The 70,033-nt window shown below is 43.6% G+C and overlaps 3 protein-coding genes and 3 long non-coding RNA genes across 15 annotated transcripts; 3 read left to right on the top strand and 3 right to left on the bottom strand.

Annotated features, from left to right (window-relative positions):
* Positions 1 to 13,094: 13,094 nt before the first annotated feature.
* Positions 13,095 to 17,736, top strand: LOC127328792 (uncharacterized). The gene is made up of 5 exons (XM_071825456.1): positions 13,095 to 13,275; positions 13,622 to 13,710; positions 14,530 to 15,228; positions 15,638 to 15,746; positions 16,767 to 17,736. Exons 1-5 carry the CDS (start codon positions 13,095 to 13,097, stop codon positions 16,874 to 16,876), a joined length of 1,188 nt encoding a protein of 395 aa, XP_071681557.1. The 3' UTR covers positions 16,877 to 17,736.
* Positions 17,737 to 19,684: 1,948 nt separating this feature from the next.
* LOC127328791 (protein ALP1-like) lies at positions 19,685 to 27,484 on the top strand. The gene is made up of 3 exons (XM_071825457.1): positions 19,685 to 19,974; positions 26,558 to 26,705; positions 26,813 to 27,484. The coding sequence occupies exons 1-3, from the start codon at positions 19,685 to 19,687 to the stop codon at positions 27,473 to 27,475; spliced, it is 1,101 nt and encodes a 366-aa protein (XP_071681558.1). The 3' UTR covers positions 27,476 to 27,484.
* Positions 27,485 to 28,121: 637 nt separating this feature from the next.
* On the top strand, positions 28,122 to 35,620 carry LOC127333504 (uncharacterized). Of its 3 annotated transcripts, none has more exons than XR_007871238.2 (5): positions 28,122 to 28,872; positions 28,983 to 29,189; positions 34,694 to 34,965; positions 35,044 to 35,174; positions 35,258 to 35,620. It is a non-coding gene; the product is annotated as an uncharacterized lncRNA (long non-coding RNA). The 3 variants fall into 3 exon arrangements; XR_007871239.2 differs by having other exon boundaries at positions 28,126 to 28,566; positions 35,258 to 35,619; XR_011751941.1 differs by having other exon boundaries at positions 28,126 to 28,566; positions 34,742 to 34,965; positions 35,258 to 35,619.
* A 424-nt stretch (positions 35,621 to 36,044) lies between these two features.
* On the bottom strand, positions 36,045 to 38,945 carry LOC127333503 (uncharacterized). 3 transcript variants are annotated; one of them, XR_011751942.1, is made up of 4 exons: positions 38,079 to 38,942; positions 37,300 to 37,443; positions 36,810 to 36,894; positions 36,045 to 36,598 (listed from the first exon to the last, which is right to left on the bottom strand). It is a non-coding gene; the product is annotated as an uncharacterized lncRNA (long non-coding RNA). The 3 variants fall into 3 exon arrangements; XR_007871235.2 differs by having other exon boundaries at positions 36,810 to 36,966; positions 37,300 to 38,945; XR_007871236.2 differs by having other exon boundaries at positions 37,300 to 38,932.
* A 1,262-nt stretch (positions 38,946 to 40,207) lies between these two features.
* On the bottom strand, positions 40,208 to 42,605 carry LOC127333500 (cyclin-T1-4). Its single transcript, XM_051359878.2, has 3 exons — positions 41,414 to 42,605; positions 40,884 to 40,975; positions 40,208 to 40,768 (listed from the first exon to the last, which is right to left on the bottom strand). The coding sequence occupies exons 1-3, from the start codon at positions 41,572 to 41,574 to the stop codon at positions 40,692 to 40,694; spliced, it is 330 nt and encodes a 109-aa protein (XP_051215838.1). The 5' UTR covers positions 41,575 to 42,605; the 3' UTR covers positions 40,208 to 40,691.
* Positions 42,606 to 43,241: 636 nt separating this feature from the next.
* LOC127333501 (uncharacterized) lies at positions 43,242 to 46,033 on the bottom strand. Of its 6 annotated transcripts, XR_007871231.2 has the most exons (6): positions 45,590 to 46,031; positions 45,318 to 45,502; positions 44,736 to 45,090; positions 43,994 to 44,105; positions 43,850 to 43,910; positions 43,242 to 43,681 (listed from the first exon to the last, which is right to left on the bottom strand). It is a non-coding gene; the product is annotated as an uncharacterized lncRNA (long non-coding RNA). The 6 variants fall into 6 exon arrangements; XR_007871232.2 differs by having other exon boundaries at positions 44,736 to 45,519; positions 45,590 to 46,033; XR_007871234.2 differs by having other exon boundaries at positions 44,736 to 45,449; positions 45,590 to 46,032.
* Positions 46,034 to 70,033: the final 24,000 nt, after the last annotated feature.

Below are 70,033 nucleotides of genomic sequence, written 5' to 3' on the forward strand. Positions count from 1 at the left end.
TTGATACGAGCAGTACAACCACTCAATATAGGAAGTACAAGAAAACCGACAAAATCCAATGTATGAAAAAATCTAGTCATCCACGGGAAGTACTAGCAGTGATTCCGAAAAGTACAAGCGGTGACCAGAGGAAGTACAAGTGGTAATAACATATTACATATTATTAATATTGGCATATCACACCACGAGTACAAAAGAAAATTGTCATCCTTGTGTCAAATATCCTCTTTGATTTGCAACTACAATCTAGGAAATTCAAAAACACTAATCTGCCCCCACTATTATACGGTGTCCATCAAATACTCCGTGTTCTAGCTATAAGAAGTACTTTTCTATCTTAATTTGGTATGATAAATACACAATAGTCATTTAGAGAAGTTCAACAATGCAGTCAAAAAAGTACAACAATTCATCGCAAAGAAGTACAATTACCTATCGAAAAATAAGTATAATTATTCATTGCGAGATGTACACATATTTGTTTCCAATGAGTAAACAAATATCCATGAAGTGTGGTAAAAAAATCCAAATACTTGATTGGGAAGTATTTATTCATCTCGGGAAGTACACATATTTGTTTCCAATGAGTAAACAATTATTCATCCGCAGGGAAGTTCAAATATTTGACGCTGAGAAGTACAACCATTCGACTTGATCAGTACGCCCACTTAACATAGGAAGTACAAGAAAACAAACAAAATCCAAATATTGAAAAAGATCCCATTATCCGTGTGGAAGTTCAAATAATTGACGCTGAGAAGTACAACAATTCGACGGGAGTAGTACACCCACTTAATATAGCTAGTACAAGAAAACTGACAAATCCAAATGTCCAAAAAAAAACAAAAAAAACTATCATCCGCGAGGAAGTTCAAATAGTAGATGCTGAGAAGTAGAACCATTCACAACGAACAGTACACCCACTTAATATAGGAACTACAAAAAAAACCCGATAAAAAACCAAATGTAGAAAAATAAAATAATCCTATCATTCGCGGGTAAGTGCAAATACTTGACGATGCGACAAAATAATCCGCAGGTAAGTTCAGAACCCCTCGTGAAAAAATTGAGGGCAGTGCACCTACTTAATATAGGAAGTGCAACAAAAAACGGCTAAATCCTAATGTAGAAAAAACAAAATAATCTCATCACGTGCGTGGAAGTTTATATAATTGACGACGAGAAGTACAACCAGCCGACACGAGCAGTACATCCACTTAATATAGGAAGTACAAGAAAACCGACAGAATTCAAATGTAGAAAAAACTAAATAATCCCGTCATCTGCGAGGAAGTACGAGCAATGATTCCGAGAAGTGCAGGCGGAGACAACAGGAAGTACAATCGGTAATTACACGAATTAAAAGTGTTCGAAGAAAATAACCTCACATAAGTTCACATAGCAAAAAAACAATAATAATCCCATCAGCCGTAAGGAAGTTCATATACTTGACAATGAGAAGTACAACCATTCGACACGAGCAATACACCCACTTAATATAGGAAGTACAAGAAACCCGACAAAGTCCAAATGTAGGAAAAAACAAAACAATCCCGTCATCTGCAAAGAAGTACGAGCAGTGCTTCCGAGAAGTACAGGCGGAGACAACAGGAAGTACAAGCGGTAATTACATCAAGAAAATACCCCCACATAAGTTCACATAGCAACATTGTGAAGTTCAAATATTAGGATCTAGGAAGTACAGAATCTCTTCAATAGAATATAGGGACAATCTAAAATTATCATTTCGAAGCACACATGCTAGTTTTTATAAAACACACTAGTATCAAAATATTTCTAGGAAGTACAACCATGAAGGCCAGGAAGTACAAGGACATGTCCCGGGAAGTTCAGATGTGCGTGGTTGTGCTGAGAATTTTGTGTGGCTGATACGTCTCAAACGTATCTATAATTTCTTATGTTCCATGCTTGTTTTATGACAATACCTACATGTTTTGTTCACACTTTATATCGTTTTGATGCGTTTTCCGGAACTAACCTATTGACGAGATGCCGAAGTGCCAGTTCCTGTTTTCTGCTGTTTTTGGTTTCAGAAATCCTAGTAAGGAAATATTCTCGGAATTGGACGAAATCAACGCCCAGCATCTTAGAATTCCACGAAGCTTCCAGAACACCCGAGAGCCACCAGAGGAGAGCCACAGGGGGCCCACACATGGGGCTGGCGCGGCCAGGCTAGGGCCCGCGCCCCTCTATTGTGTGGTAGCTCTGTACCCCCTCCGACTCCGCCTCTTCGCCTATTTAAAGGTCCCTGACCTAAATCTTCGAGACGAAAAAGCCACGGTACGAGAAACCTTCCAGAGCCGCCGCCATCGCGAAGCCAAGATCTAGGGGACAGAAGTCTCTGTTCCGGCACCCTGCCTGGACGGGGAAGTGCCCCCGGAAGGCATCTCCATCGACACCACCGCCATCTTCATCGCCGCTGCTGTCTCCTATGATGAGGAGGGAGTAGTTCTCCATCGGGGCTGAGGGCTCTACCGGTAGCTATGTGGTTAATCTCTCTCTCTGTACCCCAATACAATGATCTCATGAATTGCTTTGCATGATTGAGATCCATATGATGAGCTTTGTATCACTATTAGTCTATGTGCTACTCTTGTGATGTTATTAAAGTAGGCTATTCCTCCTTCATGGTGTAATGGTGACAGTGTGTGCATCGTGTAGTTCTTGGCGTAGGTTATGATCATAATCTCTTGTAGGTTATGGAGTTAATTATTACTATGATAGTATTGATGTGATCTATTCCCCTTCATAGTGTAAAGGTGATAGTGTGTATGCTATGTTAGTACTCGGTTTAAATTGCAAAGATCTATTATGCTCTAAAGGTTACTTAAACATGAATACCGAATGTTGTGGCGCTTGTTAACTCCGGCATTGAGGTGCTCTTGTAGCCCTACACAACGAATGGTGTTTATTATCAAACAAGAGTATATGTAGCACAAAGGAAGAGAACTTATTTATTATGTGATCAATGTTGAGAGTGTCCACTAGTGAAAGTACGATCCCTAGGCCTTGTTTCCAATACTGCAAACACCGCTTATTTACTGCTCTGTTGCATGTTTACTCGCTGCCATATTTTATTCAGATTGCTATTACCACTCATATACATCCATACTACTTGTATTTCACTATCTCTTCGCCGAACTAGTGCACCTATACATCTGACAAGTGTATTAGGTGTGTTGGGGACACAAGAGACTTCTTGTATCGTGATTGCAGGGTTGCTTGAGAGGGATATCTTTGACCTCTTCCTCCCTGAGTTCGATAAACCTTGGGTGATCCACTTAAGGGAAACTTGCTGGTGTTCTACAAACCTCTGCTCTTGGAGGCCCAACACTATCTACAGGAATAGAAGCGTGCGTAGACATCAAGCACTTTTCTGGCGCCGTTGCCGGGGAGGAAAGGTAAAAGGCACTCACACTCCGGTCCCAGGTAACTAAGTTATTTTCTAGTGCTGTTGTAAGTGCTCGAAGCTATTTCCTTTAGATCCTGCAATTGCATCTTTTTGTTTCTTGTTTACACTAGTTAGGCATAATGGAAAGCAACTGTGAGCTTTCTAATCTTTTCCCTGAGATAGAATTGTTTGCTGCGAAAATTAAAAAACCTATGGAATATTATTTGCATGCTAGTATCAATGTTATTAGTATGAACACCATTGTTGATAATGCTATGGAAGAATTTAAGCTTGGGGAGGTCGGTTTTGATGAAAATGATCTCTTTAGTCCTCCGGATATTGAGGAGAAAGTTTATGTTGATTATGATATGCCTCCTATTTATGATGATTATAATGATAGTGGTCTTTTGGTGCCGCCTACTATGGAGGATAAGTTTAATTATGATTACAATATGCCTCCTATATTTGATGATGAGAATAATAATGATAGCTACTTTGTTGAATTTGCTCCCACTACAACTAATAAAATTGATTATGCTTATGAGGAGAGTAATAATTTTATGCATGTGGCTCATGATAAGAATGTTTCATGTGATAGTTATATTGTTGAGTTTGTTCATGATGCTACTGAAAGTTATTATGAGAGAGGGAACATGGTTATATGCATCTTAATAATATTAAATTTCCCCTCTTTATGTTGAGAATCTTGAAGTTGCGCTTGTGTTGCCTTCCTATGCTTGTTGCATTATGCTTACATGACTTGTTTATTTACAAGATTCCTTTTCATAGGAAGTGGGTTAGGCTTAAATATGTTTTGAATTTGCTTCTTGATGCTCTCTTTTGCTTCAACTCTTATTTCTTGCGAGTGCATCATTAAAATTACTGAGCCCATCTTAATGGCTATAAAGAAAGCACTTCTTGGGAGATAACCCATATCTTTATTTTACTACAGCACTTTTGTTTTATATTTGAGTCTTGGAAGTTGTTACTACTGTAGCAACATCTCCTTATCTTTATTTTATTGCATTGTTGTGCCAAGTAAAGTCTTTGATAGTAGAGTTGATACTAGATTTGGATTACTGCGCAGAATCAGATTTCTGTCTGTCACGAATTTGGGCAGGGTTCTCTGTAGGTAACCCAGAAAAATCTGCCAATTTACGTGCGTGATCCTCAGATATGTACGCAACTTTCATTCAATTTGAGCTTTTTCATCTGAGCAAGTCCAGTGCCTCTAAAAAATTCGTCTTTACGGACTGTTCTGTTTTGACAGATTCTGCCTTTTATTTCGCATTGCCTCTTTTGCTGTGTTGGATGGATTTCTTTGTTCCATTAACTTCCAGTAGCTTTGGGCAATGTACAAAAGTGTTAAGAATGATTGTGTTACCTCTGAACATGTGAATTTTTGATTATGCACTAACCCTCTAATGAGTTGTTTCGAGTTTGGTGTGGAGGAAGTTTTCAAGGGTCAAGAGAGGAGGATGATATACTATGATCAAGAAGAGTGAAAAGTGTAAGCTTGGGGATGCCCTCATGGTTCATCCCTACATATTTCAAGAAGACCCAAGCGTCTAAGCTTGGGGATGCCCAAGGCATCCCCTTCTTCATCAACAATTTATCAGGTTTCTTCTCTTGAAACTATATTTTTATTCGGTCACATCTTATGTACTTTACTTGGAGCGTCTGTTTGTTTTTGTTTTGTTTGAATAAATTCATGCTTGTGTGGGAAAGAGACACGCTCCGCTGTTGCATATGAACACATGTGTTCTTAGCTTTACTTTTAATGTTCATGGCGAAGGTTGAAAACTGCTTCATTCATTGTTATATGGTTGGAAACAGGAAATGCTTCATGTGGTAAATGGTATAATGTCTTGAATAATTTGATACTTGGCAATTGTTGTGCTCATATAGATCATGTTTAAGCTCTTGCATCATGTACTTTGCACCTATTAATGAAGAACTACATAGAGCTTGTTAAAATTTGGTCTGCATGATTGGTCTCTCTAAGTCTAGATATTTTCTGGTTGAGGTGTTTGAACAACAAGGAGGCGATGTAAAGTCTTATAATGCTTACAATATGTTTATATGTGAGTCTTGCTGCACCGTTTTATACTTGAGTTTGCTTCAAACAACCTTGCTAGCCTAGCCTTGTATTGAGAGGAATTCTTCTCGTGCATCCAAATCCTTGAGCCAAAAACTATGCCATTTGTGTCCACCATACCTACCTACCACATGATATTTCCCTGCCATTCCAAAGTACATTACTTGAGTGCTACCTTTAAACTTCTATTCTTTGCCATTACAATACATAGCTCATGGGAAAATAGCCTTGAAAACTATTGTGGTGAAAATATGTACTTATGTATCTTATTTCTTAATAAGTTGCTTGTTGTGCGGTAACCATGTTTCTGGGGATGCCATCAACTTTTACCTTTGTTGAATATCATGTGAGTTGCTATGCATGTTCGTCTTGTCTGAAGTAAGGGCGATTTTCATGATCAAATGGTTTGAGTATGCATATTGTTATAGAAGAACATTGGGCCGCTAACTAAAACCATGAATCATGGTGGAAGTTTCAGTTTGGACACAAAACCTCAATCTCTTATGAGAATATTATCTGTTGTTGAATGCTTAAGCATTAAAAGAGAAGTCCATTATCTGTTGTCTATGTTGTCCCGGTATGGGTGTCTAAGTTGAGAATGATCAAAAGCGAGAAATCCAATGCGAACTTTCTCCTTAGACCCTTGTACAGGCGGCATAGAGGTACCCCTTTGTGACACTTGGTTGAAACATATGTTATGCAATGATAATCCGTGTTAATCCAAGCTAATTAGGACAAGGTGCGGGCACTATTAGTATTCTATGCATGAGGCTTGCAACTTATAAGATATCTTATACATAACACATATGATTTATTACTACCGTTGACAAAATTGTTTCTATGTTTTCAAAATGAAAAGCTCTAGCACAAAAAAAGTAATCCATGATTCCCTCTGCGAAGGGCCTATCTTCTACTTTATTGTTGAGTCAGTTTACCTATTCTTTCTATCTTAGAAGCAAACACTTGTGTAAACTGTGTGCATTGATTCTTACATGTTTACTTATTGCACTTGTTATATTGCTTTATGTTGACAATTATCCATGAGATAAACATGTTGAAGTTGAAAGCAACTGCTGAAACTTATATCTTCCTTTGTGTTGCTTCAATGCCTTCTACTTTGAATCTATTGCTTTATGAGTTAACTCTTATGCAAGACTTATTGATGCTTGTATTGAAAGTACTATTCATGAAAAGTCTTTGCTATATGATTCAGTTGTTTAATCATCATCTTTACCATTGCTTTGAATCACTTCATTCATCTCATATGCTTTACAATAATGTTGATCAAGATTATGTTGGTAGCATGTCACTTAAGAAATTATTCTTGTTATCGTTTACCTACTCGAGGGCGAGTAGGAACTAAGCTTGGGGATGCTTGATACGTCTCAAACGTATCTATAATTTCTTATGTTCCATGCTTGTTTCATGACAATACCTACATGTTTTGTTCACACTTTATATCGTTTTGATGCGTTTTCCGGAACTAACCTATTGACGAGATGCCGAAGTGCCAGTTCCTGTTTTCTGCTGTTTTTGGTTTCAGAAATCCTAGTAAGGAAATATTCTCGGAATTGGACGAAATCAACGCCCAGCATCTTAGAATTCCACGAAGCTTCCAGAACACCCGAGAGCCACCAGAGGAGAGCCACAGGGGGCCCACACATGGGGCTGGCGCGGCCAGGCTAGGGCCCGTGCCCCCCTATTGTGTGGCGGCTCCGTACCCCCTCCGACTCCGCCTCTTCGCCTATTTAAAGGTCCCTGACCTAAATCTTCGAGACGAAAAAGCCACGGTACGAGAAACCTTCCAGAGCCGCCGCCATCGCGAAGCCAAGATCTGGGGGACAGAAGTCTCTGTTCCGGCACCCTGCCTGGACGGGGAAGTGCCCCCGGAAGGCATCTCCATCGACACCACCGCCATCTTCATCGCCGCTGCTGTCTCCTATGATGAGGAGGGAGTAGTTCTCCATCGGGGCTGAGGGCTCTACCGGTAGCTATGTGGTTAATCTCTCTCTCTACCCCAATACAATGATCTCATGAATTGCTTTGCATGATTGAGATCCATATGATGAGCTTTGTATCACTATTAGTCTATGTGCTACTCTTGTGATGTTATTAAAGTAGTCTATTCCTCCTTCATGGTGTAATGGTGACAGTGTGTGCATCGTGTAGTTCTTGGCGTAGGTTATGATCATAATCTCTTGTAGGTTATGGAGTTAATTATTACTATGATAGTATTGATGTGATCTATTCCCCCTTCATAGTGTAAAGGTGACAGTGTGTATGCTATGTTAGTACTCGGTTTAAATTGCAAAGATCTATTATGCTCTAAAGGTTACTTAAACATGAATACCGAATGTTGTGGCGCTTGTTAACTCCGGCATTGAGGTGTTCTTGTAGCCCTACACAACGAATGGTGTTTATTATCAAACAAGAGTATATGTTGCACAAAGGAAGAGAACTTATTTATTATGTGATCAATGTTGAGAGTGTCCACTAGTGAAAGTACGATCCCTAGGCCTTGTTTCCAATACTGCAAACACCGCTTATTTACTGTTCTGTTGCATGTTTACTCACTGCCATATTTTATTCAGATTGCTATTACCACTCATATACATCCATACTACTTGTATTTCACTATCTCTTCGCCGAACTAGTGCACCTATACATCTGACAAGTGTATTAGGTGTGTTGGGGACACAAGAGACTTCTTGTATCGTGATTGCAGGGTTGCTTGAGAGGGATATCTTTGACGTCTTCCTCCCTGAGTTCGATAAACCTTGGGTGATCCACTTAAGGGAAACTTGCTGCTGTTCTACAAACCTCTGCTCTTGGAGGCCCAACACTGTCTACATGAATAGAAGCGTGCGTAGACATCAGTGGCCATGGACCTCAAACGGACACCGTATGAGAAACTTATAATAATTTTACTGAATACTTTTGTCAAACAGCGCCGAGAAGTACAACCGCATTTCCCTAGAAGTGCAAGTTCGTGTCGAGGGAAGTTCAATGCTCTGTTTTTACTGGGCGGAAATCTATTGTTCAAGTCTCATCGATTTGATCACCAACCACTTTAATCATTGTCACCAAAAGCTTTATATGGTAGAGTATATGTCTAATTTCATTACCTACAACATTTTACAACAAATAAATGGATCTAATCTATCAAATTCAAATCGTTATCCCACAAAATATACCGGAAACAAGATTTCAAAACTTCTAAAATTACTTTCAAATCGTTCGGAGTTGGCAAAAATGGTAGATACGAAAAAGATGCGCCATTTTGAGACCTTTCCAACCGTATATCATTTCATTGTTTAACTATACCGCATGTAAATCGCGGGGAAAATCATTCGGTGCTCGTCACATAAAACAGGCGGACAGTAATTCGAGTTATTCTATTAAACTGTAAGGAATTGGAGAAAACAATTAGAATAAGAAAGTTGCGCCTAGTTCATAGCTTTCCGACGCCATATCATTTGCATCATTCCGACAAACGGTGGAAACAAATCATCCAAATTACTGTCCACCCGTTTTTAAGTACGTCCGAATTTCGGTATTTTCCAAATGATTCAAAAACTATGAGGATTTTTGGAAAAACGTAAAACATGAAAATTTTGCGCAATTTCATTATCTATCCAACGGTTTATCATTTGAACAGTTTCGATAAGCGATTCGAAAATCAAACTAAAAGTTCGTCTTCTGGCCATATAGAAGCGTTTTCGTATTTTTAAAATTAAATTTAAACCGTGCATAATCTGTGAAAATTGTCAACATGAAAAAGTTGCGGTTTTTCATTATCTATCCAACGGTATATCATTTGCACAGTTCCGACAAATGGTTGGAAAACACGAAGTAGAATCAGTAGCTCTGAAGAAAATGGGAAGTTCTGCTATGTTCGACAGAAAGGTATACCGAACTGAAGAAAATGGGAAGTTCTTCTATGTTCGACATCGCAACTTTTTCATGTTGACAATTTTCACAGATTATGCACGGTTTAAATTTAATTTTAAAAATACGAAAACGCTTCTATATGGCTAGAAGACGAACTTTTAGTTTGATTTTTGAATCGCCTATCGAAACTGTTCAAATGATATACCGTTGGATAGATAATGAAATTGCGCAACCTTTTCATGTTTTACGTTTTTTCAAAATCCTCACAGTTTTTGAATAATTTTGAAAACACCGAAATTTGGACGTACTTAAAAACGGGCGGACATTAATTTGGACGATTTGTTTCAACCGTTTGTCGGAATGATGCAAATGATATGGCGTTGGAAAGCTATGGACTAGCGCAACTTTCTTATTCTATTGTTTTCTCTAATTCCTTACACTTTAATAGAATAACTCGAATTACTGTCCGCCCATATTATGTGACGGGCACCGAATGATTTTCCCCACGATTTCCATGCGGTATATTTAAACAATGAAATGATTACGGTTGGAAACATCTCAAAATGGTGCATCTTTTTTGTATCTACCATTTTTGCCAACTCCGAACGATATGAAAGTAATTTTAGAAGTTTTGAAATCATGTTTTCGGTATATTTATGGGATAACGATTTGAATTTGATGGATTAGATCCATTTATTTGTTGTAAAATATTGTAGGTAATGAAATTAGACATATACTCTATCATATAAAGCATTTGGTGACAATGATTGAAGTTGTTGGTGATCAAATTGATGAGATTTGGACAATAGATTTCCGCCCCGTAAAAACAGAGCACTGAACTTTCCTCGACATGAACTTGTACTTATCGGGTAATGCGGTTGTACTTCTTGGTGCGGTATCATGAAAGTGTTCAGTAAAACAACTATAATTTTCTCGTACACTGTCTATTTGAAGTCCACGACCACACAAAATGTGCAGCACAACCACACGCATCTGAACTTCTCGCGACATGTCCTTGTACTTCTTGGCCTTCGTAGTTGTACTTCTGGAAATGTTTCCATACAAGTGTGCTTTATAATAATTAAACCTGTGTTTCGGAATGATAATTTTAGATTTTCTCTAGCCACTGTTTAAGAGATTCTGCACTCCCTGGATCGTAATATTTGAACTTCCCAACATTGCTATGTGAACTTATGTGTGAGTATTTTCTTTGTACAATTTGCAGTTCATGTAATTACTGCTTGTACTTCCTGTAGTCTTCGCTTTTACTTCTCGGAATAACTCCTTGTACTTCCTCGTGGATGATTGGATTATTTTGTTTTTCCTATATTTGGATTTTGTCAGTTTCTTATACTTTTTATATTAAGTGTGTGTACTGCTGGTGTCAAATGGTTGTACTTCTCTCTGTCAACTATTTGAATTTTCTCTTGGGTGATGGGATTATTTCATTTTTTAATTTGGATTTGTCGGTTTTCTTGTACTTTTCTATAATAGGTTCTAGTACTGCTCGTGTCGAACGGTTGTACTTCTCGTCATCAACTATTTGAACTTCCTTGGAGGGGACGGGATTATTTCATTTTTACTACATTTGGATTTTCTCGGATTCCTTGTACTTTCTATAATAAGTGCTTGGACTGCTCGTGTTGAATAGTTGTACTTCTCCTCGTCAAGTAATTGAAATTTCTCACAGATGACGGGATTATTTTGTTTTTTCTTCATTTGGATTTTTGTCGGTTTTTTTGTACTTCCTATATTAAGTGTATGTACTGCCCGTGTCGAATGGTTGTACTTCTCATCATCGATAATTTGAACTTCCTCACGGAAGAAGGGATTATTTCGTTTTTACTACATTTGGATTTTGTCGGTTTTCTTGTACTTTCTATATTAAGTGGGTGTACTGCTCGTGTCGACTGGTTGTACTTCTCATCGTCAACTATATGAACTTCCATGCAAGTGACGGGATTATTTTGCTTTTTTCTACATTTGGATTTTTTCGTTTTCTTGTACTTCCTATAATAAGTGCATGTGATGCTTGTGTCAAATGGTTATTCTTCTCATCATCAAGTATTTAAACTTCCTCGCTAATGACGGGATTATTTTGTTTTTTCTACATTTGGATTTTTTTATGTTTTCTTGTACTTCCTATAATAAGTGGTTGTACTGCTCGCGTCGAATGGTTGTACTTCTCATCGTCGATTATTTGAAATTCCTCAAGGATGACAGGATTATTTTGTCTTGCACTTCCAAAAACGACGCTTTGTACTTCCCATAGTCACCGCCTGTACTTCCCGTGAGTTCAAAAAATTGGATGAGTTTTATTATTTTTATGTGCTACCTGGAGGATCGCGTATTTACCAAAATTAATTAAGCGTACTTCCCAATGTTTGACTTGTGTACTTCATGAAAATTATATTTTACTATTTTATATGTACTCTTAACTTCAAGGAAGAGAAGACTTGTACTTTCTAAACTGATGGGCAACGAATGATTTTCACCGCGGATGCCTGGATTATTTATGTTGTTCCTACATTTTTATCGGTTTTCTTGTACTTCCAATATTAAGTGGGTGGATTGCTCGGTCTCAATTTAAGTATATTAATTTCCCCTACGGATGTCGGGATTAAGTGTACTCTCCGGGTCTTAATTTTTTTAACTTCGTCCTGTGAATAACTTCTGATTTTTATTATTATTCCTCACATGATGAAGAACTTTGTTGTTCCAAAGCTAATCATTTGTATCGTAGTCACTGCTTGTACTTCTTGGTATCACACATCGCACTCCCCACGGGACAATTTTTGGATGAGTTTTATTTATTTTTATACACTGCAAGGTGGAATGCCCATTTTTGAAAACTGATCTAGTGTACTTCCTGATGTATTTCCAATTATAAACCAATGCACTTCTCGACGATTAATGTACTTACAGTGTGTGCTTCATCGTGATTTTTATTTTGCCCGCGCTTTAAAGAGAGCTTGTACTTTCCGCAAATATTGGTATGTACTTTCTAGAACAACCTGTATGTACTTTCTAAAGATTATTTTTTCAGAGAACAAATCCGACTAAATACACCCACGCACTGAATAAAAAAAATGATGTTTACACCCACAACCCAACGCACGTGTACTGCCCCAATAACATGCTCATACTGCCAACGCAGATGTAACTGTGTTTCCTTCTATTTTATTCAGACAAACAATGTTAAGTTTTTGACAAAAGAAACTTAATCATTAGTTGTAGCATTAGCACTGCCTGGCGTTCGAAGTTGCGAATTTCCAATGTGCAGACATTGTTGTCCACGGTGATGCCCTACTACTAAAAATACATCATAGTGCCCCGCGACAACGCGTACTCCTCCAATAATATGCTTTGCACTTCGTTTTAGGCTCATGCGTTGAGCATGCATGTTCTAAATAAACGTAATTACTCCGCGTACGATAGAACCTATCCAACTTATGTCTCGTGGCCATACTTCATATGGATTCAATCAACGGTGCCTGCACAACGTCGTACAAAGATCGGATACGATTTTGTTGTGCGTGTGGCAGCGCTCTTTCGTAGCTTTTTCCCTCAGCCGGCTTGTACTTCTGCAAGACAGCGACTTGAGATGTTGCTGAAAACAAAGAAACAGAAGAAGCACTGCCGCATCAGGACGTAGGGGTCGAAGGCGGGAGCAGCAAGGGGTGCAATTCGGCGATGAACACTGTTGGCGGGCAGTCATGGCTTTCGATGGACTGCATTGGCAGCTTGGGGAATCCGGTGGCGCTGGACGCTCGGGAAAACGCGGACGTGACGACAACTTTGCCGGAGGGAGCGCAACAACGACGTAGCGAAGTAGGAGGGTCTCTGGCCGCGGGAAAGAAGAGCCCACTGCCAGGTGGAAGAAGGGAGGCCGCCAGCCACGGGGAAGAAGGGCGGGTGGCGCGCTAGGCCATCGAGGCGGCGGCACGGCGACCCTCGTGGCGGCGGCGCGCCAACCGTGGAGGCCGCGGTGGCACGGCGACCCTCATGGTGGCAGCGCGATAGCCATCGAGGCTGCGACGCAGGGGCCATCGATACGACGGCGGAGCAGTGGCCCTCCAAGCGGTCGCACGGGAGCCGTCCAGGCGGAGGTGGGGTGGGAATGGTCGACGAGATTCAAGGGTCCGCCTAGGGCGGCTGTAGAGGTGGCCGACGAACTGAAATATTTACCATATAACCAAACTGAATTGTTGCCGTGGCAGGGAAGACGGTGGCTGCCGGGGCCGAGGAGCTTCGATTGTGGGCGTCGGTGGAATTGGTTGGGGATGGGGAAGAACACAGGTTTTTACGGGTGCGGTTCATTCACTGCTTTTGTTTCTCTTCGCGTCGCCTCTATATTGAATCGGGTGGTGCTCCGGTTTGTGTGGGCAGGAGGAGCCGCTGTCGCCGAAGATTGCTGGGGCGCGGGTGCTGTTGGGGAAATTCTTCTAGGATGCTCAAATTCAACTTCTTGGGGCAGTTCTTTTTATAGCAAATGTACTGCTCTATTAGTATATATTTTCTGCACTAACGTGCAAATGTACTGCGCATTCAAAAACTACTCCACAAACGGATGGATATAGCAGACTCTTCCTGAAGCAAATGAGTTTTTGTAAGCTGAAATGGGCAAATCTTCTCCAACGCACAAGTGCTGCCATCCTTATCTTCTCTCTCTTAATTGTTTACCTACATCAAAACTAACTAGATGACAACAACATAGCAGCAGCTTCGCTTTTGAGATGGGCAGCACCGCAGTGGTACAGCTCGTGCTACAACCACAGTGAAATGGGCAGCACCTCGCGGTGGCAAGGACTTCGCTGCCGCACAGGATCTCACTAGATCCCCACGGCGATATCAGAGCTACTCGACGGACAATCTTGAGGGGTGCAAAACTTTAGAAATGGTTATCTGAGCACGCACTGCTTGCGGTGAAATAACTGAACTTTTGATTAATAAAAAGTTGTACTGCCGTGAAACAGAAAAGTAGTGAGAGAGAATCAGAGAAATACACCATTCGACAGTTATACTTTCGATGAATAAACAGTTGTACTGCCATGAAACAAAAGAGTCGTACTGCAGGGAAACAGACAAATTACCATCCGTTCTCATTGGCATATCAACAAGCAGGTAGAGAGCACTAGCTTATTTGGGGACAGTTGACCACTATAGCGAATGCGGATTTTCTAGCGGAGCCGGTAACTACCGGTGCTCCAGCCGCCGTTCAATCTTGCGTGAAGATTGGGTCACGCTTTTAGCCTATATATGCAGTTTTTTAATCGTATTGATTGCGAGATGCACCAACCTTGGTAATCTACGCCGGTACTCACAGCACGACATACCTACGCAGCCACAGACTAATAAGGCCTCGTTTGGCACAGGAGTATTAACCGGGTTTGCGGAGTATTATCCCGGCCTAAATTTTATACACGTGAAACTGCGAGCGAGCCGTTTGGCAGGCCTGTCTTGGCCGGGTTCAGCCCGAGTAAACCCCGCAATACACGTCGACCCGACGAGTTTTCCAGACGCTCCACCCACCTCGCGTTTTTTTGGTCCACACGCGTCGCAGCAACACCGGATCTCCTCTCGCGACGACGCCGGATCTCCTCTTGCAGCGACGCCGGCGGCTCCGTTGCCCCGCAAACAGAAAGTAACAGCTCCGGCGACGCCTACTTCAGCACCTTGTGCCGCCGCCTCAGCATCTGCCGCCGCCGTTGATTCAGTACCCGCCCCCGCCGCCTCAGAACCTGATGCCGCCGCCGCTTCAGCACCTGGTGCCCTCGCCGCTGAGGTTCCTGCCGACGTAGGCTCCTTCGCCCGTCCGTCCTCTCGTGTAAGTTCTATTTCAACTCGCCCTTCCCCTCCCTATCTAGTTCTAGATACAACTGCTACATGAATGACCTAGGGTTCTTGATGCCTCCCGTGAGATCCTGTTAGTTGTCTCTAGTTCTTGATGCCTAGGGTGAGCTAGTGGCTACGGATTCAGATTTCTGTTGGATCTGTCATTCTGTCAATTACTGTAGTAATATATGATTACAGTGTTTGCCTCTAGTTCTTGATGCCACTGCATGTCCTTTTGGATCTGTTAATTGCCTCTAGTAATATATGATTTGTTTTCCATTGCACTTCCTTAAATCAGCATGTCATTTTTCTATCAAAAGGAACATAAGTAGTGTATAAAAACTGAAATGTCCATAGTCATTTCTCTATCAAAAGGAACTTATGGCTGCGCTGAATGGCAGACTTGGAGGCTGCAGACTAGCAGATCTCCAGATGGATGGAGTGGTCGCATGCGCTCCATTTGTTCATCCGCCAGTTATTCGCTTCACCTCCCCAGGACATATGACAGAGGTATTTTCTTTTCTTGCTTTATTCCTCACGTGAGCTACAATTTATGGATGAGGTACGATCTCTTGGCTAGTTGCATAGGAGCACGAAGTATACTTGTGAACATAGGCTAATTTGATAGATGTGCATATGCCGATTCAGTCCATGGGCAATACGTATAAATTGTAATAAAAAATTCTTGCTTATGTTTGCTTCAGTAGATGGAAGAAGTCTTGATTTTTTTTTTCTTACCATCATTGTAGTCTAGTAACGATGGAGGTTCCAATGATCTGAAGGTGTGAGGAATTCAGAGCCGAGTTGTGCTATTGTAAATAACAACTTGTGACCTGTAGGATGACCCTGTGCAAACATGAAATTTGGAATGCTTATACAATTAATGTGCAATGTCACTTATACGGTCTGATGCATTGTTAGATGCAGTTTCTTGCAAATCTTGTATCAATTAAATAAAATTCACTTTAGCACACAGATGTTTTACAACCAAATATATTTGCATTGCAAGATGGGGTCTAGACAATTGGTTCTAAAAGAAGGAATTTCACAAACAAAAATTGATGCTTATAGTTTTGCTCAATTAGCTCGTTCATCCTATCACACTGATGCATTTGTATGTTATGTTGATTTCAGTCCATTTCATCCTTTGTGAGAAGAGTGGAGCTAGGTATATTTTGCTAAACAATATTCTTCCTTATCATTTATTGTTGTGCTTCTAAACCATTTCATCTTTGCCCTGTTTCTGTAATCTGTAACCATTTGACCACTGCCATGTTAGTAACATAAAATTTATTCTTAACTTGTCTGCATCCCTGTTATAATATCCGTCTTTTATTTCTTATTCATGGCATGATTGTAATTTAGCTAGGATATAATGATTACTATTGCTGGATGTTTGGTTTGGTGCTTCCTGATTGAGTTAGGCTGCCTAGTGCTTCAAGTTAGCTATGCTTTCTTTTGAAGTCCCGGTTGCATCATGATTTGTTGTTTTACTAAGATGCTGATTAATACACATACTTGGTTTGGCAGAAACTCTGTTGGGTGGAAGTGCATCGGAGACAGCTTCTCAACATGATGCATGGCTCCGTTGGCGCGGCGGAGCGATGATACTGCCACTTGCCCGGCCTCTGCTGACTTAATATTCGCCGATGCTACCGCGTCCATCTTTACGTCGCCTCACCTTATGTCCCCAAGCTGACAGAAGTCAAGGCCACTGCGCCTCTGATCCAGCATCTATTTTATGTAATGTGCTTGTGACCAGAGTGTAAAAGTTTAATTTTTATTCGAATTACTATGATCGTCCTAGCCTTGTTGTGTAAATTGCATTTTTGGTTGTAGAATTATCCCTGCCTGCCAAACAGATGAATAAATGTAGAGTATTGGTGACGAAGGGTTTTTTGGTGTAACGAAGTGTTTTGGGTGACAGGAGTGTTTTCACCCAATCCCCTTGGAAAAAACACTTCCAGTTACTCGGTAATACACTTCAACCAAACAAGGCCTAAGGGAACTCCCACCATGACGGACTCCCTTTCCAATCTCTCTCTCAATCCCGATCCAAAAAAAAAGCGGCGGCTGCGGCGGAGCGTGACCTGCGGCGAGGCGGACTCCGAACTGCGGCGACAGGGCGAGATAGCGGCCAGGACGGTTGCGCCGTGCATGAGCAGATCTCGAGCTCTGGCTCCTCCGCCGCACCTTCTTCGTGCAGCGCCCCTGCCTGGCTGCCTCCTACACGAGAGTGACCGGAGGAAGACAAAGTGGAGCACGGCACCATGTTCATGTGGAGTTTAGGTTTTGAATTCATTTTCCTGATCTAGGGATTTTATTTTTGTTTCAATCTCGTGAGGATACAGATCTGAAGTGTGATTTTTATGGTGTCTACTTTTGTTCCACCTGAATTTTAGCTTTCTGTTCCGTGTCAAATCCAATGCAACCAATTCAATAATCAGTTTTATTTTCTGATCTCTTTTTGGAATGCACACATTGAGAAATCCTTGCCGAATTTGATTGGTCTATTTCTCTATAAGTTTATGAAATATTTGTGGTGCAATGAAATGATTGTGAAATCAGTTTGGATTGTTCCTGAGATTGTGATTTGAATTCTAAACATAATTATGTCTTATTTGGTAAGAACATGTTACTGAAGCTATATGTGAAGCATATAATGATCCTTTTATTGGAATTTTGTTTCAATCTTGGGAGGATGCTAATTTGGAGAGTGATTTTGGTGGTGAATATTTCTCATTCGGTCTGAATTTTAATCAAATATTTCGTGTCAAATTTGCATCCAGCTTTGTTGGTGGTTAATCCATCTGGATGGTAATTTTCAGCAATTTTTCATTTTCTCTAACATTTAAATTCAATTTGATTCGCCTATTTCTTTATAAAACCGTGAAACTTTTTTGTGCAATGAAATAAATGTGATGTGTGAACAATCTGTGGAAACTGTTTTCTGCATTAAAAAGGGATGGATTTCTAAAAAAATATTTGGATCATACACCAATTTGGTGATGTAACTAATATAGATTGTAAAAAGAATCTCTCAAATATCAGTATTATATGCTATAATTTGTTGATATAATAATGGTATCGGTAATAAAAAAAAGACTTCTGAAACGTATGTGGATCATATTTTGGGCATGTCACAAATTTGATACAAAAATGTTATTGCGTTGTGTTTGACCGCACCGGCGGCGCCATGTAAGAAGCTTTTTCAGCTCCTCAACGATGTTGTGGTACGCTCGACGTGTTAGATATGTGAAACTTAAAAAACACAAATGAAAAAAATGTATGAAATGCTATGATCTATTTATGGCATGTTTCATCTTTCATGTGTGACAAATCTCAAATAAATGTGAAAACTTGTTGATTTAGAACTGGTTTCTGCCTAAATAATGTGATTTATTTCTAAAACATTATTGGATAATATTTGGTCCTCAAAAATTTGATACGCCATGCACTTCACAATAACAAATTGGAAATGTGTATCATATGGGATTCGTACCAACTAGTTATTAAAATCATACTTGTAAAATATCTGGTTGGATTAGCTCACATAGGTGTCATATTTGGATAATAAATAGGATGTCTCATTATTCTATATGATGTATACAATAATATAATGATGTGATACTGGTATCCACAATCAAAAAAAATGAGGATGTTTTGATTTTTTTTCCTGAAATGGAGCTAAAACTATTTTGGTGATTTATCAAATTTAAATAAAAAATAACGCAAAATAAATGGTAAAATTGTACTCAGCAAAGGGACTTAGCTTTTTGTTAAGATAGGAATTTTTTTGGGCCGTTTGGTTCCCTTGGCTCGGCGCGTTTGGTAACCTAGGCGCCCCTTGGCTCGCATCGACCCAGCATTTTTTGGGCCGTTTGGTTCCCTGGGCGCAGTCGCGTTCTTGCATAGCACGAGTTTTAAAGCACCCCCGGGACAGGCCCCGGAGGAACGCCCGGTTTGACAGTTTCTCCAGGGCCAGACCCTGGCGAGAGGAAAATCGACAACGTCGTTCGCGTGGGAGCTCCACCTCGGCATGCAGCGGTGTTGCGTGGCAAAGGTAGGGGTAACCTCCCTCTTCAGTGACCCTCTCCATCAGCCCCCTCCCAAAATTTCCCTTCCCCAAATTTCGCACCGGCGGCGGCGACCCAGATCTGGCAGCGCGCATCTCCCTTCGGTCTCCGGCGTCGGACAAGGGTCCTCTTCTGCAGCCGCGGCGGAGCCTGCGCACATCTGCGGCAGCTTTCGGCCCTGTCATGCGTCCACCATGACAGAGGTAAGTGGAAACTCCTCTGCTCTACTGTAGTGTTAGATTCATGTTGGTAGAACTAGTTGGGTTCGATAAGACCGTTCGTAATGCATAGATCTTGTTTGCGTAGACCGACCAGCTCTAGCTTGTGCATCACGCCGCAACACTCATCATTTGCGTACAAGCCTGGATCTTGATGGTGCACAAGAGAGCAGTTAGGCATGCTGCTTTTCCTCGTGTGACTTACGAACCTATGATACAACGAGATCAGAAGAGGATTGCCAACCTAAACAACATCTACAACTGCAACAACGTAGAGGCCATCCAGATGCTACGGATGAGAAGAGTCCCTTTCTATGCACTTGTGAAAACGTTCAGGGAAAGAGGACCGCTGACTGATAGCATCCACACCTCTATCGAAGAACAAGTCGCAATATTTCTTCATGTTGTCGGTCATAACCAGAGGTTCAGAGTCATCCATAACACATTCAGGCGATTGATGGCGCGTGAAGCACACGTCCGTTGGGAACCCCAAGAGGAAGGTGTGATGCGTACAGCAGCAAGTTTCCCTCAGTAAGAAACCAAGGTTATCGAACCAGTAGGAGATGAAGGCCACGTGAAGATTGTTTGCGAAGGAGTGTAGTGCGGCGCAACACCAGGGATTCCGGCGCCAACGTGGAACCTGCACAACACAATCACAATACTTTGCCCCAACTTAACAGTGAGGTTGTCAATCTCACCGGCTTGCTGAAAACAAAGGATTAAACGTATGGTGTGGAGAATGATGTTTGTTTGCGATGAACATCAGAGAACAGAGTTTGCAGTAGATTGTATTTCAGATGTAAAAGAATGGACCGGGGTCCACAGTTCACTAGTGGTGTCTCTCCAATAAGATAAATAGCATGCTGGGTGAACAAATTACAGTTGGGCAATTGACAAATAGAGATGCACATACATATATCATGATGACTACTATGAGATTTAATTAGGGCATTACGACAAATAACATAGACCGCTATCCAGCATGCATCTATGCATAAAAAGTCCACCTTCGGGTTAGCATCCGCACCCCTTACAGTATTAAGTTGCAATCAACAAACAATTGCATTAAGAACTGCGCGTAATGTAATCAACACAAATATCCTTAGACAAAGCATCGATGTTTTATCCCTAGTGGCAACAGCACATCCACAACCTTAGAACTTTCTGTCACTGTCCCAGATTCAATGGAGGCATGAACCCACTATCGAGCATAAATACTCCCTCTTGGAGTTACAAATATCAACTTGGCCAGAGCCTCTACTAGCAATGGAGAGCATGCAAGAACATAAATAACACATATATGATAGATCAATAATCAACTTGACATAGTATTCAATATTCATCGGATCCCAACAAATGCAACACGTAGCATTACAAATAGACGATCTTGATCATGATAGGCAGCTCAGAAGAGCTAAACATGATAGCACAAGAGGAGAAGACAACCATCTAGCTACAGCTATGGATCCATAGTCCAAGGATGAACTACTCATGCATCAGTCCGGAGGCGGGCATGGTGATGTAGAGCCCTCCGGTGATGATTCCCCTCTCCGGCAGGGTGCCGGAGGCGATCTCCTGAATCCCCCGAGATGGGATTGGCGGCGGCGTCACAGTAACTTTTCTCGTATCGTGGCTCTCGGTACTAGGGTATTCGCGACGGAGAGAATATATAGGCGAAGGGGCAGAGTCGAGAGGCGCTCGAGGGTCCCACCCCATAGGGCGGCGCGCGAAGAGGTGGGGCCGCGCCCCCCTAGGGTGTGGCCGCCTCGTCGCCCCTCTTCGGACTTCTGGAAGGCTCTGTGCAAAATAAGACCGTGGGCTTTTGTTTCGTCCAATTCCGAGAATATTTCCTGTGTAGGATTTCTGAAACCAAAAGAAGAAAACATGAACTGGCGCTTCGGCATCTTGTTAATAGGTTAGTGCCGGAAAATGCATCAAAATGATGTAAAGTGTATATAAAACATGTGAGTATTGTCATATAACTAGCATGGAACATAAGAAATTATAGATACGTTTGAGACGTATCAAGCATCCCCAAGCTTAGTTCCTACTCGCCCTCGAGTAGGTAAACGATAACAAGGATAATTTCTGAAGTGACATTCTACTATCATAATCTTGATCAATACTATTGTAAAGCATATGAAGTTAATGAAGTGATTCGAAGCAATGGTAAAGATAATGACTAAACAGCTGAATCATATAGCAAAGACTTTTCATGAATAGTACTTTCAAGATAAGCATCAATAAGTCTTGCATAAGAGCTAACTCATAAAGCAATAGATTCTGAATAGAAGGTTTTGAAGCAACACAAAGGATGATTAAGTTTCAGCAATTGCTTTCAACTTGTAACATGTATATCTCATGGATAATTGTCAACATAAAGTAATATAACAAGTGCAATAAGTAAACATGTAAGAATCAATGCACACAGTTGACACAAGTGTTTGCTTCTAAGATGGAAACAAGTAGGTAAAGTTACTCAACAGAGGGAAGCATGGATTACTCATGTGCTAGAGCTTTTTATTTTGAAAACATGGAAACAATTTTGTCAACGGTAGTAATAATTCATATGTGTTATGCATAAAACCTCCTATAAGTTGCAAGTCTCATGCATCGAATACAATAGTGCTCGCACCTTGTCCTAATTAGCTCGGATTTCCATGGATTATCATTGCATTACATATGTTTCAACCAAGTGTCACAAAGGGGTACCTCTATGTCACCTGTACAAAGGTCCAAGGAGATAGATCGCATTTGATTTCTCAGTTTTGATAGATCTCAACTTGAGGACATCCATACCGGGACAACTTAGAAAACAGATAATGGACTCCTCTTTAATGCTTAAGCATTCAACAACAGATAATATTCTCATAAGAGATTGAGGATTAATGTCCAAGCTGAAACTTCCACCATGATACATGGCTTTGGTTGGCGGCCCAATGTTCTTCTCTAACAATATGCATACTTAAACCATTTAATCATGAGAAATCACCCTTACTTCAGACAAGACGAACATGCATAGCAACTCACATGATATTCAACAAAGGTGTAAAAAGTTGATGGCATCCCCGGAAACATGGTTACCGCTCAACAAGCAACTTATAAGAAATAAGATACATAAGCTACATATTCAATACCACAATAGTTTTTAAGCTATTTTCCCATGAGCTATGTATTGCAAAGACAAGGAATGAAATTTTAAAGGTACCACACAAGCAATTTACTTGGAATGGCAGAGAAATACCACATAGTAGGTAGTTATGGTGGACACAAATGGCATGGGTTTTGGCTCAAGGTTTTGGATGCACGAGAAGTATTCCCTCTCAGTACAAGGCTTTGGCTAGCAAGGTTGTTTGAAGCAACACAAGTATGAACCGGTACAGCAAAACTTACATAATAACATATTGCAAGCATTATAAGACTCTACATTGTCTCCTTGTTGCTCAAACACTTTTACCAGAAAATATCTAGACTTAGAGAGATCAATCATGCAATCCAAATTTCAACAAGCTCTACAGTAGTTCTCCACTAATAGGTTTAAACTACATGATGCAAAAGCTTAAACATGATCTATGAGAGCTCAAAACAATTGCCAACTATCAAATTATTCAAGACCATATACCATTTACCACATGAAGCATTTTCTGTTTCCAACCAAATTGCAATCAACGAAGCGGTTTTCAACCTTCGCCATGAACATTAAAATAAAGCTAAGAACACCAGTGTTCATATGAAAAAGCAGAGCGTGTATCTCTCCAACACAAGGAATGCTAGGATCCGATTTTATTCAAACTAAAACAAAAACAAAAACAAACAGACGCTCCAAGTAAAGCACATAAGATGTGACGGAATAAAAATATAGTTTCACTAGAGGTGACCTGATAAGTTGTCGATGAAGAAGGGGATGCCTTGGACATCCCCAAGCTTAGATGCTTGAGTCTTCTTGAAATATGAAGGGATGAACCACGGGGGCATCCCCAAGCTTAGACTTTTCACTCTTCTTGATCATATTATATCATCCTCCTCTCTTGACCCTTGAAAACTTCCTCCACACCAAACTCAAAACAAACTCATTAGAGGGTCAGTGCATAATCAAAAATTCACATTTTCAGAGGGGACACAATCATTTTTAACACTTCTGGACATTGCCCAAAGCTACTGAAAGTTAATGGAACAAAGAAATCCACTCAACACAGTAAAAGAGGCAATGCAAAATAAAAGACAGAATCTGTCAAAACAGAACAGTCCGTAAAGACGAATTTTTTAGAGGCACTTAACAGGCTCAGATGAAAAAGCTCAAAACTAATGAAAGTTGCGTACATATCTGGGGATCACGCATGAATTTTCGCAGATTTTTTTGATTCTTCTACAGAGAGATCTACTCAAATTCGTGACAGATAAGAAATCTGTTTCTGCGCAGAAATCCAAATCTAGTATCAACCTTACTATTAGAGACTTTACTTGGCACAACAATATGATAAGGAGAGGTTTCTACAGTAGTAACAACTTTCAAGACACAACAAAACAGTAGTAAAAATAAAAACAACATGGGTTATCTCCCAAGAAGTGCTTTTCTTTAACGCCTTTCAGCTAGGCGCAGAAAGTGCAAATCAAGTATTATCAAGAGAAGAAGCATCAACAGAGGTGTTTGGAGTTTTCTCAACTATGCATTGTATCTTATCTATGTAAGAAACTCCTTTTTCAATACCTTTAGGCTTACTATCCTCCTCAAATAAATTTTCAGGAACAATCCAATCAAAATTCTTTTCTAATGCCTCATGCATTCCTATGAGTTTATAAGGTATTGGTATTTTAATATCCCCCTTACAATTGGCTTTATTAGTGTATCTTAGCCTATCTTTTTCCCTTTTTTCAAGGATATTTGCAAAATTGGTACAAAAGCCTAGCATCTTATGTCGAATAAAGACTTTCCTAGCTTCTCTAGCTACATCACCAAATTCTCTAAGAAGGGTTCCTAAAACAAAATCTTTCTTCTCTCCTTCTTCCATATCATCGAGTGTAAGAAACATATGTTGCATTATTAGATTAAGATTAACAAATCTAGCTTCCAACATGTGCACTAAAGAGGCAGTAGCAATTTCATAATTAGGAGCAAGTTCTACCAAGGATCTATCTTCAAAATCTTTAACTCTACTAACATGAGTGAAAAAATCTTCTATATTATCTCTTCCAATGATAGACCCACTTCTTACCGATATATCTTTCAAAGTGAACTTAGGGTGAAGCATGATGAAATAAACAAAAGTAAACTAATAAAGTAAATGCAAGTAACTAATTTTTTTGTGTTTTTGATATAAGGAAAGCAAACAAAACAGAAAATAAAATAAAGTAAAGCAAGACAATAAACAAAGTAAAGAGATTGGATGTGAGAGACTCCCCTTGCAGCGTGTCTTGATCTCCCCGGCAACGGAGCCAGAAAAATGCTTGATGGCGCATGAAGCACACGTCCGTTGGGAACCCCAAGAGGAAGGTGTGATGCGTACAGCAGCAAGTTTCCCTCAGTAAGAAACCAAGGTTATCAAACCAGTAGGAGATGAAGGCCACGTGAAGGTTATTGGCAAAGGAGTGTAGTGCGGCGCAACACCAGAGATTCCGGCACCAACGTGGAACCTGCATAACACAATCACAATACTTTGCCCCAACTTAACAGTGAGGTGTCAATCTCACCGGCTTGCTGAAAACAAAGGATTAAGCGTATGGTATGGAGAATGATGTTTGTTTGCGATGAACAGCAGAGAACAGAGTTTGCAGTAGATTGTATTTCGGATGTAAAAGAATGGACCGGGGTCCACAGTTCACTAGTGGTGTCTCTCCAATAAGATAAATAGCATGTTGGGTGAACAAATTACAGTTGGGCAATTGACAAATAGAGATGCACATACATATATCATGATGACTACTATGAGATTTAATTAGGGCATTACGACAAATAACATAGACCGCTATCCAGCATGCATCTATGCCTAAAAAGTCCACCTTCGGGTTAGCATCCGCACCCCTTCCAGTATTAAGTTGCAAACAACAGACAATTGCATTAACAACTGCGCGTAATGTAATCAACACAAATATCCTTAGACAAAGCATCGATGTTTTATCCCTAGTGGCAACAGCACATCCACAACCTTAGAACTTTCTATCACTGTCCCAGATTCAATGGAGGCATGAACCCACTATCGAGCATAAATACTCCCTCTTGGAGTTACAAGTATCAACTTGGCCAGAGCCTCTACTAGCAACGGAGAGCATGCAAGAACATAAATAACACATATATGATAGATCAATAATCAACTTGACATAGTATTCAATATTCATCGGATCCCAACAAACGCAACACATAGCATTACAAATAGACGATCTTGATCATGATAGGCAGCTCACAAGATCTAAACATGATAGCACAAGAGGAGAAGACAACCATCTAGCTACTGCTATGGACCCATAGTCCAATGATGAACTACTCACGCATCAGTCCGGAGGCGGGCATGGTGATGTAGAGCCCTCCGGTGATGATTCCCCTCTCCGGCAGGGTGCCGGAGGCGATCTCCTGAATCCCCCGAGATGGGATTGGCGGCGGCGGCGTCACAGTAACTTTTCTCGTATCGTGGCTCTCGGTACTAGGGTATTCGCGACGGAGAGAATATATAGGCGAAGGGGCAGAGTCGGGAGGCGCTCGAGGGGCCCACCCCATAGGGCGGCGCGCCCAGAGGTGGGGCCGCACCGCCCTAGGGTGTGGCCGCCTCGTCGCCCCTCTTCGTCTCTTCTTCGGACTTCTGGAGGCTCCGTGCAAAATAAGACCGTGGGCTTTTGTTTCGTCCAATTCCGAGAATATTTTCTATGTAGGATTTCTGAAACCAAAAACAGCAGAAAACAGGAACTGGCGCTTCGGCATCTTGTTAATAGGTTAGTGTCGGAAAATGCATCAAAATGATGTAAAATGTATATAAAACATGTGAGTATTGTCATATAACTAGCATGGAACATAAGAAATTATAGATACATTTGAGACGTATCAGCGATCCACGAAGACTATCTCTAGGTACTTCCAGCAGGTGTTGTACGTAATTGGGGAGCTCAGAGGTGAAATGATCAAGCCAGCATCAATGAACACACCAACCAAGATCAAGAACAGCTACAGGTGGTTCCCCTATTTCAGGGTGAGTACAAAATCATCTTCCTTCTACCTATCTGATGTGTAGTACTGTGACAAAACATGATTGTGTTCTACTGTGAGAAACCTGATTGTGTGCTAATCTTTTTACAGGATTGCACTGGGGCTATTCATGGTACTCATGTCACTGCAAAGGTACCGAGATCAATGTCTGCAGCATTCCGCGGGAGGAAGCACTACACCAGCCAGAACATTCTTGCAGCTGTGGATTTTGATATGAGGTTCACCTACGTGCTTGCTGGGTGGGAGGGTTCAACTCATGATGCCAGCATCCTGGCCGACAACCTGTCAAGGCCTGATGGGTTGCAAATCCCTGACGGCAAGTTCTACCTTGGAGATGCTGGATATGCATGCCGACCTGGAATTCTACCTCCCTTCAGGAAAACAAGGTACCACCTCAACGAGTTCTCTATGAAGCACCGACCTCTGAATGCGAGAGAGTTGTTCAATCTCAGACACTCAAGCCTTAGAGTCACCATTGAGAGGGCCTTTGTTGCACTGAAGAACAGGTTCAAGGTCCTTGACCAGAAACCGTTCCACACGTTTGACACTCAGGTAAAGCTGGTCCTTGCTTGCTGCATTCTTCACAACTGGATCCTAGGTTGGGGCGAGGATGACTTCTTCGAAGAGGTTGTCAGTTTTGATGAAGTGGAGACCGGCCATGGCGTGGAAGCAGGCGACAATGATGCCTGGAAGGTGAAGAGGCAAGAGTGGGTAGACGCAATGTGGGAAGCCAGAGGCAACACCACCATCTGAGAAGAAGTGAAGAAGAAGTGAAGAAGTGAAGAAGAAGTGAAGAAGAAGAAGACCCCCTATGATCCCCTGTTTCTCGAACCCTTTTCGATCCCCGTATGTTGAACGGCCCCGTTATGATAAACTGCAATTCGTAGTAGCTAGGGAGCACTGTGTTATGAACTACCATTCGTAGTAGCTAGAGATGATTTCGTGAACTGATTGCAACTATCATGAACTGTGATTTCTGTGTGATGGGAGGTGAGAGCATGGTAAGGCTACCCGTCGTAGAGAAGAGGTAACCGTAGATATGCCTGGATGGTACCAAACAAGCCTAATATCATCTCCATGGAGTTTTGGGCTTGGCTGCAGGCAAACAAACAGAAAGTCCTTTTTGGCCCAGCCGATGCAGTCCGACCTACCAAACAACAGGCCAATTCAGCCCGTGGCTCGTTCTGGACGCGCAAGTGTGCTTGCATGATCGCGCCAGTGAGCCACGAATCAGGCCCAGGCTACCAAACGCGCCCCAGACGACCTAAAAATGCGAAATCAACATAAGTTTTTGTTCAGAAACACATGGGACCTCTGATCACTTGCACAACGTCACAAATCGTGCGACATAATTTTATGGCATATGCTACTTTGAAACCACTTCAGGTCGCAGTACATGTACCTCGTGTAATATTTTTGCACAGACAGTTTCTTATGGGTCGTGTGGTTGGGAGCTAGCCCACTACCCCCGCAACTCCTTTTCTTCTTGGGTTTCTGATGGAGTGTGTCGGCAGTGAGCGGTTGGGGAATCGGAACTTGGGCAGCGGCGAGCGGGTGGGCGTTCGGCGGCGAGAGGTAGGGAGGCTTGGTGTCCAAGCGAGCGGCGAGAGGTAGGCGTGCTCTGCGCTGACTGTGTTAGCGTCCTCGTCGGCGGGTGAAATCAGCAGTCACGTGGTCGGTCGTCCGAAGCGGCGGCAATGGCGGCGTGGTGTGATTGGCTTCAACAGAACTTACATCCACTCGAGCGGAAGGGGACGAGCGGCCGTTGGGTGGCGATAGCTGGTGACTTCGGCGGCCTCACCCTCAGATTCTGTGTGTACTGGCGCATCCCCTGCAATTGCAAGGTACATGAAGCTTTTGCTCATGTTTAATCAGCGTGCACGAATTTCATTATGGCCTCCGCAAAACCAGATATGTGCACTTTTTTCTTTGTCAGCCAAGATTGAACACAAATTTGCATAGATGAGGCTATATGGTCCGATATGTCAGATTGGATGATGTCAGGGACAAATCGAAAATAACTTATGCCTCCAGATTAGACCTACGGCTGCCTCAAATTCAGCTACCATTCTTTCTATGTATGCCCATAAACAGAGCTACTAATCCTGTTGTGTACTTGTGTCATTGTGTGTGTGTCTATGATTCCTCAGGTTCAGCTCCATTCTTTCCTGTTCTGGTCCCATCAAATGTTCACTATTAGACTAAGCAATACGAGATTGGACACATGATGATAAACATATGCATTCTTGGATCTCTGTAGGTCTCAGGTCAGTCCGAGGCAATGGCGGCGTGGTGACCGCGTCAGCAGCCTGGCCGGTCCGCGCGGCGGGTGGTGGCTGAGAGTGGCCTCAGCATCGGCGCAGGGGGTGGTGGTTGCGGATTGCATCGCAGTGAGTGGCAGACCCCCTGAGCTATGTTGTGGGTCGATTCACGGCGAGCGGAGAACGCCGGTGAACTTCGACGTTAGGTCCGGTAGCTCGCCATTCTGTTCTGTGAAAGTTTTTGTATGTAAAATCACCTAGGATGATGTCAATTACATCATACTCTTCATGGTATGCAAAGCAAATCCTTAACCTTACCCCTGGCCTCTTTCCGGTCAGTTCATCTGGTAGGCAGATGCACTGATTTAGGTTAAAACTTAAAACTACCAACCACTATTCTCTCATCCCCATCTTCAATAGTTTGCAAATGTCATATTTCAGAGGTCAAGCTCTAGGATTGATAGATTATTCCTATTAGAATGAGTATAACCAACTGTAGATTAAACACCTTTAAAAAAAATAGGAGAGCCAACACTAGTAGGAAAAGCCTCATCAGTGGCGCACGAAAAAGTGATTCTGTGGCGCATGGCTGGTGCGCCACAGAAACGTCGCCACAAAAATAAGGTTTCTGTGACGCAGCGGCCCGTGCGCCACAGAATTAAGGTTTCTGTGGCTCACATGGTTCCCGCTGCGCCACAGAAACAGGTGCGCCACTGAATTACATTTTGGTGCACCACAGAACATTGTACAGGTATACTCGATTTTATACTGCCTGGTGTATTATACAGGTTTTATACACAGTATACAGGTTATATACAGATATAATATAGACAGATATAATATAGACAGATATAATATGGACACATATAACATAGCAACATTATACATCATCATCACATTATACAACAATATAGACAAATGTTTTGCATACAACTCTTAATTCATACAAATTTCACAATTTCGAGATACAAAGTAGTCTTCATCCGGTTTCTCCTTTGCTCCCTCATCTCTACCCACCAGGCTCGCTTGCATCGGGGTCTTCATATCCAGTTCCTACTATGATGAAAATGGAAGAAAGTGAGACCAACAAGTCCGATGCACAAGAGAAATGGAATAAATGCCTCATACATTGTTGGTCAACACAAATATTAACATTCAGGGATGGCATAAGTGAGACCAAGTCCGATGCACAAGAGATTGATATTTGTGCTATCTTACCAGGCTCACTTACGCCACCCCCAAGTGTACGGGGACCAAACATTTTAATCATCGGCATTTTGAAAATCTAAAAGCAAATGGAATGACAAAATGGAATAAGTGCCTCATACATTATTGGTCAACACAAATACTATGGTCAGAAACCATAGTTGCAGTATACACCGCAGTATACTTTGCAGAAGGGCCCCCTTTCCCCGGCCGCCGTTCCGTGAACGGGTCCTTAACGACACAACAACGCTGATCTGCCTCTCCGGCGCAGAACCACGGCAGTCCCAGCCGCCTCCCTTGTGGCCGCGTCTCCTGCGCTCTTCTGCATGGCCGGACCACGATTGGACTCACCGGGGGAATAATGATAATCGCCATCAACACTATCGCCAGACTCCATAGGAGCATAGCAGTTTGCAGCAAATGCCACTTTTCTTCCCTCGCCGTGCAGTGAACGAGTCTTTGATGCAAAGACCGTGCCGGCCTGCCCAGAGGCCGGCACGGTCTTTGCATCAAGGACTCGTTCACTGGACGGCGAGAGAAGAAAAGTGGCATCTACTGCAAAGTACTCTACACCTGTGGAGTCTGACGATAGTGGTGATGGCGATTATCATTATTCCCCCGGTGAGTCCAATCGTGGTCCGGCCATGGAGAAAAGCGCAGAGCGCAGGAGACACGACCACAAGGGAGACGGCTGGGACTGGCGTGGTTCTGCGCCAAAGAGACATGTCGGCGTTGTTGTCTCGTCAAGGACTCGTTCAAGGAACGGCGGCCGGGGAAAGGGGGGCCCGTCTACAAAGTATATTGCGACGTATAGGTGACCAAACATTCTAATCATCGGCACTAAAATGGAAGAAAGAGCCAAGTGGTATCTCAACTAGATATCATATGCCTCATACTTTGTTGGTCGAAAGAAATATTAACATTCAGGGATGGGGTCAGCGAGGCCAGGTAGGATGCACAAGAGATTGATATTTGTGCCATCGCACCAGGCTCAGTGGCCCCACCCCAGAGTGTACAAGTGACCAAACAATTTAATCATCGGCACTAGAATGGAAGAAAGGCCAATGCAATTAAGAAGTAGCTAGTATGAACTAAATGGAATGTCTCATACTTTGTTGGTCGAAACAAATATTAACATCCAGGGATGGAGTAAGTGAGGCCAGGTAGGATGCACAAGATATTGATATTTGTGCCATCACACCAGGCTCACTTGCTCCACCCCCGAGTGTACGAGTGATCAACCAACCATCTAATCATCGCAAGTACAAAAACACCACCAAACCAGCAACCATGGTGACATAAGTCAAGATGCTCAAACACACATAGCATGCATGGAGCAGATGCTCCAAAGGGATTATTCATCACTTGGTATAGACCAAGTGATGCTGGAAAAAGAGAGGCCAATCAAGAACCAGTAAATCCAGTAAGTGATAGATATGCCTAAACAAGCAACAACACATAGCATATCCCAGCTAACCAGATGAGACAAGTCTTGGTAGCCAACTTAATCACCTAGCACCACCTAGCCTTTTAAAACCATCAGAAACAGTCCTTTTTCTTCAAAGGATACCACAGTGGCATTCATTTACATGATCCCCTACTGTGGATATCTCTATTTTCATCAAATCCAACAAGAAATAGAAATTTATCATTACTCAGTTGAGTTCAAAACAAAGCTGGGGTACCATAAGGGATTATTCATCACTTGGTAGTAACCAAGTGATGCTGGCAAGAGAGAGGCCAAGCCTGAGCTAGTCAATCCAGTAGAGATGGATATGCATAAGTAAGCAAGAACACATAGCCTATCCAAGTTAACCAGATAAAACCAACCTTGACAGCCAACTTAATAACCTAGCATCACCTAGTCTTTTAAACCATCAGAAACTTAATAACCTTGGTAGTAACACATTTTAGTATCTGTTCTTATCCAAGTTTTTGCCTCAGCCTTTGCATCATTGGCTGAGCCAAGACATCAAGCATCTGGCCAGGGAGCATTCTTTCTTTTTAGGGAACTATATGAACTATATGCATATGATCCAGTAAGCATCCCCACTAATCAGAGCATTATAAGCATAGTAGCATACCATAAGCTCACAAGATTCCATCAAGTAAATCTTCACAAGGATACCACAGTAGCATAGTAGCATACCATAAGCTCACAAGAATCCATCATTTTCTTCACAAGGATACCACAGTAGCATACCATAGTAGCATTTCATGCATTTAAATGAACCAGTAGCATCAAAACCAACCAAATGTCCAACTAGCAAGCAATACCAAGTGAGCAAGTCTTCATTACCTTGTACAGGTTCAGACATGGATTTATTTCCAACAAAGGATGGAAATCAAATTAACATCATTGAATTAAATTGAATCATTACCATCACATGGTTCATCAATAACAAGTGGCAGTAAACCTCCACAAACAACATGTACATATGATCCAGTAAGCTACACTGATATAGAACACTCCAATAAGCATCACTAGCTCACCAGTTAATGGTAAGCAAGTACAGAGAGGCATTGACAATTTCTATTGCTTAAGACAAGCAACAACAAGGATTAGCAGCATAACAATATACTAACCACTAGCAATCCAGGCTCCAAATGGAACCTTTGGAGCAGATAGGGCCAATATAGCATGTCACTGCTAGTAGCTGGTGTTCATATGAACATCATATGAAGCAAAACGATTAGGGGCAATGCATCCAGAGCAACAGCAGCAATGCATCCAGAGCAACAACAGCAATAAACCTAGCAGCACAAGCAAGAGCACGACATCGACCTCAACCACGCCGACCTGGCCAGCCAACCGAGCGAGCATTTCGTCGAGCACGTTGTGCTCGCGCGGGGGAGGAAGAGGGAGGGGAGGGGAGGGAGCTCACCGACGATGATGGCAGTTGTGGAGGAGCTCACCGACGACGACGACAGGGGTGGAGGTCGCGGCGGCTCCTCCACCTTGACGCGGCGGCGGCTCCTCCACCTTGACGCCGCGCCGGCCCCTCCTCCTCCACGCCGCAGCGGCTTGTGCTGCTGGTGGCGGGGATGGGTGGAGCGTGGCGGCATGCGGCCCTCGCGGAGGAAGGCGGCGGCGGCGGCGACGGCGACGGCAGCGCTCGCCATGGAAGGCGGCGGCGCGGGGAGAGGGGAGAGGGGAGAGAGTGGTATACGGGCGAGGGAGGGGTACGGCCATGATATAGGACACGTTATTTCTGTGGCGCACCGTGGCCAGTGCGCCACAGAAAACCTTATTTCTGTGGCGCACCGAGGCCAGTGCGCCACAGAAAACGTTATTTCTGTGGCGCACCGAGGCCAGTGCGCCATAGAATACGTTATTTCTGTGGCGCACCAAGTGCAGTGCGCCGTAGAAAAAGTAAAACCAAGGATTGGGCGTGACAGGGTGTGAGCCCCACCAAGTTTTTGTGGCGCAGTGTTCCATGGTGCGCCACAAAATTGAGCTATTTCTGTGGCGCACCGTCCCTGGTGCGCCACAAAATAAAATTCTGTGGCGCATTCTTAGGGGTGCGCCACAGAACTAAGCTCCGCCTATAAGGGTTTTCCTACTAGTGCAAGAGAGGCAGGACGCGTTTCATTTTTGCACAGGGATGAGTAAAGTTGGATCTAGAGAGAACAAATAGCAAGTACAGTGGAACTCGAAATCACAATCTATCATGTTAACATTTTCAGCTTGCGGCCCACGATAAAACGACTTTCTGAAAATGAATATAAAGTGAATCCAAGAATAAGTTACTTTTACAATTATCATTTTCTTAGGTTGTCTATCCATGTAATATACACAAAAATATCAGGGCAATAAAATGCCTTTCCCTATCAGACTTGTATGGTCTAGTTGAGTAACATGGGACGGAGCTCAGGAATAAATGTCCATTCGTGGACATTGCATATGTATTAACAATTTACCATTCTGAACAAAGCTCCTCTACTGAAACCGAACACGGTAGTTGTACTGTCTGATTTATACAAGATACTCTCTGAAATATTCCCAGAAATCCGATGTTGTAATGCTTCATACCTCTTTTCTGCCAGACCTGAATGTTTGCTGAAAATTCAGCCTTTGTGCTAGCAATTTCGAGTTGTTTAAAAATATTACGCTCCATCCTTGTTAGTCACAAGCTTGTCTTGGGCATGCTCCGCCTTAACCCGAACAAGCTGCAACACCTATTTAACAACAACAGTTTGAGAGTCATGTATCTGTTTTCCTTGTTTGTGTTTTCTGATTACCTAGAACTGATGCAATTGCTTCACTGCTGGTTCATGTTTACTGTATATTTTTCACTAGCATAATGTGCTCTAGATAGGATGCTCCTGTTTGAGAAATAACACTAGGTGACTCAGCTACATACATTTAAACAAAAATGGGAATACAATAATACCATCCTCATAAATTTATTTTATTTTTCATGTCGTAGGTGCATCTTATTTTAGTTGTTTTAGTAACTCTTATTGTCTTGCTTTTGTGCATGTGGTCTGATGTTCGTGCTAGGAAGGCCACCACCAACATTAGTAGGCAATGGTTTTGAGTCCCTCAAAGATTTGTCCAGGTCGAGGAAATCCTAGAACAAGGTTGTTCCTTACGCTAATGTCTTCCATGGAACCCAACCACCGAAGAGCAGCAGGAGAAATAAACATTTAAGTTCCAAGCTACTTTCTTCTTTGAAGTTCCACCGGACAAATAAGTGTGTCAGATTCTTCTTGTAGTCTTGTTAGCGGCTTTGCTCTGCAGGAAATCTTCGTATGTGACATAAGTTTGATGGAGTAAGTATTACTTATGCCTTGTTTTTATTTTTTGATTCTGACTATTTGTTATTTTATAATCATTTCAAACTCTGGCAGATCTAATCTTATATGCAATGCTTCCCTTGGCGTGAGCAAGTGCTCATGTGGTGAGGCTTTGGCTCTGTCTTTCAAGTACAGCGTGTTGACCTTGATCGTTGGAGAGTCAGCTTCATTGTAACATTGACCCGGTATTTTCATTCAATCCACTTAATGCCTTAAGATGCTATCCTTTTAGTCTTGTGAATTCTCATCAATAGTTTTTGTGTTGCAGACAGAGACGAATCAGCATAGCTCGCCTGCATCATCTTACATGATTTGAATCAAACCAGGCCTTTACCCGATTATTTGGGGAAGTTCAGACCGATGAAAATCCATATCTAAAAAACTTGATTTGAAGCTCCCCTTGTACATACTCTCCCTAAAACAAACTGCACTCTTGTATATAGCTGAATATCTTTATTCTCATGTCCTGTCCATGTAATGTACTACTTGCTTATGAATGCTTCCTTCTATTGGAGTCATCTAGCAGATCATATCCGGAATTGTTGTACTGCAAGAATGATCGATGTCACCTAAGTGACATTTTGTAATTCACATTTTTTTATGTCCCATCGTATACCATATTTTACATGGTCTGATGTTGATTTGTGTGATAACATAATATCTTTGGAAGAAACAACCGATGTACTGGAAGTCGTACATACTTCCCATATTTCTTATGTATCCCAATTTTAACAGATCTCTCTCTAGCTAGCAGATTAAAAGTTTTTGTTTGTAGAGCTGACGGGTCTTTTGTAGTTGAAGTCTGCTAGCTAGCTTAGCGGTTAAGTATATGCACATGCATGCTTATATGGTAGACTAATATGCCAGACTAGCTAATTATCAGCTTGCGAATTCCAAATAATGCACAATAAAATTTAAAAACAAAAAAGTGACCTTTACATCACACGCACCCTACGGAGGTGGTTTAGCCTGGCTCGAGTGTCACTTTCCAGCTATCCTACGTTTGCCTTGTTTATTTTTCTTACGCCCCTTGCATGGTTAGCAACCTGATTGGCTGACTCAATTAGTTGTTTGGAAAAAGCATAATAATATTTTGGCAAACATATGTTGCTCTATTGTTCACCGAAGGATTCAGTACTAACTGAACTGAACCGGTTGTCTAGAACGTAAGAATTCCGTAGCAAACACCATAACAAACACCATAATTTCCACTCAGGTACCACGAAATTCCAGCTTCTGAAAAGAGTCTTTAGATCCACTAATTACAGTTTGCTTCTGGCGCTGATTACTCCCATAGCTTATCTACCGTGGGAAAGACCACAGCTAACCAACACAATTATGTCACTGTCTTGCACGCTAGCTCATGCCGTAGCTTATCTTCTGACTGTCACTAGAATTTTCTCCGGCGCATTGTGATAACCAGTGCCGGAGAGACTTGCCCAGGGAGCTGATCTCCAGTAGGAAGGTGCTGCTACTGCTGCCACCGATAAGAGCCAAGGCGCCACTGCCATTGGGTGTCTGAGGCCTTTGGTGTGGACGGTAGCTCCAATATCGACTATTGCACTGCATCTTCAGATCCTCCGCTGCATCTCTGCTTCCCGCTGTCAGCCTGGCAATTTGATAATGTCATCACAGGGTCAGATCGCTTACCCAACCAATAAGCAAAAGACCTACTCAAACTAATAAATCTGTGATTCAGTTACATGTAAACAGCCTTCTGGACTAATGTTATGAAGTATGAATACAAAAAATCATAAAGAGCTCATACTAGTGCATAGCTAAGATACAAAGATTGCAGAGGTTTTAGACAGTAAACTCACTTGGCAATGCACAAGTATTTGATAATATTCTTCACTATGTCAGCTCCTGTTGCTTGTATCCGAGCCAACAATCTTCCAAGCTCTTCTGCCGACAGAGATGAAATGATGAGCTTACAGGTTCCTTTCCGGGCATGAATATGGTTAATTTGTCAGCGGCCTGCAAATAACAAGATTAGATAAGCAGCTGCAAACTGATTCATAATTCAGAAGACAGAGTCATAACATCATGGTACAACATAATAGGTAATTGAACTAGATTTCATACATCATGTTAGCGGCCATTCGTATTTGATATACCCATTCCAAAGAGTCAAGTCAACTAGCTACTGGCAAAATTTACCTTGAGGATTGAAATATGATTTAGGGCTTGTATTTGTAAGAACTATGGATTTCTAGGTTGGCAGCGATGCAACTAGACCACAAAACAATTTAAAACTGCAACACGAAACTGAACTAGAAAAAACCTTGCTGGATTCAGGCTTGAGCTCACCTCAAGTGACACCAGTCTAGGTACAGCATGAATACAAACAACTGACATTTTCTCATCTGCGCAACATTGCCGCTAGATTCTTGCTCTTTGTCTCCCAAGTCCTATGAATTCATATTCTTCCGTCCCCCATTTATTGTTAGATTCCTGAAAATTTATAACTTGTCAGGCACAAAAAAAGGAATCTGGAAACCTACGTGCTTGGCACAAGCAAGAATTCTCATCAGAACTAACTAGTAAATGAATCCATAAGCAACATCTTCCTTTATCCCAGATTTCTCCCAAAGTATATAACAGATTCACAGCTATAACAGCAATGCCCGCTCACGCATTACAAGAAACACCTGGTGACAGTAATGTTACTGAATAGCACATTCTTATCTGCCTAGTTAGCATCGCATGATTACACCAAAATAGCACATTCCCATATTGTTTATGCTACAGAAATTAACAAGCGATAACCATAATGAACAAAAAAAATCCTATTATATAGGATCACTCCAAGTTTGATGGCAGATTAGACCAAAAGTTCTGCGAAGACTGACATGCTGGGTGAGGATCAGTAACAAGCCCACCTCATTGTAACTGAAGACTAACTCCAATTTGCAGATCCATGAATGTTTACGTAATAAAAACCAACAACTACTGGGATGTAATGCATATGGAAGTGACCGGAGATTTGGGAGCAGTACTGAAGAATACACATGGTACTTTGAACAAATACACATGTAATGAAGATGGGTTGGGAAGTGGGCAATCAAATTCGTGTGAGAATTACGTACCAGCGTGGCTTGTTGACCCCTAAGAGCATCTCCAACAGGCGCGGCATATATCCGCGCGCTATACCTATGTTGCAGCGCGCTGTAAACAGATACCGCGCGCGGCGGTGAAAGTTCCCCCACCGGAAGCGCCATTTTGCGGCGCGTGCTCGGGCGGGAAAAGTGCTCCTCCGCCGGGCGCGCCATTATGCAGCGCGCGGCGCGTCGCGAATGGCTAGTTCGACCGTTTCGTTTCAAAATAGATCAAACAAAATATGAAAAATTAATTGAAAATACGAAATATATTAAAAGTTCAACGATACATCGCGACATTTTATTTTAAACTAGTCTAATCCTACTTCGATTCACAGTCGTAGTCCGACGAGTGGCTACTCGAAGTAGTCTCCGACACCGGCGTCGAAGTCCACTCGAAGGAGAAGGAGGAGGAGAGGATGATGGTGGACGGCCCTGCGCCGTTTTTCTTCTCCTCCTCCTTCCTCGCCGCCTTCCTCGCCGCGGACTCCGCCCGGCGCTTCTCGCGGCTCGCCTTTTTCTTCGCCTTCGCCGCCGCCTTCTCCTCCTCCTTCTACGCCTAGAAGGATTCCATGGCGGCGACGTCTTCGGGGAATTGGCGCGCCCACTCGAGGCGGAGGGCCTCGTCGCGCTCGGCGATGAGGAGGCGCTGCTCGAGCTCCCGTTGGCAGTGCTGCTGCTCGCGCGTGATGACCGGCGACGGCGGCGCGAGCTGCTCCGCCTGCTCCCGCGTCCAGACGTTGTGAAAATTCATCGTCCGGCGGGAGCGTCCGAGGCGCCAGGCGACGGCGTCGTACTCCCGCGCCGCCTCGTGCGCCGTGTCGAATGTCCCGAGGCGGATCCGCCGGAGCGGATCTCCGCGTCGAAGCAGATGGAGGCGCGGAGGTGGAGCGTCGACGGGAGGGAGAGCGGTGGGGAGAGAGAGAGAGAGAGAGAGAGAGAGGCGGAGCGGCGCGTGGAATCTTCAGACGGTTGGCGCGTTGGCGCGTGTCGCGTTTATAGCACTCGGCAGCCCACGCGGCAACTTTCCCGCGCGGAATAGCGCAAACGCGCGGGTGCGGCAAAGTTTTTAGCGCGCGCCTTTTTTCCGCGTCCGCTGGAGCTTCGGGCGGGCGCCCGCGCGCGCCAAACCGACACTTTTTATACCACCTGACCGTTTTACCGCGACTGTTGGAGATGCTCTAGGGGTGGATAGTACATGCTCGTCTTGGGAGGTGGAGGCCGGCCAGGACAGCATCTTCTTCTCCCATGTAGAACATTGACAGCACCAATGGAACCACTAGCGCCAGCCGCAACCCCTCCCATCGCTGAGGTCAATATCCACGGCGACCGAGATTGGGACCACTCGCCGCTCGCCTGAAGCCGTCGGGATTCCAAACCACCCTCTGTAAATCATGCTCGTGATTAATCTGAAATTCTGAAGCATACACATCGATAGGTGAGGTGGGATGGAGAGGGGTCACCCAGAGGATTTTCTCCTTGCGTGCGTCCCCAGCGACGTGGCCCATAGCCTGGAGCTTGGTAATGGTCCCTCACCACATCGCTTTCCGTGGCGCCGCCTTGTAGTACCTGAGGTGGACGTGGACCTCCGTGGCCGACGCAAGATACCCTTACCGGCATCCGCCTCCTCCTCTCCCTCGGGACCACCGGGTACATCGACGCCATGGATCGCCGAAGGGAAGCTGCGCCGGTGAGCTCCATGGGCGGCGAGACCCCGTTCCACCTTTTCTCGCTCCCAAAACCGCTCGTGCGTTGACCCATGAGAAAACAATATCGGCAGGCTCGTGGTGGGCTTCCGTATAGCCCACGACCGGACAATAAAACCACCGATATAAAAAGAAAACGAGAAAAGGTGGAAGATCGGACCGCACCAGGTTCGGGGGACACTGGCTCGTGATTAGACCGGGTGCAGAATTATTTATTCTACATCCAGGATGTCTAAGGGCTCGTTTGGTTGTAGGGGGTCCAAAACCCAGGGAACTACTCCCCTGACGCGAATTTTCCTGGGCGCTCGGGAACCCCACGCTTCCCCTCCCGCTCGGGGAAATCAAGTTTTTGCTATTTGGATAAAAAATGCAGGGAACAGAGTGGAACTGAACGGAACATGCCAAATTCGAAAGTAAGGCCAAAATAGTACGTTCTTTCAAAAAAAAATGAAAATTCTGGCATACAAATTAATACAGAAATTTCAAGGAATACTCACACCACAACAACATAAGCATACATCATTTTGTAAATCTCCAGGCAAATAATGGGACACCAATCATAAACATAATAGTAAATAGCCGCCACGACATACGCTAGTCCGCTCCTACGGCTGCTCCGCTCGCCAACGAGGGGCTCGAGCAAGGCCGCGCCGACAGAGGGCTAGTACCTGAGCAGGGAAGCAAGGTTGTGCCGCTTCCGTTCCTGCTTCGACCTTGTCGCCACGCTCCTGTTTTCGTCCCTCGCGGGAGCTTGCCCACCAAGTCTCTTCCTCATCGACAACGCCACCAGAGCACCGAAGCTCACGCTCTCTTCCAAGCTTGCCGATCGACCACAGTGAGCTCACACTCTCTTCCTCCGCTTTCTCCCACCCTTTTCCGTGACCACATCCAACACACCTCATCCGTGGGGAGCATGCCCGCCATGGCCGACGACATGGACGCTTTTCCTCGAGCGCGCACCCTCCGCCCATCCTCCTGCAGTTTCAGTGAAAAAAATTTAGGTTTAGATTAACATGAATCTTCATTGTCAGATGTAAACGCACTATATGCACGAAACCGGTTGAAAGTGCTACAACTCTACAATACCAACCTATTACAGCAAAAAGGACAGTTTTTTTTCTTCTTCGAAGGTTATTTGATGAAGTTTTGCTTTCAAAAGCTGCACTGCCTTCTTTTTTAGTGCTGCAACACATACCAGACATTGTAAACCATGCAGCACTGGTGAAGTCTGAAATAAAGAATAGATAACTTCCTAATACGCAGTTATAAACTCAAGTTATACTCAATGCAACAGAAGAAAAAAACAAGGAAGAAACTTTCAGTTCCTCCAACACCATGAAAAAAATAACAGAGAACAGATAATCCACATATCAAAAGAGCAGTTAGGATAATCCACATAAACGCGAGCAACAGCGTAAATTCTTCATGGCATTTGCAGATAACATAGATTGCAACGAAATAACAGATAACATAGAATGCAGATAACAGAGATAACTGTAAAAGTGGCAACATTCAGAAGTCTCGTTTATATACAAGTTATGATGCCCCAGGGATGAACAATCATCATTCAGGAACCAGTGTACTATATATACAAAACGAAAGGGTGCAGAGGATGCTTACAGCCGGACCCGGAGGCCGACGTCACGGATGAAGGAGCAGTAGGTGGCCTGGAGCTGGGCCTCCTTGCCGACGCCCATGTCGTCCTGCCTCGATGGCGACCCTCGCTCGATCTCCTCCTTGCTGAGGTACCTAAAAGAGCCATCTGTTAGAGCAGAAACCATGGTACCCTTGTGTGTACTAGATAAGAAGATAGAACTAAGTAGACAACTAGCTGAAGAGGAGGAACAATACACGACACACCTTATGTTTTTCCATGGCAGGGATTTAATTAAGCTCACGTAAGACTAACCATTAACCAAATTACTACTCCAGTACATGAAGTTATGAACCCGGTGTTTATCTAAATTTCACCAAACCAGATAGAATCAAATCCATCAATTAAACTTGAGTACCCTAGAAAACAATGCATTGGCCTGATGATCTCAGCCTTGCCGCTGCTATTTCGCATATATCATCCATGATTCCTTCCGTTGATGGCCCAAAAATCAAGCATTAAAATCGTAACAGTCGTTAAAGCTACCAATCAGAATGTTGCTTCTCTACTCACTAGCCGAACAACAGATGCAAGATTTCGTATCAAAGAAACCAATACAGTAGGGAAGTGTAAGAGAGCAAATTGCCCAAGAGTTGTTCATCTCCTCCAAGACTTCGTGTACTCCAGGATCCGTCGCCTGCAACTAAAATCAATATCAGTGATGCTGACCTCAAAGAAGAGAGCAAGAGGATGGGTAGATCTGAATATCGGGACCGCCGCCCGTCCTTGTCGCCGGAGGGACAGGGATCTGGGCGGAGCAGATCTTCGGACAACCGCCACCGGAGAGGGGAAATCCGGGAGAGGAGAGGGAATTGGAGGCGATGCACTCGGTAGGCCCCTGCTCCGGTCGCCGGCGGAGGAAGAATGTTGGAGGCGTCCCATCTCTGCCCGTCGCCTTCTCCATCGCGAGACGACAGACTCGGTTTCGAGGATGCGGTTGGAGAGGGGAGGCGCCAGAGGTGGGGAGGGGCGGGGCGGGGCTTGGGTCCGGTCGCCGAAGGTGGGAAGGAGATGGGAGGTGCGGTGGTTCTGTCGCCGTCGCCGTCGCCGTCGCCCGCGAGTCGCCTCTCGCGTCGCCTCGTGGATTCTGTTCCGCTCCTCGCTCGTGGTGGAACGGGTTCCCCGGGTTCGAAGCGGAACGGACGCGGATCGGCGGGCTGCTAGGTGTCCAAACGGTCAGGTAGTTTCGCCCAGGGTAATTCCACCCGGGGATTATCCGGCGGGGGAAAAGCCAGGGAACCCGAGCGGAATGGGGTCAACCAAACGAGCCCTAATAGAGTTTTTTTTTTTTTTTTTGACAGAAAGCCCTAATAGAGTTATTCTGCACCCCACCAGACCGGGCACCAGCCCGTGCGATATGCCGCACCAGCCCGCGAGCCAGGCGACGTAAAATAATGGAGCATGTGACGTAAAAAGCTCAGGCTGGGCATGAGCCCATCCGCTCAACTGCACTCATCGATCGTGGGTTTCACGCGCGCGCTAAAGAAAGATTCGTGCGATGTAAAAAAGCGTGTGCCCAGTGTAATCAGAAGCCCACACCATCGATTCAGCCCAAATTAATGCATGAGCCGCATGAGCTATTTCCGTAAAGACCATGTATGTATAAAAATTGCGCCAGCTCATGTAAGAAAGTGTGATGGCAACGTTGTTTCAAAACAAAAAACAAAATGTGATGGCAACGTAAGACTGGAACACCTCCATTGATTCATCCCACGCGACAAACGTAAGATTTTTTTCTTTTAACAAAACAACTTAAGTACTAATGGATGTCCCAATGCAACAACAATAATGCGCTTGTAAAAATTGGCCGTCATGATTACACACCATTAAAAAAAATACTCCTAATGTGTATTACAAATTAGTGTCATAACAAGGCTTAATTTGCCTTATGCGCCGTAAAACCATGATCCTAATGTGTATTACAAATCTAGCAACTTACGAAATCCTAGTGTATGAGAGATTTAATAAGAAAGGAATACACATAATATTTCTGTAGACGCAATAATTACATGTGAAGCCTAGTATATACACAATTCAAATCAGAGATAATTATAGCTCATGTATGAGGCATGATAAACCCTGACAAAAGAAACTATCTAATGTCGTCAATGCCGACTTTTGTCGCTTCATTAGATGTTCAGAGGAGAAGCCACGCAGCAGTCTTCCATGCCAAGAAGACAACAACATATCCGAGAAGGCACGATCTAGAACAGCGATATGATTTCCCAGGAGTGCTACACAAGAAAAATGTTAACACATCATGTACCTGATGTATCTTAAAAGTTGAAACTTAAATAAAATTCTGCTGCGACAAAATTTATCTTCTTCATTATAGAAAGAGTTATATCCTATAATAATAACAGAAAGAGCTGTTATATTTTATTAACAGAGGAGAATTTTACCTAGAAAGAGCAAGACCAATTGGTACCAACCACAGCTGCCAAGGAACTCGACGATAAGAGCCTGCATACACACGGAAATAAGCTTACGACAGTAACACAAACCTCATCAGTTGTGGAACAGAAAAATTATAGTAGTATCATTACCTAGGGTACAAGTACAACTGCTATCTCTACAGTGGCCACAAAGAGGTGCTTCCTTGTAATAGCCTTAATATATTCAGCTCATCGAGTTTCTGGCATTGAAATCATTAAACACCTGAAAAAGCAAGACAATTAACAGTAAGTACTTACAATTACAAGATGCAGAGATTGCACCTCTATATTATTTAAACTGGGACACCTCAAAAGGCTACCATATGCTAGTATTGCCTTGGAGACATGAGGAGCCAAGATTTTTTTATTTGTACATGTAGAGCTAGATGGCTAGCTTGTCGTAACTTGGTTTGCATCTATCAAAGAACAAATCAAAGGCATATTGCGTGCCGACATTTTATGGTAGTGAAGGCATATTACTCGATTCATATCTGTCCCTGCAAGATTAGCTGCTCAGAAAATGCCAAGTTATTACAATATTTTAGCTACCCAAACAATCTATGCAATATTAAGGACAGGGCAAAAAATATTCAGAAAATGTCCGATTCTAATCCTGACCAACTGAATCAATAAGCTTCTAATCTTGATTTACTGAAGTGATAAGCTTCTAAGACTACATAAACTACCAATGTATCCCGAACTTTATTACCCAGACAGTCGATGCATTATGATGCACGTGAAGACATCTACAAGTGTCTTTGAGCTTTATGTAGATTGCAAAATCCAACGGCACATACGAAAAGGGAAAACAATGCTGGATCTGAGTATCTGATGGCAAGAACATGATGCTTACAGTAGAATGTCTCCGGCGACAGCTGCTGCATGGATGGTTGAAAAAACTTGGCGTCGGCCGCCTTTGCTGAAGAAGCGAGCAATCTGCACGATGCGGCGATGCCACTTGGATGCCAATGCCGCCCGCAGCCACCGGCCTCCTGCGACACGCCGCTCACCACGTTGCATTGCCACCGGCGACCACACCGCAACCCGTTTAGCCCGCCGACCACGGCGCCGCTGATTCCACCCGCCGACAACAGCGCCGCTGATTCCACCCGCTGACCACGATGCTGCCGAGGACACGGTCGGTGCAGAGCCCACCAGCCGCTCGCATATGAATCCACCCGCCGCTCACACAGTCGCCACCGTATATGCTGGATTAGAAACTCGGGAGAAAAAATGAGGTGCAGCTGGTAAGTGGGCTACGTCCTAACACACAACCTTAGTTCAGAAAAGAAACTGTCGGATAAAGAATTTTACAACAGGTGTACGGTGGATGCTAGCCACACAAAGAACTAGAACTGGTGCACACAAGCTAATTGATGCGGCCCCTAATTTGCATTGATAATTAAAGCAACAAAAACTAGAATTGAACACCTACTTGCAGCCAGAATGCTTTTTGCTCCGAACAAATTCAGCAAAAAATCAATCCAAGCAGTAATTGCCTGGACTAAATCTAAAACGTTGCAACGCCGCTCTTCCTCGATCGTTGTTGTAGCCAGGGCAGAACGTTCTGTGCTGCAAGCAGGTGGAGTCCGAGTGCGGTCAGTGGATCCACCTCTGCAGCTGGGGACGAAATCTAACTGAAATCTAACAAAAACTCAACAAATTGATGTACGATAGAGAAGAAAGAAAGGATAAGAGAGAGCCCACCTGCGTGCTACGCCCACGGCAGCCGGGGCTGCCCCTGCTCACCACGACGCCGAGGAAACCCAGCGCCGCCCGTAGCCACCACACGCGGCGATGCCGGACTCCGACGGTACGCGAGCTCCTCACGCCGCGGAGTCCGCGACACTGCTGCCGCTCGCGTACGCACCGACGGCGCCCATAGCTCGCCACGGCTCAAGCCGCCCCTATCCCCAGCTGACAGCTGTAGCTGCTCGCCGCCCGCCGTGATCCCCACAGCTGCAGCAGCTCGCCGCCGCCGCGATCTCCAAAGCTGCAGCCGCTCATCGCCGCCCTAATCACCAGCTTGAGCCGCTGTCCGGCCGCCGCGATCTCCATAGCTGCTCGCCGCCAGCCGCAATCGCCAGAGCAGTCTATCCCCAAATTTCTTGAACCGCCTACTGCACGCGACGGCAGACTCCTGTAGCATAATCACCCTGTTTTGCAATGTAATTAATTACTAAAGCTAATTACTGTAGATATTAAAAAAATTAAACTAAATTTTATTGCACCATAATTTTTTTTTGCGAATGTATTGCACCATAATTTTCTCTGTATGTAATTACTTCAAAGGCATAACACTAATTTGTATTATGCAAACTAAATTAATTTATTTGGATTCTAATCATATGGTTTGAAAGAAGGAAAGTTAGAGTACTATAGCTTCTCTAAGGGCATCTCCAACCGAGCGACCCAAACGGACGCGCTGGGCCGTCCGTTTTGGGCCGTTTGGGTGGCCGAGCGGACACCCGGACAGCAGTCCGCGTCCGCGTGTCCGTTTGGGTTGCTTGCTGCGCCCAACGCGCGGACGCAACGCATATGTAATAAAAAAATAAAAACAAAAATGAAAAAGAAAAACAACACAAAAAAAATTTAAACTAGTGGTTAATTAGACTTAGCCCTATTTTGGGCAATTTTTACACAAAAAAAGCCCTATATGGGCTTTAAACTAAAAAAAAAAGCAAACCCTAGCCAGGGTTTGCGAGCACGGTGGTCGCCGGCAGCAGTACTACTCTCAGTAGTACTCGTCGTCGCCGCCGTCGATGAGGACGACGCCCCCCGGCGGCGACGCGCTGTTCCGGCTCGAAACGCCGGAGGGCGCCGGGGACTCCGGCAGGGCGACCCTGTGCCCTTTCCCGGCGGAGTGCGGGTCCGGAGGGCTCGCCGGCTGCGCAGCCCGTGCCCTCCGCGCGGACTCCTTCGGAGCTGCTCCTCCGCTGCGGCCTACGGCTCCGCCTCGAGCCGGAGCGTGTCCCGGCGCTCCTCCTCTACCGGGGAGCGCGGCCGGCGATCCTCCTCCTCCCGGAGCGCGCACGGCGCGTGGCCTCCTCTCGCCGGCGTGCCATCTCGAGGAAGGCCCACGCCTCCGCACGGGCGTCCTCCTGGGCCTTCCCGGCCGCCTCCTCCAGCGCGGAGGCGCGCAGCCGTCTCGGCGAGGTGCGGCCATTTGGCCAGCTCGTCGAGGTCGCGCCGCTCGCGGGATGCCGCGAGCGCCGCCTGCGGCTCTCCCGGTCGTCGTCCTCCTCCCCCCGGGGCCGGGGCTCGCCGATGTACGAGCCGCCGGGGGCGGCGCCAGCCCACCTTGCAGGTGTGCGCGGCTGCGCGAGAGGCCGCGCCGTCGCGGAGGTGAAGCACGTGCGCCGGCGCGCATCGTGCTCCACCTCGAACCACAAGTCCCAGTTGGGACTTGCGTCGCCGTATGCGGGGTCCTCCTAGAGGTCTGCCGGTAGCTGCGCGCGGCCCCGTCGGATCTCGGCGAAGCGGGCGCGGCCGGAGCCCGAGATGGGCGGCACCGGAACCCGATCTGGGCTCATGTGCCAGCCGTGGGGGAGGTGCACGTCCCCCCACGGCATTGGGACGCCGGCGTCCCTGAACATCTGCGCCACTGCTACGGTGACGTATATCCGATCGCGTCTGGGAGGAGCCGGCGGCCCCATGGCGAACGGCGCCAGCGCGACTTGCCGGCTGCTGCCGGCCTCGTGGTCGTTGGCGGACGGCTCGAACTCGCGCTTCGGGGCCATGGCGGCGCGGAAGCTCTAGCCTGCGCGTGCGTGTGGACGGAGTGGAGAGTGGGGACTGGATAGGGACAGTCCCCCTCCCCCAGTCCACATTTAATAGGAGTGGGCCACCGACAGCTGGGCCAGCCACGCGGACCAGGCGGACACGCAAACCCGGCCCAGATTTGGGCCGGGTTTGCGTCGTTCCGGACGCCGCGGCCATCCGCATTTGCGGTGCGTCGCCGCGTTGGGCTGGGTTTTTGTCCGGCTGGACCCATGCGGACGCGCGGGCGCGGGATGGGTCGCTGCGTTGGAGATGCCCTAACTTTTCACCTGCAAGTTAGAGGATCCAGCTCTAGACTGGCAGTGGTGGGCTAGCTTGTAAGGGTATCTCCAGCGGCTCGACGCATTTTAGTGTCCAGAAATGTCCACGTGCGTTCGTTTGCGTCGGTCGAAATGGTCAAAATCGATCGCGCGTTCGTTTGCATCGGGGGTGGCTCCAGCGGCTCGACGCATTTTTTTGCTCGAATCATTTTTTTATAACGTGAAAACATAATTTACATAGTTTAACACATGAAAATAAACCCTGAACGCCTGCGCCTACTGCTGCTCCTCGTCGCTGTCGAGCACGATGAGCTCCGGTACCGTCCAGGGCCAGTTAGATACCGGCGGAACGTTGAGCAAACGACGTCCATTGCGCGTGCATCAGCCTCCCGACGCTGACGGGCAGTGATGTCTACGGGTGCTTCTATTCTTGTAGACAGTGTTGGGCCTCCAAGAGCAGAGGTTTGTAGAACAGCAATAAGTTTCCCTTAAGTGGATCACCCAAGGTTTATCGAACTCAGGGAGGAAGAGGTCAAAGATATCCCTCTCAAGCAACCCTGCAATCACGATACAAGAAGTCTCTTGTGTCCCCAACACACCTAATACACTTGTCAGATGTATAGGTGCACTAGTTCGGCGAAGAGATAGTGAAATACAAGTGGTATGAATGAATATGAGTAGTAGTAACGGCGCCAGAAAAGTGCTTGCTGGCGTGCAGTTAATGTTAGTAATATTGCAGGAAGTAAAGATGCAGTAAAACAGTAAACATGCGATGATTGCAGTATTTGAAACAAGGCCTAGGGATCATACTTTCACTAGTGAACACTCTCAACATTGATCACATAAATAAATAAGTTCTCTTCCTTTGTGCTACATATACTCTTGTTTGATAATGAACACCATTCGTTGCGTAGGGCTACTAGAGCACCTCAATGCCGGAGTTAACAAGCTCCACAACATTCGATATTCATGTTTAAGTAACCTTAGAGCATAATAGATCTTTGCAATTTAAACCGAGTACTAACATAGCATACACACTGTCACCTTTACACTATGAAGGGGGAATAGATCACATCAATACTATCATAGTAATAGTTAACTCCATAACCTACAAGAGATTATGATCATAACCTACGCCAAGTACTACACGATGCACACACTGTCACCATTACACCGTGAAGGAGGAATAGACTACTTTAATAACATCACAAGAGTAGCACATAGACTAATAGTGATACAAAGCTCATCATATGGATCTCAATCATGCAAAGCAATTCATGAGATCATTGTATTGGGGTACAGAGAGAGAGATTAACCACATAGCTACCGGTAGAGCCCTTAGCCTCGATGGAGAACTACTCCCTCCTCATGGGAGACGGCAGCGGTGATGAAGATGGCGGTGGTGTCGATGGAGGAGCCTTCCGGGGGCACTTCCCCGTCCCGGCGGCGTGCCGGAACAGAGACTCCTGTCCCCCAGATCTTGGCTTCGCGATGGCGGCGGCTCTGGAAGGTTTCTCGTACCGTGGCTTTTCCGTCTCGAAGATTTAGGTCAGGGACCTTTAAATAGGCGAAGAGGCGGAGTCGGAAGGCTGACGAGGCGGTGACACAATAGGTTGGCGCGGCCCAGGCCCTGGCCACGCCACCCTGTTGTCTGGTGGCCCTGTGGCCCCCCCTTGCTGGCTCTCGGGTGTTCTGGAAGCTTCGTGGAAAATAGGATGCTGGGCATTGATTTCGTCCGATTCCGAGAATATTTCCTTACTAAGATTTCTGAAACCAAAAACAGGAGAAAACAGGAACTGGCACTTCGGCATCTCGTCAATAGGTTAGTTCCGAAAAATGCATCAAAACGATATAAAGTGTGAACAAAACATGTAGGTATTGTCATAAAACAAGCATGGAACATAAGAAATTATAGATACGTTTGAGACGTATCAAGCATCCCCAAGCTTAGTTCCTACTCGCCCTCGAGTAGGTAAACGATAACAATGATAATTTCTTAAGTGACATGCTATCAACATAATCTTGATCAACATTATTGTAAAGCATATGAGATAAATGCAGCGATTCAAAGCAATGATGAAGATGATGACTAAACAACTGAATCATATAGCAAAGACTTTTCATGAATAGTACTTTCAAGACAAGCATCAATAAGTCTTGCATAACAGTTAACTCATAAGCAATAAATTCTTAGTAGAAGGCATTGAAGCAACACAAAGGATGATTAAGTTTCAGCAATTGCTTTCAACTTGTAACATGTATATCTCATGGATAGTTGTCAACACAAAGTAATATAACAAGTGCAATAAGTAAACATGTAAGAATCAATGCACACAGTTTACACAAGTGTTTGCTTCTAAGATGGAAGGAATAGGTAAACTGACTCAACAATAAGTAAAAGAAAGGCCCTTCGCAGAGGGAAGCAGGGATTAAATCATGTGCTAGAGCTTTTCAAGTTTTGAAATCATATAGAGAGCATAAAAGTAAAGTTTTGAGGGGTGTTTGTTGTTGTCAACGAATGGTAGCGGGTACTCTTGTTGGAGATATGCCCAAGAGGCAATAATAAAAGTGGTTATTATATATCTTTATGTTTATGATAAATGTTTATATACCATGCTATAATTGTATTAACCGAAACATTGATACATGTGTGTTATGTAAACAAACAAATGAGTCCCTAGTAAGCCTCTTAACTAGCTTGTTGATTAATAGATGATTAGTTTCATAATCATGAACATTGGATGTTATTAATGACAAGGTTATATCATTATATGAATGATGTAATGGACACACCCAATTAAGCGTAGCATAAGATCACGTCATTAAGTTATTTGCTATAAGCTTTCGATACATAGTTACCTAGTCCTTATGACCATGAGATCATGTAAATCACTTATACCGGAAAGGTACTTTGATTATATCAAACGCCACTGCGTAAATGGGTGGTTATAAAGGTGGGATTAAGTATCCAGAAAGTATGAGTTGAGGCATATGGATCAACAGTGGGATTTGTCCATCCCGATGACGGATAGATATACTCTGGGCCCTCTCGGTGGAATGTCGTCTAATGTCTTGCAAGCATATGAATAAGTTCATAAGAGACCACATACCACGGTACGAGTAAAGAGTACTGATACGTCTCCGACGTATCGATAATTTCTTATGTTCCATGCCACATTATTGATGATATCTACATGTTTTATGCACACTTTATGTTATATTCGTGCATTTTCTGGAACTAACCTATTAACAAGATGCCGAAGTGCTAGTTGCTGTTTTCTGCTGTTTTTGGTTTCAGAAATCCTAGTAAAGAAATATTCTCGGAATTGGACGAAATCAACGCCCAGGTTCCTATTTTGCCCGGAAGCATCCAGAACACACGAGAACCGCCAGAGAGGGGGCACAGGCCCACCAAACCATAGGCCGGCGCGGCCTAGGGGTGGCCCGCGCCCCCCTATAGTGTCGGCACCCCTTCGACCTTCTGACGCCGCCTCTTCGCCTATATAAAGCCCCTCGACCTAAAACCTCGAGACGGAAAAGCCACGGTACGAGAAACCTTCCAGAGCCGCCGCCATCGCGAAGCCAAGATCTGGGGGACAGGAGTCTCTATTCCGGCACGCCGCCGGGACGGGGAAGTGCCCCCGGAAGGCTTCTCCATCGACACCACCGCCATCTTCACCAACGCTGCTGTCTCCCATGAGGAGGGAGTAGTTCTCCATCGAGGCTCGGGGCTGTACCGGTAGCTATGTGGTTCATCTCTCTCCCTATGTACTTCAATACAATAATCTCATGAGCTGCCTTACATGATTGAGATTCATATGATGATGCTTGTAATCTAGATGTCATTATGCTAGTCAAGTGAATTTTACTTATGTGATCTCCGGAGACTCCTTGTCCCACGTGTGTAAAGGTGACAGTGTGTGCACCGTGTGGGTCTCTTAGGCTATATTTCACAGAATACTTATTCACTGTCATGAATGGCATAGTGAAGTGCTTATTTATATCTCTTTATGATTGCAACGTGTTTTGTATCACAATTTATCTATGTGCTACTCTAGTGATGTTATTAAAGTAGTTTTATTCCTCCTGCACGGTGTAATGGTGACAGTGTGTGCATCCGTGTTAGTACTTGGCGTAGGCTATGATTATGATCTCTTGTAGATTATGAAGTTAACTATTGCTATGATGGTATTGATGTGATCTATTCCTCCTACATAGTGTGAAGGTGACAGTGTGCATGCTATGTTAGTACTTGGTTTAGTCGTATTGATCTTTCATGCACTCTAAGGTTATTTAAATATGAACATTGAATTGTGGAGCTTGTTAACTCCGGCATTGAGGGTTCGTGTAATCCTACGCAATGGTGTTCATCATCCAACAAGAGTGTAGAGTATGCATTTATCTATTCTGTTATGTGATCAATGTTGAGAGTGTCCACTAGTGAAAGTCTGATCCCTAGGCCTTGTCCCTAAATACTGCTATCGCTGCTTGTTTACTGTTTTACTGCGTTACTACTGCTGCGTTACTACTGCTTGTTTACTGTCCTGGGCAAAGCACTTTTCTGGTGCCGTTGCCACTGCTCATATATATTGATACCACCTGTATTTCACTATCTCTTCGCCGAACTAGTGCACCTATTAGGTGTGTTGGGGACACAAGAGACTTCTTGCTTTGTGGTTGCAGGGTTGCATGAGAGGGATATCTTTGACCTCTTCCTCCCTGAGTTCGATAAACCTTGGGTGATCCACTTAAGGGAAAACTTGCTGCTGTCCTACAAACCTCTGCTCTTGGAGGCCCAACACTGTCTACAGGAAAAGCAGGGGGGCGTAGACATCAAGCTATTTTCTGGTGCCGTTGCCGGGGAGGAAAGGTAAAAGGCACTCATACTCCGGTCCCAGGTAACTAAGTACTTTTCTGTTGCCGTTGTGCGTGTGCTCGAAGCTATTTCCTTTAGATCCTGCAATTGCATCTTTTTGTCTCTTGTTTACACTAGTTAGGCATAATGGACAACAATGAGCTTCTTATTCTATTTCCTGATTTAAGACATGGATGGTTTGATGCAAAAATTAAAAAACCTATGGAACATATTAGTATGAACGCTTTGAACACCATTGTTGCCAATGATATGGAAAATTCTAAGCTTGGGGAAGCTGGCTTTGATGAGCATGATATTTTTAGTCCCCCAAGCATTGAGGAGAAAATTTACTTTGACGATACTTTGCCTCCTGTTTATGATGATTATAATGATATTGGTATTTTAGTGCCGCCTACTATGGAGAGTAATTTTTATGATGATAATACTATGCCTCCTACACTTGATGAGAATAATAATGATAGCTACTTTGTTGAATTTGCTCCCACTACAACTAATAAAATTGATTATGCCTATGTGGAGAGTAATAATTTTATGCATGAGACTCATGATAAGAATGCTTTATGTGATACTTATATTGTTGAATTTGTTCATGACACTACTGAAAGTTATTATGAGAGAGGAAAACATGGTTATATGCATCTTAATAATATTAAGTTTCCCCTCTTTATGTTGAGAATCTTGAAGTTACTCGTGTTTTATCCTCTTATGCTTGTCACTTTGTTCTTCATGAATTCATTTGTGTACAAGATTCCTTTTCATAGGAAGCATGTTAGACTTAAATTTGTTTTGAATTTGCCTCTTGATGCTCTCTTTTGCTTCAACTACTATTTCTTGCGAGTGCATCATTAAAACTGCTGAGCCCATCTTAATGGCTATAAAGAAAGAACTTCTTGGGAGATAACCCATGTGTTATTTTGCTACAGTACTTTGTTTTATATTTGTGTCTTGGAAGTTGTTTACTACTGTAGCAACCTCTCCTTATCTTAGTTTTGTGTTTTGTTGTGCCAAGTAAAGTCTTTGATAGTAAAGTTCATACTAGATTTGGATTACTGCGCAGTTTCAGATTTCTTTGCTGTCACGAATTTCGACCTGCCTCCCTGTAGGTAGCTCAGAAAATTAAGCCAATTTACGTGCGTGATCCTCAGATATGTACGCAACTTTCATTCAATTTGGGCATTTTCATTTGAGGAAGTCTGTTGCCTCAATAAAATCCATCTTTACGGACTGTTCTGTTTTGACAGATTCTGCCTTTTATTTCGCATTGCCTCTTTTGCTATGTTGGATGAATTTCTTTGATCCATTAATGTCCAGTAGCTTTATGCAATGTCCAGAAGTGTTAATAATGATTGTGTCACCTCTGAACATGTTAATTTTTATTGTCCACTAACCCTCTAATGAGTTGTTTCGAGTTTGGTGTGGAGGAAGTTTTCAAGGGTCAAGAGAGGAGGATGATATACTATGATCAAGAAGAGTGAAGAGTCTAAGCTTGGGGATGCCCCCGTGGTTCATCCCTGCATATTTCAAGAAGACTCAAGCGTCTAAGCTTGGGGATGCCCAAGGCATCCCCTTCTTCATCGACAACTTATCAGGTTCCTTCTCTTGAAACTATATTTTTATTCCGTCACATCTTATGTGCTTTGCTTGGAGCGTCGGTTCGTTTTTGTTTTTGTTTTTGTTTGAATAAATGGATCCTAGCATTCATTGTGTGGGAGAGAGACACGCTCCGCTGTTGCATATGGACAAATATGTCCTTAGGCTTTACTCATAGTATTCATGGCGAAGGTTGAATCTTCTTCGTTAAATTGTTATATGGTTGGAATTGGAAAATGATACATGTAGTAATTGCTAAAATGTCTTGGATAATGTGATACTTGGCAATTGTTGTGCTCATGATTAAGCTCTTGCATCATATACTTTGCACCCATTAATGAAGAAATACATAGAGCATGCTAAAATTTGGTTTGCATATTTGGTCTCTCTAAGGTCTAGATAATTTCTAGTATTGAGTTTGAACAACAAGGAAGACGGTGTAGAGTCTTATAATGTTTTCAATATGTATTTTATGTGAGTTTTGCTGCACCGCTTCATCCTTGTGTTTGTTTCAAATAGCCTTGCTAGCCTAAACCTTGTATCGAGAGGGAATACTTCTCATGCATCCAAATACTTGAGCCAACCACTATGCCATTTGTGTCCACCATACCTACCTACTACATGGTATTTCTCCGCCATTCCAAAGTAAATTGCTTGAGTGCTACCTTTAAATTTCCATTCTTCACCTTTACAATATATAGCTCATGGGACAAATAGCTTAAAAACTATTGTGGTATTGAATATGTACTTATGCACTTTATCTCTTATTAAGTTGCTCGTTGTGCGATAACCATGTTCACTGGGGACGCCATCAACTACTCTTTGTTGAATTTCATGTGAGTTTCTATGCATGTTCGTCTTATCTGAAGTAAGAGCGATCTACCACCTTATGGTTGGAGCATGCATATTGTTAGAGAAGAACATTGGGCCGCTAACTAAAGCCATGATCCATGGTGGAAGTTTCAGTTTTGGACATATATCCTCAATCTCAAATGAGAAAAATAATTGTTGCTACATGCTTATGCATAAAAGAGGAGTCCATTATCTGTTGTCTATGTTGTCCCGGTATGGATGTCTAAGTTGAGAATAATCAATAGCGAGAAATCCGATGCGAGCTTTCTCCTTAGACCTTTGTACAGGCGGCATAGAGGTACCCCATTGTGACACTTGGTTAAAACATGTGCATTGCGATGATCCGGTAGTCCAAGCTAATTAGGACAAGGTGCGGGCACTATTAGTATACTATGCATGAGGCTTGCAACTTGTAAGATATAATTTACATGATACATATGCTTTATTACTACCGTTGACAAAATTGTTTCTTGTTTTCAAAATCAAAACTCTAGCACAAATATAGCAATCGATGCTTTCCTCTTTGAAGGACCATTCTTTTACTTTTATGTTGAGTCAGTTCACCTATTTCTCTCCATCTCAAGAAGCAAACACTTGTGTGAACTGTGCATTGATTCCTACATACTTGCATATTGCATTTGTTATATTACTCTATGTTGACAACTATCCATGAGATATACTTGTTACAAGTTGAAAGCAACCGCTGAAACTTAATCTTCCATTGTGTTGCTTCAATGCTTTACTATGAATTATTGCTTTATGAGTTAACTCTTATGCAAGACTTATTGATGCTTGTCTTTAAGTACTATTCATGAAAAGTCTTTGCTGTATGATTCACTTGTTTACTCATGTCATATACATTGTTTTGATCGCTGCATTCATTACATATGTTTACAATATGATCAAGTTTATGATGGCATGTCACTCCAGAAATTATCTTTGTTATCGTTTACCTGCTCGGGACGAGCAGAAACTAAGCTTGGGGATGCTGATACGTCTCCGACGTATCGATAATTTCTTATGTTCCATGCCACATTATTGATGATATCTACATGTTTTATGCACACTTTATGTCATATTCGTGCATTTTCTCGGAACTAACCTATTAACAAGATGCCGAAGTGCCGATTCTTTGTTTCTGCTGTTTTTGGTTTCGTAAATCCTAGTAAAGAAATATTCTCGAAATTGGACGAAATCAACGCCCGAGGTTCCTATTTTGCCCGGAAGCATCCGTAACACACGAGAACCGCCAGAGAGGGGGCACAGGCCCACCAAACCATAGGCCGGCGCGGCCTAGGGGTGGCCCGCGCCCCCCTATAGTGTCGGCGCCCCTTCGACCTTCTGACGCCGCCTCTTCGCCTATATAAAGCCCCTCGACCTAAAACCTCGAGACGGAAAAGCCACGGTACGAGAAACCTTCCAGAGCCGCCGCCATCGCGAAGCCAAGATCTGGGGGACAGGAGTCTCTGTTCCGGCACGCCGCCGGGACGGGGAAGTGCCCCCGGAAGGCTTCTCCATCGACACCACCGCCATCTTCACCAACGCTGCTGTCTCCCATGAGGAGGGAGTAGTTCTCCATCGAGGCTCGGGGCTGTACCGGTAGCTATGTGGTTCATCTCTCTCCCTATGTACTTCAATACAATAATCTCATGAGCTGCCTTACATGATTGAGATTCATATGATGATGCTTGTAATCTAGATGTCATTATGCTAGTCAAGTGAATTTTACTTATGTGATCTCCGGAGACTCCTTGTCCCACGTGTGTAAAGGTGACAGTGTGTGCACCGTGTGGGTCTCTTAGGCTATATTTCACAGAATACTTATTCACTGTCATGAATGGCATAGTGAAGTGCTTATTTATATCTCTTTATGATTGCAACGTGTTTTGTATCACAATTTATCTATGTGCTACTCTAGTGATGTTATTAAAGTAGTTTTATTCCTCCTGCACGGTGTAATGGTGACAGTGTGTGCATCCGTGTTAGTACTTGGCGTAGGCTATGATTATGATCTCTTGTAGATTATGAAGTTAACTATTGCTATGATGGTATTGATGTGATCTATTCCTCCTACATAGTGTGAAGGTGACAGTGTGCATGCTATGTTAGTACTTGGTTTAGTCGTATTGATCTTTCATGCACTCTAAGGTTATTTAAATATGAACATTGAATTGTGGAGCTTGTTAACTCCGGCATTGAGGGTTCGTGTAATCCTACGCAATGGTGTTCATCATCCAACAAGAGTGTAGAGTATGCATTTATCTATTCTGTTATGTGATCAATGTTGAGAGTGTCCACTAGTGAAAGTCTGATCCCTAGGCCTTGTCCCTAAATAATGCTATCGCTGCTTGTTTACTGTTTCTTTGCGTTACTCTTTGCGTTACTCGCTTGTTTCTTGTCTGGGCAAAGCACTTTTAAATGCCGTTGCCACTGCTCATATATATTCATACCACCTGTATTTCACTATCTCTTCGCCGAACTAGTGCACCTATTAGGTGTGTTGGGGACACAAGAGACTTCTTGCTTTGTGGTTGCAGGGTTGCATGAGAGGGATATCTTTGACCTCTTCCTCCCTGAGTTCGATAAACCTTGGGTGATCCACTTAAGGGAAAACTTGCTGCTGTCCTCCAAACCTCTGCTCTTGGAGGCCCAACACTGTCTACATGAAAAGGAGGGGGGCGTAGACATCAAGTACTTGTCAGGAGACGAGGTTGAACAAGGTATAGAGTGATACCGATGATCAAACCTCGGACAAGTAAAATATCGTGTGACAAAGGGAATTGGTATCGTATGTGAATGGTTCATTCGATCACTGAAGTCATCGTTGAATATGTGGGAGCCATTATGGATCTCCAGATCCCGCTATTGGTTATTGGTCGGAGTGAGTACTCAACCATGTCCACATAGTTCGCGAACCGTAGGGTGACACACTTAAGGTTTGATGTTGAAATGGTAGAACTTGAATATGGAATGGAGTTCGAATATTTGTTCGGAGTCTCGGATGAGATCCCGGACATCACGAGGAGTTCCGGAATGGTCCGGAGAATAAGATTCATATATAGGAAGTCATTTTATGTGTTTGAAAATGATCCGGTGCATTTATGGAAGGTTCTAGAAGGTTCTAGAATATTCCGGAAGAAAGTCACTTTGGAAGGCGGAGTCCCGAAGGGACTCCACCACCATGGCCGGCCAACCCTAGGGGGTGGAGTCCCAGGTGGACTCCACCTAAGGTAGCCGGCCACCCCCTCCCAAGGGAAGGTGGGAATCCCACCTCTAGTGGGAGTCCTAGCTTGGGTAGGTTTCATGTCATATGGAAGGTTTTGGTTTGGGGTCTTATTCGAAGACTTGTAGACCAACTCTTGGGTGTTCCACCTATATAATGAGGGCCAAGGGGAGGGGGCCGGCCACCCCAACACAACAAGGTGGCCGCACCACCTAGATGGCCGGCGCCCCCCTCTCCCCAAACCCTAGCCGCCCCACTCCTCCTTCTTCCCCGCACGCTTAGCGAAGCTCCGCCGGGATTCTCCACCGCCACCGACACCACGCCGTCGTGCTGTCGGATTCAAGAGGAGCTACTACTTCCGCTGCCCGCTGGAACGGGGAGGTGGACGTCGTCTTCATCAACAACCGAACGTGTGACCGAGTACGGAGGTGCTGCCCGTTCGTGGCGCCGTGATCAAGATCTTCTACGCGCTTTTGCAAGCGGCAAGTGAACGTCTACCGCAGCAACAAGAGCCTCATCTTGTAGGCTTTGGAAATCTTCAAGGGTGAGTCTCGATCATCCCCTCATTGCTACCGTCTTCTAGATTGCATCTTGGCTTGGATTGCGTGTTCGCGGTAGGAAAATTTTTGTTTTCTATGCTACGTTATCCTACAGTGGTATCAGAGCCGTGTCTATGCATAGATGGTTGCACGAGTAGAACACAATGGTTTTGTGGGCGTTGATGTTTTTGTTGTCTTTAGTTTGAGTACTTTGCATCTTTGTGGCATAGTGGGATGAAGCGGCTCGGGCTAACTTTACATGATCGCGTTCATGAGATTTGCTCCACGCTCGACATGCAACTTGTATTGCATAAGTGGCTTTGCGGGTGTCTGTCTCTCCTACTATAGTGAAGATTCAATTTACTCTTCTATTGACAACACTAGTATCACCGTTGTGGTTCATGTTCGTAGGTAGATTGGATCTTACTCGAAAACCCTAAACCACGTAAAATATGCAAACCAAATTAGAGAACGTCTAACTTGTTTTTGCAGGGTTTGGTGATGTGATATGGCCATAATGTGATGATGACTATGTATGAGATGATCATTATTGTATTGTGGCAACCGGCAGGAGCCTTATGGTTGTCTTTAAATTTCATGTTGAGTAGTATTTCAAAGTAGTTGTAATAGTTGCTACATGGAGGACAATCATGAAGACGGCGCCATTGACCTTGGTGCTTCGCCGACGATGATGGAGATCATGCCCGTTGATGATGGAGATCATGTCCGTGCTTTGGAGATGAAGATCAAAGGCGCAAAGACAAAAGGGCCATATCATATCACATATGAACTGCATGTGATGTTAATCCTTTTATGCATCTTATTTTGCTTAGATCGCGACGGTAGCATTATAAAATGATCCCTCTCACTAAAATATCAAGATAATAAAGTGTTCATCCTTAGTAGCACCGTTGCCAAGACTTGTCGTTTCGAAGCATCTCGTGATGATCGGGTGTGATAGAATCAACAAGTGCATACAATGGGTGCAAGCCAGTTTTGCACATGCGGATACTAAGGTGGCCTTGACGAGCCTAGCATGTACAGACATGGTCTCGGAACACGTGATACCGAAAGGTAGAGCATGAATCATATGATTGATATGATGAACACTTTGAGTGTTCGCCATTGAAGTTACATCTTGTCTCGTGATGATCGGACTTGGTGTGGTGGATTTGGTTCGTGTGATCACTAAGACAATGCGAGGGATATTGTTTTGAGTGGGAGTTCACCTAGTTTTTAATTTTGTTAAATTAAAATTTGAACTCAATTTGTCATAAACTTAGTCTAAACTATTGCATATATGTTGTAGATATGGCGTCCCCAATCAATTTTAACCAGTTCCTAGAGAAAGAAAAGCTTAAGAGCAACGGTAGCAACTTCACCGACTGGTTCCGTCATGTGAGGATCTTCCTCAATGGCGGAAATCTGCAATATGTGCTTGATGCACCGCTAGGTGACCCCCCTGCAGAAACTGAAACCGATGAAGTAAAGAATGTTTACGCGACTTGGAAAACTCGGTACTCTCAAGTTCAGTGTGCCATCCTGTGCAGTCTGGAAGCCGATCTTCAAAAACGTTTTGAGCACCACGATCCACATGAGTTAGTCAATGAGTTGAAAACTATCTTTGAGACTCATGCGGCCGTGGAATGCTATGAAGCATCGAAACACTTCTTCAGCTGCATGATGGAAGAAGGCAGCTCCGTTAGTGAGCACATGCTCGCCATGACCGGGCATGCGAAGAAACTCAGTGACTTGGGAATAGTGATTCCTAACAGACTGGGAATTAATCGTGTCCTTCAATCACTGCCACCTAGTTACAAGAACTTTGTGATGAATTACAATATGCAGAACATGAACAAAGAGTTACCTGAACTCTTCGCCATGCTAAAATCTACTGAGATTGAGATTAAGAAAGAGCACCAAGTGTTGATGGTCAACAAGACCACCAGCTTCAAGAAACAGGGCAAGTCTAAAGGCAAGAACAAGAAGAGTGGCAAGAAAGCTGCCACGCCTCCTGTGAAACCTAAGACTGGCCCTAAGCCTGATGCTGAGTGCTATTACTGCAAGGAGAAGGGACACTGGAATCGTAATTGCTCCAAGTATTTGGCGGATCTGAAGAGCGGCCTTGTCAAGAAGAAGAAAGAAGGTATATCTGATATACATGTTATAGATGTTTATCTTACTGGTTCTCGCACTAGTACCTGGGTATTTGATACTGGTTCGGTTGCTCATATTTGTAACTCGAAACAGGAACTAAAGAATAAACGAAGACTACTAAAGGATGAAGTGACGATGCGTGTTGGAAATGGATCCAAAGTCGATGTGATCGCTGTCGGCACACTTCCTCTACATCTACCTTCGGGATTAGTTTTAAGCCTCAATAATTGTTATTTTGTACCCGCGTTGAGCATGAACATTATATCTGGATCTTGTTTAATGCAAGACGGTTATTCATTCAAGTCTGAGAATAATGGTTGTTCTATTTTTATGAATAATATCTTTTATGGTCGAGCACCTGAAAAGAATGGCTTATTTCTATTAGATCTCGATAGTAGTGATACACATATACATAACATTGATGCTAAGCGAATTAAATTGAATGATAATTCTACTTATATGTGGCACTGTCGTCTTGGTCATATTGGAGTGAAACGCATGAAGAAACTCCATACCGATGGATTACTTGAATCACTTGACTTTGAGTCACTTGATAGATGCGAAGCATGTCTAATGGGAAAAATGACTAAGACTCCATTCTCTGGTATTATGGAGCGAGCTACTGACTTATTGGAAATCATACATACCGATGTGTGCGGATCAATGAGTGTAGCATCGCGCGGTGGTTATCGTTATGTTCTAACCTTCACAGATGATCTGAGTAGATATGGGTATATCTATTTCATGAAACATAAATCCGAAACTTTCGAGAAGTTTAAGGAATTCCAAAGTGAAGTAGAAAATCAACGTAATAAGAAGATTAAATTTCTACGATCTGATCGTGGAGGTGAATATCTAAGTTATGAGTTTGGCATGCATTTAAAGAAATGCGGAATACTTTCACAATTGACACCGCCAGGAACACCACAACGAAACGGTGTGTCCGAACGTCGTAATCGAACTCTCTTAGATATGGTTCGTCCTATGATGTCTCTTACTGATTTGTCGTTATCATTTTGGAGTTATGCATTAGAGACAGCCGTATTCACTTTAAATAGAGCACCATCAAAATCCGTTGAAACGACTGATACGTCTCCGACGTATCGATAATTTCTTATGTTCCATGCCACATTATTGATGATATCTACATGTTTTATACACATTATATGTCGTACTTATGCATTTTCCGGCACTAACCTATTAACAAGATGCCGAAGAGCCAGTTGCTGTTTTCTACTGTTTTTGGTTTCAGAAATCCTACAAAGGAAATATTCTCGGAATTGGACGAAATCAACGCCCAGGGTCCTATTTTTGCACGAAGCTTCCAGAAGACCGAGGGGGAGGAAGTGGGGCCACGAGGCGCCGCCACAACAGGGCGGCGCGGCCCAGCCCTAGGCCGCGCGGCCCTGGTGTGTGGGGCCCTCGTGTGGCCCCCCGCGTTGCCCTTCCGCCTACTTAAAGCCTTCATCGCGAAACCCCCAGTACCGAGAGCCACGATACGGAAAACCTTACTGAGACGCCGCCGCCGCCAATCCCATCTCGGGGGATTCTGGAGATCTCCTCCGGCACCCTGCCGGAGAGGGGAATCATCTCCCGGAGGACTCTTCACCGCCATGGTCGCCTCCGGAGTGATGAGTGAGTAGTTCACCCCTGGACTATGGGTCCATAGTAGTAGCTAGATGGTTGTCTTCTCCTTATGTGCTCCATTGTTGGATCTTGTGAGCTGCCTAACATGATCAAGATCATCTATCTGTAATTCTATATGTTGTGTTTGTCGGGATCCGATGGATAGAGAATACTATGTTATGTTGATTATCAATCTATTACCTATGTGTTGTTTATGATCTTGCATGCTCTCCGTTATTAGTAGAGGCTCTGGCCAAGTTTTTACTCTTAACTCCAAGAGGGAGTATTTATGCTCGATAGTGGGTTCATGCCTCCATTAAATCTGGGACGATGTGAGAAAGTTCTAAGGTTGTGGATGTGCTGTTGCCACTAGGGATAAAACATTGATGCTATGTCCGAGGATGTAGTTATTGATTACATTACGCACCATACTTAATGCAATTGTCTGTTGTTTTGCAACTTAATACTGGAAGGGGTTCGAATGATAACCTGAAGGTGGACTTTTTAGGCATAGATGCATGCTGGATAGCGGTCTATGTACTTTGTCGTAATGCCCAATTAAATCTCACAATACTCATCATATCATGTATGTGCATTGTTATGCCCTCTCTATTTGTCAATTGCCTGACTGTAATTTGTTCACCCAACATGCTATTTATCTTATGGGAGAGACACCTCTAGTGAACTGTGGACCCCGGTCCTATTCTTTACATCGCATACAATCTCTTTGCAATACTTGTTCTCTGTTTTTCTGCAAACAATCATCTTCCACACAATACGGTTAATCCTTTGTTACAGCAAGCCGGTGAGATTGACAACCTCACTGTTTCGTTGGGGCAAAGTACTTTGGTTGTGTTGTGCAGGTTCCACGTTGGCGCCGGAATCCCTGGTGTTGCGCCGCACTACATCCCGCCGCCATCAACATTCAACGTGCTTCTTGGCTCCTCCTGGTTCGATAAACCTTGGTTTCTTTCCGAGGGAAAACTTGCTGCTGTGCGTATCATACCTTCCTCTTGGGGTTCCCAACGAACGTGTGAGTTACACGCCATCAACGACGCCGTATGAATTATGGTTTAATAAGAAACCTAAGCTGTCGTTCCTTAAAGTTTGGGGTTGCGAAGCCTATGTAAAAAAGTTACAACCGGACAAGCTAGAACCCAAAGCGGAGAAATGCGTCTTCATAGGATACCCTAAGGAAACTATAGGGTACACTTTCTATCACAGATCCGAAGGCAAGATTTTTGTTGCTAAGAACGGAACCTTTCTTGAGAAAGAATTTCTCACTAAAGAAGTGACTGGAAGAAAAGTAGAACTCGATGAGATTGAAGAATCTCTGCTCGTTGATCAGAGTAGCGCAGTACCGGAAGATGTTCCTGTGCCGCCTACACCGGCAACAGAGGAAGCTAATGATAATGATCATGAAACTTCAAATGAGATAGCTACTGAACCTTGCAGATCGACAAGGGAACGTGCCACTCCTGATTGGTATGATCCTTGTCTAAATGTCATGATTGTGGACAACAATGATGAAGACCCTGCGATGTATGAAGAAGCGATGATGAGCCCAGATTCCAACAAATGGCAAGAAGCTATGAAATCCGAAATGGGATCCATGTATGATAACAAAGTATGGACTTTGGTAGACTTACCTGATAGCCGCAAGGCTGTCAAAAATAAATGGATCTTCAAGAGAAAAACAGATGATGATGGTAATATTACTGTCTATAAAGCTCGACTTGTCGCAAAGGGTTTCCGACAAATTCAAGGTGTTGACTACGATGAGACTTTCTCACCTGTAGCGAAGCTAAAATCTGTAAGGATTTTGTTAGCAATAGCTGCATTTTTCGATTATGAGATTTGGCAGATGGATGTCAAAACGGCGTTCCTTAATGGAGACATTGAGGAAGAGTTGTATATGGTACAACCCAAAGGTTTTGTCGATCCTAAAAATGCTGACAAAGTATGCAAACTTCAGCGTTCAATTTATGGACTGAAGCAAGCATCAAGAAGTTGGAACCGACGCTTTGATAAGGTGATCAAAGACTTCGGGTTTATACAGTGTCATGGAGAGGCCTATATTTACAAGAAAGTGAGTGGGTGCTCTGTAGCATTCCTGATATTATATGTAGATGACATATTATTGATTGGGAATGATATAGAACTATTAAGCAGTGTAAAGGGTTATTTGAATAGTAGTTTTTCAATGAAAGACCTTGGTGAAGCATCGTATATATTAGGCATCAAGATTTATAGAGATAGATCAAGACGTCTAATAGGGCTATCACAGAGTACATACCTGGACAAGATTCTAAAGAAGTTTAGAATGGACGAAAGTAAGAAAGGATTCTTACCTATGTTACCAGGCAAGGTCTTGAGTAAGACTCAAGGTCCGGCTACGGCAGAAGAAAGAGAAAGGATGAGTCAGATCCCCTATGCCTCGGCAGTAGGCTCTATCATGTATGCCATGCTATGTACAAGACCGGATATAGCACATGCTGTTAGTTTGACTAGCAGATATCAAAGTGATCCATGAATGGAACACTGGACATCGGTCAAGAATATCCTGAAGTACTTGAAAAGAACTAAGGATATGTTTCTTTGTTATGGAGGTGACCAAGAGCTCGTTATAACAAGTTACACCGATGCAAGTTGGAACACTGATCCTGATGACTCTAAGTCACAGTCTGGGTACATGTTTATATTGAATGGTGCTGCAGTAAGCTGGGCAAGCTCGAAGCAGTGCACGGTGGCAAAATCCTCAACAGAACCGGAGTACATAGCGGCTTCAGAGGCTTCATCAGAAGCGGCATGGATGAAGAGGTTCATTGTAGAGCTCGGTGTGGTTCCTAGTGCATTGGACCCACTAGTCATCTACTGTGACAACATGGGTGCCATCGCCAATGCACAAGAACCAAGGTCACACAAGAGGCTGAAGCATATCAAGCTGCATTATCATTCGATTCGCGAGTACATCGAAGATGGAGAAGTAAAGATTTGCAAAGTACACACTGATCTGAATGTAGCAGATCCGTTGACTAAAGCTCTCCCTAGGGCAAAGCATGACCAACACCAGAATGCCATGGGTGTTAGGTACCTTACAATGTAATCTAGATTATTGACTCTAGTGCAAGTGGGAGACTGTTGGAGATATGCCCAAGAGACAATAATAAAAGTGGTTATTATATATCTTTATGTTTATGATAAATGTTTATATACCATGCTATAATTGTATTAACCGAAACATTGATACATGTGTGTTATGTAAACAAACAAATGAGTCCCTAGTAAGCCTCTTAACTAGCTTGTTGATTAATAGATGATTAGTTTCATAATCATGAACATTGGATGTTATTAATGACAAGGTTATATCATTATATGAATGATGTAATGGACACACCCAATTAAGCGTAGCATAAGATCACGTCATTAAGTTATTTGCTATAAGCTTTCGATACATAGTTACCTAATCCTTATGACCATGAGATCATGTAAATCACTTATACCGGAAAGGTACTTTGATTACATCAAACGCCACTGCGTAAATGGGTGGTTATAAAGGTGGGATTAAGTATCCGGAAAGTATGAGTTGATGCATATGGATCAACAGTGGGATTTGTCCATCCCGATGACGGATAGATATACTCTGGGCCCTCTCGGTGGAATGTCGTCTAATGTCTTGCAAGCATATGAATAAGTTCATAAGAGACCACATACCACGGTACGAGTAAAGAGTACTTGTCAGTAGACGAGGTTGAACAAGGTATAGAGTGATACCGATGATCAAACCTCAGACAAGTAAAATATCGTGTGACAAAGGGAATTGGTATCGTATGTGAATGGTTCATTCGATCACTGAAGTCATCGTTGAATATGTGGGAGCCATTATGGATCTCCAGATCCCGCTATTGGTTATTGGTCAGAGTGAGTACTCAACCATGTCCACATAGTTCGCGAACCGTAGGGTGACACACTTAAGGTTTGATGTTGAAATGGTAGAACTTGAATATGGAATGGAGTTCGAATATTTGTTCGGAGTCCCGGATGAGATCCCGGACATCACGAGGAGTTCCGGAATGGTCCGGAGAATAAGATTCATATATAGGAAGTCATTTTATGTGTTTGAAAACGATCCGGTGCATTTATGGAAGGTTCTAGAAGGTTCTAGAATATTCCGGAAGAAAGTCACTTTGGAAGGCGGAGTCCCGAAGGGACTCCACCACCATGGCCGGCCAACCCTAGGGGGTGGAGTCCCAGGTGGACTCCACCTAAGGTGGCCGGACACCCCCTCCCAAGGGAAGGTGAGAATCCCACCTCTAGTGGGAGTCCTAGCTTGGGTAGGTTTCATGTCATATGGAAGGTTTTGGTTTGGGGTCTTATTCGAAGACTTGTAGACCAACTCTTGGGTGTTCCACCTATATAATGAGGGCCAAGGGGAGGGGGCCGGCCACCCCAACACAACAAGGTGGCCACACCACCTAGATGGCCGGCGCCCCCCTCTCCCCAAACCCTAGCCGCCCCACTCCTCCTTCTTCCCCGCACGCTTAGCGAAGCTCCACCGGGATTCTCCACCGCCACCGACACCACGCCGTCGTGCTGTCGGATTCAAGAGGAGCTACTACTTCCGCTGCCCGCTGGAACGGGGAGGTGGACGTCGTCTTCATCAACAACTGAACGTGTGACCGAGTACAGAGGTGCTGCCCGTTCGTGGCGCCGTGATCAAGATCTTCTACGCGCTTTTGCAAGCGGCAAGTGAACGTCTACCGCAGCAACAAGAGCCTCATCTTGTAGGCTTTGGAAATCTTCAAGGGTGAGTCTCGATCATCCCCTCGTTGCTACCGTCTTCTAGATTGCATCTTGGCTTGGATTGCGTGTTCGCGGTAGGAATTTTTTGTTTTCTATGCTACGTTATCCTACAACTCTAACTACCTCGTCAACCAGACTTTCAAGAGCGGCTCCCATGAAGGATGTTATCTCTACCAGCAAGGTAGATCATCCCTCTTCTCTTTTACACATGTACTTTAGTTTAGTTTTTATCTTTTTTATTTTTTAGATGACACTCCTCCCAACCTTTGCTTTCTCAAGCCATGGCTAACCGAATCCTCGGGTGCCTTCCAACATTTCACATACCATGGAGGAGTGTCTATTTGCAAAATTAAGTTGCTTACTGATGAATCAGAGCAAAACATGTGAAGAGAAATTATTAATGCAAGTTAATTAATCGGGGCTGGGAACCCCATTGCCAGCTCTTTTTGCAAAGTTATTGGATAAGCGGATGAAGCCACTAGTCCATTGTGAAAGTCTGTCAGAAGTAAATGACAAGATCGAAAGATAAAACACCACATACTTCCTCATGAGCTATGAAACATTGACACAAATAAGAGATAATAGCTTTTGAATTGTTTAAAGGTAGCACATGAAGTATTTACTTGGAATGGCAGAAAATACCACATAATAGGTAGGTATGGTGGACACAAATGGCATGGATTTTGGCTCAAGGATTTGGATGCACGAGAAGTATTCCCTCTCAGTACAAGGCTTTGGCTAGCAAGGTTGTTTGAAGCAAACTCAAGTATAAAACGGTGCAGCAAGACTCACATATGAACATATTGTAAGCATTATAAGACTTTACACTGTCTTCCTTGTTGTTCAAACACCTCAACCAGAAAATATCTAGACTTAGAGAGACCAATCATGCAAACCAAATTTTAACAAGCTCTATGTAGTTCTTCATTAATATGTGCAAAGTACATGATGCAAGAGCTTAAACATGATCTATTGAGCACAACAATTGCCAAGTATCAAATTATTCAAGACATTATACCATTTACCACATGCGGCATTTTCCGTTTCCAACCATATATCAATGAACGAAGCAGTTTCAACCTTCGCCATGAACATTAAAAGCTAAGAACACATGTGTTCATATGAACCAGCGGAGCGTGTCTCTCTCCCAAACAAGGATGAACTTATTCAAACATAAACAAAAACAAAAGCAAACAGACGCTCCAAGTAAAGTACATAAGATGTGACCGAATAAAAATATAGTTTCAAGAGAAGAAACCTGATAAATTGTTGATGAAGAAGGGGATGCCTTGGGCATCCCCAAGCTTAGACGCTTGAGTCTTCTTGAAATATGCAGGGATGAACCACGGGGCATCCCCAAGCTTAGACTTTTCACTCTTCTTGATCATAATATATCATCCTCCTCTCTTGACCCTTGAAAACTTCCTCCACACCAAACTTAAAGCAAACTCATTAGAGGGTTAGTGCATAATAAAAAATTCACATGTTCAGAGGTAACACAATCATTCTTAACACTTCTGGACATTGCCCAAAGCTTCTGAAAGTTAATGGAACAAAGAAATCCATTCAACATAGCAAAAGAGGCAATGCGAAATAAAAGGCAGAATCTGTCAAAACAGAACAGTCCGTAAAGACGAATTTTACAGAGGCACTTAACTTGCTCAGATGAAAATGCTCAAATTGAATGAAAGTTGCGTACATATCTGAGGATCACGCACGTAAATTTGCAGATTTTTCTGAGTTACCTACAGAGTACTCTGCCCAAATTCGTGACAGACATAAATCTGTTTCTGTGCAGTAATCCAAATCTAGTATCAACCTTGCTATCAAAGACTTTACTTGGCACAACAATGCAATAAAATAAAGATAAGGAGAGGTTGCTACAGTAGTAACAACTTCCAAGACTCAAATATGAAACAAAAGTGCTGTAGTAAAATAAACACATGGGTTATCTCCCAAGAAGTGCTTTCTTTATAGCCATTAAGATGGGCTCAGCAATTTTAATGATGCTCGCCCAAGAAATAAGAGTTGAAGCAAAAGAGAGCATCAAGAAGCAAGTAAGAAACAATTTTAAGTCTAACATGCTTCCTATGCATAGGAATCTTGTAAATAAACAAGTTCATGAAGAGCAAAGTAACAAGCATAGGAAGATAAAACCAGTGTAACTTCAAAAATTTCAGCATATAGAGAGGTGTTTTAGTAACATGAAAATTTCTACAACCATATTTTCCTCTCTCATAATAATTTTCAGAGGCATCATGAACAAACTCAACAATATAAGTATCACATAAAGCATTCTTATTCACATGCATAAAAGTATCATTACTCTCCACATAAGCATAATCAATTTTATTAGTTGTAGTGGGAGCAAATTCAACAAAGTAGCTATCATTATTATTCTCATCAAGTGTAGGAGGCATAGTATAATCATAATAAAATTTACTC

The sequence above is a fragment of the Lolium perenne genome, chromosome 2, assembly GCF_019359855.2.
Source record: "Lolium perenne isolate Kyuss_39 chromosome 2, Kyuss_2.0, whole genome shotgun sequence".
NCBI classification, from domain to species: Eukaryota; Viridiplantae; Streptophyta; class Magnoliopsida; order Poales; family Poaceae; genus Lolium; species Lolium perenne.

Excerpts from the sequence above, each read along its gene's own strand:
- LOC127328792 (XM_071825456.1), top strand. The coding sequence starts at position 13,095 with ATGAACACTGTTGGCGGGCAGTCATGGCTTTCGATGGACTGCATTGGC. Across the intron at positions 15,229-15,637 it reads TCGCCCGTCCGTCCTCTCGT|ACTTGGAGGCTGCAGACTAG; the intron begins GTAAGTTCTATT and ends GCTGAATGGCAG. Across the intron at positions 15,747-16,766 it reads CCCCAGGACATATGACAGAG|AAACTCTGTTGGGTGGAAGT; the intron begins GTATTTTCTTTT and ends TTGGTTTGGCAG.
- LOC127328791 (XM_071825457.1), top strand. The coding sequence starts at position 19,685 with ATGGTGCACAAGAGAGCAGTTAGGCATGCTGCTTTTCCTCGTGTGACT. Across the intron at positions 19,975-26,557 it reads TTCAGAGTCATCCATAACAC|GTATCAGCGATCCACGAAGA; the intron begins ATTCAGGCGATT and ends TACATTTGAGAC. Across the intron at positions 26,706-26,812 it reads GGTGGTTCCCCTATTTCAGG|GATTGCACTGGGGCTATTCA; the intron begins GTGAGTACAAAA and ends ATCTTTTTACAG.
- LOC127333500 (XM_051359878.2), bottom strand. The coding sequence starts at position 41,574 with ATGGTTTCTGCTCTAACAGATGGCTCTTTTAGGTACCTCAGCAAGGAG. Across the intron at positions 40,976-41,413 it reads GTCGGCCTCCGGGTCCGGCT|CACTAAAAAAGAAGGCAGTG; the intron begins GTAAGCATCCTC and ends TATGTGTTGCAG. Across the intron at positions 40,769-40,883 it reads TGTCCTTTTTGCTGTAATAG|GAGGATGGGCGGAGGGTGCG; the intron begins GTTGGTATTGTA and ends CTGAAACTGCAG.